This window comes from Capra hircus, chromosome 17, assembly GCF_001704415.2.
Source record: "Capra hircus breed San Clemente chromosome 17, ASM170441v1, whole genome shotgun sequence".
NCBI classification, from domain to species: domain Eukaryota; kingdom Metazoa; phylum Chordata; class Mammalia; order Artiodactyla; family Bovidae; genus Capra; species Capra hircus.
The window spans coordinates 52,045,352-52,117,440 of NC_030824.1; the positions used below are offsets into that span (position 1 = coordinate 52,045,352).

At 42.9% G+C, this 72,089-nt stretch overlaps 1 long non-coding RNA gene across 1 annotated transcript; it reads left to right on the forward strand.

Moving 5' to 3' along the window:
• On the forward strand, window positions 27,067-47,085 carry LOC108637890. Its single transcript, XR_001919406.1, has 3 exons — window positions 27,067-27,231; window positions 44,963-45,802; window positions 47,041-47,085. It is a non-coding gene; the product is annotated as an uncharacterized LOC108637890 (long non-coding RNA).

A 72,089-nucleotide genomic window follows, 5' to 3' on the forward strand; every position in this document is an offset into this window, starting at 1 on the left:
ACTGAGAGCCACCTCACCTGTGTCAGATTTGTGCTGCGCTGTACTTCGTCACTCAGTGGTGTCCGACTCTCTGCGAACCCCATGGACTGTAGCCTGCCAGGCTCCGCTGTTCATGGGGATTCTCTGAGCAAGAATACTGGAGTGGGTTGCCATGTCCTCCTCCAGGGGATCTTCTCAACCTGGGGATCAAACCCAGGTTTCCCACATTGCAGGCGGATTCTCTTCTGTCTGAGCCACAAGGGAAGCCCAGGTTTGAGGTAAGGGTTATTTCTAAGAACCCAGCAGACGACAAAGAGAAAACCTGGGCATCGTGGAGGGTAGGGAGTTCTCTGCTGGGTATGAGGAGGGAAGCCCAGTGGTCAAGCCTTGCCTTCCAATGCAGGGGATGCAGGTTCAATCCGTCGTCAGGGAGCTAAGATCCCATAGCCCCCACAGCCAAAACACCAGAACATAAACAAGCAATACTGTAACGAATTCAGTGAAGACTTTAAAAATGATTCACATCAAAAACATTTTTAAAAATTAAAAAAAAAAACAATTACAACTCAGTAAAATGATGATTACACCCACTGTTTCAGTGGAGGGAACTGGGGCTCAGAGAGTCATTTTCCTGCAGTCCCAGAGAAAGTAAGTGGCCTAGCAGGATGGAGAGTCAAATATTGCAGCTCCCATCCTATAGTAGCCCTCCAGACAAATGGAATGTGGCAGGAGCTGACTTGGAGGCCTGGAGACTCAGAAAGGGTCCCCACTAACAGGATGGATAGAACCATGAACCAGATGCCAAGATGGGGAGATCTCTGAGCACAAATACTCTCCCTACGTGAACCCTCCATAAAACAGGTTCATAATTTGGTCTACTTTCAGTTATTAACTGTAAAGAAAAAAGAGGACTTTACTAGACCAAAATCTATGGTGGGAGAGAAATAAGTCACCCTCTAGCTCCTTTGTCCTTAATTTCCAATCATTGGAACGACCAATATCAAAGCTGAAACTCCAGTACTTTAACCGCCTGATGCGAAGAGCTGACTCATTTGAAAAGACCCTGATGCTGGGAAAGATTGAGGGCAGGAGGAGAAGGGGATGACAGAGGATGAGATGGCTGGATGGCATCACCAACTCAATGGACATGGGTTTGGGTGGACTCCAGGAGTTGGTGATGGACAGGGAGGCCTGGCATGCTGCGGTTCATGGGGTCGCAAAGAGTCGGACACGACTGAGTGACTGAACTGAACTGAACTGATACCGAAGTCATTCCAGGAAACTTTCTTTTGGGGGAATTTTTAACTAAAATCAAATTAGATTACTTTACAATTGAGTGTCCATTAATAGATAAACGGATAAAGAAGATGTAATATATATTTTCATGTATACACACACACACACATATATATATAAAATGTAATACTATTCAGCTATTAAAAAGAAAAAAATTTTGCTATTTGCTGCACCATGGATGGACTTAGAGGATATTGTGCTCAATGAAAGTCAGACAGAGTCAGACAATTACCATATGGTATCATTTATATGTGTGATCTAAAAGAATATAACAAACCAGTGAATAAAGCAAACAGACAAAAAAAGCAGACTCACAGATATAGAGAACAAACTAGAGTTTACCTGTGGGAAGAGGGGAGAGGGAAGGGGGGAGAAGGGATGGGGAAGAGGGGAGGGGGGAGAGGGGAGGGGGAAGAGGGGAGGGGGGAGAGGGGAGAGGCAATGTAGCTGGGGGCGGGGCAGGTTATTATGGGATTCTATGAAGTCATGTGTGCGAAACTTTTGAAAAGTTTAAAGAATCTTGTATTCAACTACAAAACTCAGATTGCTTCATCCTCTGAGCCCTAAAATATTTGCATTTTATAACTTTACCCCATTTCTTAATATTCCCCAGCCTGAGCTTCTCTTAGAGATGCTGCCCACACTTGAGAATCCAAGATCTATGGAGGTGGGGTCAAGGCAACCATATTCTTAATAGCTCCACCGCACCCCCACCCCCCAGAAGGTTCCAGAGCAAACAAAGTGAGAGTCCCAAGGTGTAAGGCAGGTTAGCACTTTGTGACTGGATCTCAAGCAGTCGGTGCCTTTGTTTATGGAGAAAATGTGGAAGGACTGAGTTTGGACAGGAAGCCCTGAGATGAGGCTGGTTGTAGGGAAACCCACTTTCTCATCACTGTCCAAATTCTTCTCCAAGAGGTTTAAAATGAATTATACAGGGATATCTGAAAAAATTCTCCCATTAAAAGAGAAAAGAAGCAATATAAATATCAATCAACAAATGAATGGATAAAGAAGATATGGTGCATATAAACAAATAGAAAATACCTCAGCCCAAAAAAAGGAATCAAATAATGCCACTTATACAACATGGATGGACCTAGAGATTATCATATTAAATGAGGCAAATCAGAAAGAAAAAGACAAACAGATATCACTTATATGCGGACTCTTCAAAAATGATACAAATCAACTCATTTACAAAACAGAAACAGACTTACCACTGTAGAAAACAAACTTAAGGTTACCAAAGGGGCTAACAAAGTGCTGGGGGAGATAAAGTGTTTGGGATTAGCAGATGCACATTACTACATATAAAATAAACAACAGGACCTACCACATATCACAGGAAACTGTACCCAAGATCTTGTAATAATCTATAAAGGATAAGAATCTGAAAAGGAATGTGTGTGTATGTGTGTGTGTGTGTGTGTAACTGAATCACTTTGCTGAAACTAATACAACACTGTAAATTAACTATATTTCCATTTACTAAAAAAAAAGCTGAGACTTCCCTGTTGGTTCAGTGGCTGCAGAGACTTCCCTGTTGGTTCATGGCCAAGATGCCACACTCCCAACGCAGGGGGCCTGAGTTTGATCCCCGGTCAGGGAACCAGATCCCATATGCTACAACTAAGAGTTCAAGTGCCACAGCTAAGACCCAGCACAGCCAAATAAATAAGCAAAGAGAATGTAGCCTAGAAGGAACAGAGGACAAGCATATAAAGATGGGGTCTGGCTGCCTACTTGCTTGTTTGCACTCATGGCCTAGGCTGGTGAGCAGTTTTGCCTGCTGACTGGTTTCCGTCTGTCGCCTGTTGAAATGGCTTGCTATCCAGCCCTGGCCCTTTAAGGATATGAAGCAGGCAAACACTGAAGCTGCGGTCTCTTTTCCTTCCTTTACCCGTTCTTCTCCACTGGGAAGCCTCCTTATTCTTTTCCTCTCCCTCTTTCTCTGTTCTCCGCATCCCAGCTTTCTTGGACAACCTGTCTATACTTGGCCTCCAGACACTTCCTTCTGTTTGGGTTTTTTTCTTTCCCTTCCAACTTCAGGAAGCCTTCTGTTCTAACATCCCTCCTTTCCCTGCCACTCACCGGCTCACGGTTTGGTACCCAAGCTGTTTTCTGTTTGCTGGCAGCACGCCTCGAATTCCATTCTGCCACAGGATTTAGCTCTAAGTCAGGCAGTAAATGGGCTCTTTACAAATCTAGCTTAATTTAAAGAACTCTCTCCGTGAGCTGCATTTCTGGGGACATTTTGCAAGGGTGTTAGCAACTAGACTGCATGCGCTTGCTTGTACAACAGCAGACTGGCTGCTGTTTCTGTCACTCTGAGAGACTGCAGGTAAAGTTCAAATTAACTAGCAAGTGTAACCCACAGGAACCCAGAGAATGGTTTCGCAGACCCTTTTATCCTTTTCTCTATTTGTGTAATTTTAGTGACTAAGGCATGAGGTGCACGGGTCTGAGTGTCAGCTTGGTGGAGGCAGCAGAAGAAAAATGTGTTGACTGATCAGCTTGGGGTCAGTTTGGATGCTGGAGGATGGGAAGATGGGATGTCATTGATCATGACTCCACATCTCAGCCTGGATGACTCAGAGACTTGTGGTCCCTCAGCCATTTAGTCACTAAGTCATGTCCAACTCTTGTGACCCCATAGACGGTAGCCTGCTAGGCTTCTCTGTCCATGGGATTTTCCAGGCAAGAATACTGGAGTGGGTTGCCATTTCCTCCTCCAGGGGATCCTCCCAACCCAGGAACTGAATCTACGTCTTCCACATTGACAGGTGGATTCTTTACCACTGGGTCACCTGAGAAGCCCGATTCTTATTTCTTTGATATTTTATGTCCTATCCCTTTCTCCCTGGGTCTAGCTGGGACCATGGACATTTGGATCCTAAAGCAATTTTTTTTAAGGGTTTATCTTGACAAACTGTCACCTGGCCTTATACATGCATTAAATCTCTAAAAAAAAAAACAACTTTGAAAACCTACACTAAACAGGGTGTTTGACCACCAGACTGGGTCGCTAAGTAGGAGGCACCATTGTGGCAGAAATCCATGGATATGCAAGACTCCAGTGTCTGGAGAAGACACAACCTAACTCTTTTTGTTTGGGGAGAGCAGTTTCCATGGTAATTAAGATCTTTCGCCCCACCATGAAACAAGGAGCTATGACAGAATGAGTAAATCTCCATTCTCCTGTCCCTCTCTGGATGCTGATGAGGAGAGGCGTGGCCAGGACACAACCAGGAGGGCACACTGTGTGATGAGGAACAAGAGAGTGTGACGAAATGTGGAACACTACATTAATAACAGAGGGGCTGTGGTGCAAACCAGCCCTTCTGTATCGCAGTGCAACAGTCAAGCTCCAGCATAAAAACAAAAATAATCCATGAAAAATCTCTCCTGGGTCTTTCACTGGCCATAGGTAACTATTTAACTTTAAGTTAATATGAATTAAAAATGTAGTTCATTAATCACAGCAGCCACATTTCAAATGCTAATAGCCACAATGGGCCGATGCCTGCCATATCGGACAGCGCAGATACAGAGCTTCTTTCTCCGCACAGCAGGTCCTGCCAGACAGAACCGCTCCAGTGTATTCTGACCCAATGGCATACTCTGACCTGCAACATGGGTAACCATTCCTGAGCCAAAAGAAAGCCTTACAAAGTCATGAGCAAGAGGAAAAATGCAACCACTACACGTAGAGGGGAGCGGCCTGACCAGGGCAGGAGAGGCGTTGCTGCCTAGCAGCAAGGCTCCAACTAAACACTGAGAATTCACCACGGACAACACAGACTGGGAGGAGGCGAAGACGGGAGCATCTCCTGCCAAATCGATTGCTCCTTTTCTTCTGCCTGAGGGTCCAGCGAGGAGCAGGGAGGTAAGGAGCAATTCCTCACATAAGTGAAGCGGGAAGGCAAGGCTACCCCAGCACTCCAGGCCTCTGAAGCCCAGAGTGCCAATGTGATTAAATAATTGCACTGTCTCACCTTGCCCAGTCAAGCTAGATTCCAATGAGGATAATTAATCTTTATAGTGCCTGTTATCCCCTGCCCTATGCATACTTCAGCTCCTGTTCAAAGTCAAGTTTCCCAAACTGTCTGCTTCTTGCACAAGAAGAAAAGGGAAGAGGAAGCAAAATAGACTTCCTTGTAGAAGGACATGACTAGAAAAGTACCTTTGGATCTAGTCTTTATGAATCCCCCTCCAAAAATGGTGGAATCACACTGCAAGCATATATGAAGTGAAGCGGAAGTCGCTCAGTCATGTCTGACTCTTTGCAATCCCATGAACTATATAGTACATGGAATTTTCCAGGCCTGGGTAGCCTTTCCCTTCTCCAGGGGATCTTCGGAACCCAGGGATCAAATCCAGGTCTCCAACACTGCAAGTATATTCTTTACCAGTTGAGCCACCAGGGAAGCCCATAAATGCATATGTAACTATCATTTAACAAATTTCAGAGAAACAAAGATACTTGGGGTTCATAGCTATTCCTGGAGGGTGAATTTTAGAACTTGCCTTTAAGAACCCCTCAGCCTTTGTAATTCCATGAGCCCAGAAACAAAACAATGACTGGGACAAAGAAGAACGCCAGTGCAGACACCTAGCCGGACCTCAGTCCCCAAGGAATTCATTGCTCAAAAGCAAAGCCAGAAGGTGGGATACATCGTGAACAAACACAAAATCCATGTATTGATGGAACTTATTCCTAAAACCGATGATTGGATTTGTTTTTAATCCACCCACACTTTATCCAGTAATAATGCGAGTCACTTTAAAAGATGCCGCATTTGAGCATCTGTTTATTTTGTCATCTCTCCCTGTAAAATGATAGCTTGATTCCTTTAAAAGTGTGTTTGTAAGGGTGCATAAAAGTAGTGTGATCCTTAGAAATTTCCCAGAATCATGCAAATTGTGAGCCTAATTTCATACCAAGAAGGAGGAAAGACAGGGCTTTGCAGTCAGCTCTATACACATCTGCCAGCTCCACAAAATGACCAGCCATGCCAAAGACGACCGGCTGCCAGGTCTGTCTGTTCCTAGAGGGAAGTAGGTAGGGGAGTAGCTGCTTGGCAACAAGACAGAAGGACAGTGAGAAAAGATGGGAGAGCCAGACAAAAAGTGAGGAAAAGGAAAAATAATTTCTCACTGCATTATCCACCACCCCTAAGTGTGTATTAATGAACCGGTAAAGTATGCCCTGGAGAGCCTTAATATGACAATATTAAACTCTGTACACCAAGAAAAGCAAAGATGGCACGTTATAACAAAGAGGGTTTGGGTTCTGTGTTGTTGGTTTTCTGGTTCTTGCTAATATTCTGGTTTTTAGTTTTGCTCACTTGGATGTATTTTCCTTTAAAGGGCTGCTTGCCACCGAGACCGTTTTCCAACCAAAGTGCAATGCTGCCCCCTGATGGTGGAACACTATAAGAGCACCTGGAGAAATCGAGACTCTCCAAGGCAAACTTCCTTACACTTCTGCCTAGATTTCATTTTGCTATCTTTTCATTCTCCGATGTGCAAATATTTCATCCTTAAAGATCCTCTGCACAGAGATATTTTCTGGCTCAGCCTGGTTCACACCCGTAATCAACATAGCCATTTTATTCTAAAACATGAACTGTGTGCTGATTACAAAACAAGCAGTGGTGGGGAGCGGATTTCTCCCCCTTTTTGCTTATAAATTAAGCTTTCTCCCCAGAGAAGGCTCAGAAATCAGGCCTCTTTTATATAACCTTTAGAATCCTGATTGGAATTCTCACTGGAAAGGCATCTACTGAGAACTCAAGCTCAAGGAAATCAATGCCTGGGTCTGACAGACATTCAACTCCCAGACAAACGTATTTGATTTCAGATCATCCTTCAATCTTTGTCGCAGGAATAAGCCTGAGACTGAGAACAATGGAGGTGACACTCTGCACTATCAGAAGCCGCCCTCCCGAACTACATGAAAACACAACTGCTATCTTAGAGAAAATTCTATGAAAACACGTGAGGAGGGGTTGAGTGGAGAGCTCCTCTCTCCACGGTCAAGTATTATATGATCTCCTGTTTCCTCCAACCACGACTCCAACCACCTGCATCAGAATAACCTGGGAGTTTGTTAATGCCAATTTGGAGGCCCAATCAAGGTCTGCTAAATCTGAAACTCTGGTTAGGATCTAGAAGTCTGCACTTACCTTGCCTCTTACTAAACCTTGAGTTCCAATGAATAACATTTAATAGAAATTTTTAATTTCCATTAAGAAAATTCTCCTATTCAGGAATTCCCAAACATTACACAGATAAAGGATAACCAAAAAAATTTTTTAATCTATCAATATATTCGCTTGATTTTCTACAGAAATGAAAATATATCACTTGGTCACGCAAGGCACTCTTCAGCTAGTAAACAACGACAATAGCCAACCCAAATCATAAACACCACTTGATTGTTGCTAGTGGTCGTTCCCAACGGTACTTCTTACCCCAAAGCCATGCTTTTGAAAAGCCCTATCAGGAAGTAGCATAAAATGATCCATTAAGCAGAAATCACTGTGGATGATGACTGCAGCCATGAATTTAAAAAGCGCTTGCTCCTTGGAAGGAAAGCTATGACAAACCTAGACAGCATATTAAAAAGCAGAGACATCATTTTGCCAATAAAGATCTGTCTAGTCAAAGGAATGGCTTTTGCAGTAGGCGTGTACCAAGGTGAAAGTTGGACCGTAAAGAAGGCTAAGCACTGAGGAACTGATGCTTTTGAACTATGGTGCTAGAGAAGACTTTTGAGAGTCTCTCAGACTGCAAGGAGAACAAACCAGTCAATCCTAAAGGAAATCAACCCTGAATATTCACTGGAAGGACTGATGCTGAAGTTCCAACTGCCATCTGATGGAAAGAGCCAACTCATTGGAAAAGACCATGATTCTGGGAAGGATTGAAGGCAAAGGAGAAGAGGGTAGCAGGGGATGAGATGGTTAGATAGCATCACCAGCTCAATGGACATGAATCTGCGCAAACTCCAGGAGATAGCGAAGGACAAGGAAGCCTGATGTGCTGCAGTCCATGGGTCACAAAGAGTCAGACATGACTAATCGACTGAACAAGAAGAAATAATTCACTATATCAGAAGATAAGACCACCATGAGAGTACCACACACCTCTCAGCCCTCACAGAGAAGGACCTGACAAAAACAGCCCAAAAAGACAAAAGGAAACCAAGAAGAAAAGAAGTCCAAGCAGCTAGCACTGGCTATTTTCCACCCCTTCTGAACAGGACTGGCTGTCCCTGGGGTTGCCTCCTGCTCCCCATCCCCTCCCCGGCCCACGGTTCCCAGCCTCTCTCCGTCATCCTTTCGAGGCCACTGGTCATCTGATCCAGTTCCAGGGCATGGTGAGAATGGACTGTGCCCTGGTCCTGCCAAGCTGGGCTGAGGTGCCCGCCCAGCCAGACTGTCTCCATGCCTGCCATAGCGCGCGGCTCAGGGCCAGCACCGATGGGCTGTATTTCATTTCCCCTTGTTTGCCGGATGTGTCCCAGGGAGGCACTGCAAGAGATGGAAATGGGCTGTGTCTGCCTCAGGGAACCTGTGAGGATTAAAGGGGGTCTGTCAGCTCTGCAGACCATCCCCTCAGTCACCAGCAGAAAAACCAGATCCTCCGAGTTCCACAACCCGTGTGCCAGGAGGGCAGGACCTCAGCGCCACCAGGCTGGGCTTGCTGGAGAAGAGAGTCGTGAAAAGGAATCTCCCTTGCACTCACCCCACAGGGAGAGCAGGCTGATGGTGCGATCGAGGAAGGTCCCAGCGGTTAAGCCGGTGCTCAAGAGCAACAGCTGCAGAGGAAGTTATAGAAGCATTAATGACATTAAGAAAACAGCCTGTTGGAGGGTGTGGAGAAAAGGAAACCCTCAAATGCTGCTGGTGGGAATGCAAATGGTGCAGCCATTGTGGAAGATGGTAGGGAGGTTTCACCAAAAAAACTAAAAATAGAGTTATCATATAATCCAGCAATTCCACTTCTGGGCATATATATCTGGAAAAGATGAAAACTCTGTGTACCCCAGTGTACACAGAATACCCCATGTACCCCAGTGTTCACAGCAGTACTGTTTACAATAGTCAAGATATGGAAGCACAACCTAAGTGTCCATCAACAGATGGATGGATAAATAAGATGGAATACTACTCAGACATAAAAAGGAATCAAATTCTGCCATTGCATCATAGACAGACTTGGAGAATATTAAAATCAGTGAAAGAAGTCAGACAAGAAAGACAAATGCCATACGATAGCACTTAAATGTGGAATCTAAAAAAATACAGCAAAGCAGTGAATGAAACAAAACGGAAGCAAATTTGCTCAAAAAAAGAACGAACTGGTGCTTACCAGTGGAGAGAGGGAAGCAGGGAGGGGCAATACAGGGGTTCGAGGGGGAAGGGTTATTACAGGATTATATGAAATCATGTGTGTGAAACTTCTGAAAACTGTAAACACTATAGAATTTGAAGAATCTTCCACTTGATTTAAAAAAAAAAAGAGAGAGCTTTTTGGTTTATTCTGAGGAGGGATATGAGGGCCACGTCAGGTCTGTTTGTTCGGGGAGAGAGATCGAATATTACAGAGCATCCTTTAATTTGCTATAGAATTTCAATACATCTGCTGAAGTGGCTTCTAAGTCACTACCAGCCAGTGACAGCAAAGAGAGGCCTAGGACAAGGATTTACCTCGGAGGCTCGCTGTTAGTGTTTATGTCCGGCCGCAAAGAGAAGCAAATTGCAAATTTAATGATAAAACAGTTTAGAAGATAGAAGGGTTTCCTTAATGTATTACAATAAATATATATGAATCCATGTACTTTCCCAGAGGTAGGATTTGAATTTTCCTAAATCAGCTAATGTCTTTGTCAATTCTCCATTTGTATCTGGCCTATGGCACATCTTAAAATCCATACCACTTTATATCTCTCCTTAATTGCTCCATGTGGGTAACTTGCATTTAAAACTAGTTCTCTTTGCCACCTGACCTTTAGAAGCAGATTAGAAAGTAAATTTTTCATCCTACAAAACTACTATACTTCCATACACATGAAATAAATCGCAAAGAACACAGCCGAACAGAAATTCAATTAATGTTTTTGCCATTTTCAACCCTGTATGAGGCTGAAAACAACTGTTTCAAGCGAAGGGGGAAAAAAAAAGAATCCAAAAATGTATTGATATTGCTTGTTTATAAAAACAGATTTTCTACTCTGCTTTTGGTCCTTCCATTGGCAAATATCCACAGCCTAAACCCTGGAATCTGTGAATATGTTATCTTAAATGGCGAAGGGACTCTGAGATGCAATTAAGTCAAGGAACTTGAGTTAGGAAGATTATCCTGGATTATCTGGTGGATTCAATGTAATCACAAGGGTCCCTCCAAGAAGGAAGCAGGGGAGTTGTTCAACGAAGGACCTGCCACACTGGAAGCAGAGGGAGGCATGACGTGACTGTCGGCTTTGAAGATGAAAGGGGGCCCCTGTCCAAGGCATCCGGGTGGCCTCCAGGAACTCAGCCCTGTGGACACTTGCATTCTGCCCCGTGAGACCCATTTTGGACTTCAGACTTATAGCATACAAAATCTGTGATGCTCTAAGCTGCTAAACTAGCAGACATTTGTTTCGGCAGCAACAAGAATAGTCTCCAAGTCCTTTCTGAAAGGAGTGATGACAGCCAGTCTCTATGTCTCAAAACTGGACAACATAGCAGTGGCCACACATTCAAAGTCGGTGATATTCCTGGGCATAATTACAATCCCACACATTCTTTACAGCCTTGGGTGCCAACTCCCAAAGCAAAAGCAAATTACCACTGAACATTTTCTTAAAGTCAAAATTATTAAGGATTCATCACAGAGGACGCTGGGATGATGAAATCTACTCACAGAAACTGACCTGGAAGCCATGGGGGTGATTTTATCATTTCCTCTGATCCTCATGATTAACAAAGAGTGGGCAACTAACACAGAAATGGCTGGTGTTTGTTTTATTGGAGTACAGTTGGTTTATGGTGCTATGTTAGTTCCAGCTGTATAGCAAAGTGAATTAGTTACACATATATATATCTCCACTCTTGTTTACATTCTTTTCCCATATAGGTCATTACAGAGTACTGAGAAGAGTTCTCTGTGCTGTACAGCAGGTCCTTATTAGTAGTAATTACCTGTTTTATATATAGTAGCGTGTGTATACCCACTCCAGTGTTCTTGCCTGGAGAATCCCAGGGATGGGGGAGCCTGGTGGGCTGCCATCTATGGGGTCGCACAGAGTCGGACACGACTGAAGAGACTTAGCAGCAGCAGCAGCAGCAGCAGCAGCGTGTGCATGTCAGTCCCAATCTCCCAATTTATCTTTCGACATCACCTGCTCGTTTAAAAAATTTTATTGGAGTATAGTCAATTTACAATGTTGTGTTAGTTTTAGGTGTACAGCAAAATGATTCAGTTATACACACACACACATATATTCCATCAAAGGCCATTATAGGATATTAAACATAGTTCCCCCTCTACACAGTAGGTCCTTGTTAGTTACCTATTTTATATATAGTAGCATATGTCTGTTCATCTCAAAACTCTATTCCCCGCCCCCAACTTTCCCCCTTTGGTAACCATGTTTGTTTTTCTAAAACTGTGAGTCTGCAGAGACAGGTTTTCTTAAGTGAACCAGAGAGCCCCACTAAAATGGACTTCCTGACCTGCCTCTCTACCAGATGAACCAGAACTCATTCTGTTGCTAAAAACAGAAGGGATACGTGCCTCCCAGTCATGGAAGACCATGAAAGGGATGAGTGCAAGGGGAAGGCTTCCTGGAGCCCCAGCTCCCCATCACAGAGGGAAGATGATGGCCGCACCCTCACCAAGAGGGAAACCCAGGGTCTGACTTAGCTTCGGAAATGCTGCGTTTGAACTGGACTCTAAACATGGACTCCTTCTAGGGTAGCTCAGGAAGAATATGCTGGGATGCAATGCCCCAAAGTGAAGGACTCTCAGATAATTTTCTCTTCTATAATCAAGGCCCTGGACATTCCACTGTTGTGCAAATACTTACTCTGATACCTGAATGTGGGAAATACTCTTAAGTGTTTTTTTTTAATGAGACTATTTTGGTCTTTCCCAAGCCCCACTAAAATATTGAACCCCTAGAAGCTTTTGCTTTCAGTGATGTTTCACATCCCAAAGAGTCTGGGTTTTGTTTTTCCATCCAGTTCTGTCTTCTTGGTTTTTAAATTAATGGTGTCTTGAGAGCTGGCCAGGAGTAAGAAGGGGGTTTGGAAGGGAGAGAAAGTGGAAAGTGAAGAGGCAGCGAGGGACTCACTCGAGCAATCAGACAAACAAATCATCTGTCTTCCGGCTCAGGCGGCGAGGGAGGGAGAGCATCCTGCCCAAAGCCCAGAGCAGGCGGGTGCAGCAGGCCCTCTCCAGCTCTGAGGGAGAGCAAAAAGAATAACCCTCCCTTCTCTCCAAGCAGTAAGGACAAAAGAGAAGGCCACGTCCTGCTCATTAGGAATAATAGAAATTGCTGACAATCATCTCTAATGCATTGCCAGTTTTCTGACAATGGGCTCAGCAATTAGTTTGTCAATTTTTAACCAAATGCAAAAATAATAATTATCCTCTGAGGGAACTTCTGACCGGCCCTTCCACCTTTCACCTGAGGCCCTGGAGGCTCCAGGCACCCTGCATTGGTCTTTTGGCATCTGCCACACCCACTTCTGACCAAGGAACTCATCCACCTCCTTCCCAAGGTCTCTCTGGAAATCCAGCAAAAAGCAGAAAAAGACTCACGGAGAAAACAAGTTTATGGTTACCAAAGGGGAAAGGGAGAGGGACACATTAAGAGTTTGAGATTAACAGATACACACTACTATATACAAAACAGATAAACAACAAGGACCTGTTGCATCGCACAAGGAACTATATTCAGTGTCTTGTAATAATCAATAATGGAAAATAATCTAAAAAATAAAATATACATACACATGCATACACACACACACACACACACACACACACACACACACACACACACACACACACACACATATATATATAAGAGGCTTCTGCGGTGGCCCAGATGGTAAAGAATCTGCCTGCAATGCAGGAGACTGGGTTCTTCAAACCCTGGGTTGGAAAGATCCCCTAGAGAAGGGAATGGCTACCCACTCCAGTATTCTTGCCTGGAGAATTCCACGAATGGGCTACAGTCCATGGGATCACAGCTGAGGGACTAACAACATACATAACTAATTCAATTTGCTGTACGCCTGAAACTAACACAATATTGCAAATTACGCTTCAAATTTTTAAGAATGATTTTTAAAGGAAATCCAGTGGAAAATCATGGTCTTTCACCCCTTCCTACTCTGGGTCCCCTAAACCTTCCAAAAATACATTTTGCCTATCTTTTGAACCACTCATCATCCTTGGTTTTAGCCGAGGCTAAACCAGAGACTGGCCTTTTAAAATATCTGACCTCTGACCACCTCATATTAAATTACTTTCGGGATTAAAAATCTGCAGCTGCCAAGAAAATCTCTCCATCTAGTTTCCCAGTCTTCTATCATAAGAGAGTTGGTGGGGACCTGACAAGCCCAGAGAAGACCTCCAAGGGCACTGGCTGGCTGAGCCTGGAAAGGACAGGATGAGGAGAAGTAGCCAGAGGCGGAGGGGGAGACATCCAAATATCCACCGGAAGCAAACAGCCTGGTGTTTCAGGTCCTGAACTGGCGACGAGGACCCACACGAAAGGCCTGACTGATTCCAGCCGTGACATTTCTAGCAGATGCCTTCATGCCTTGGTGTTCCTCTTTCTCTCCCAAGATACAACAACAACAAATGCTGTGACCACCTATCCTCCGAGCGCTTGAGAGAAAACACTCTGTGAATCCCAGGTCCAGCAACCATGTCACTAATACTGCCACCACGCTGGATGCATTCTTCCCAGGGTCGAGATGTTTGATGGACATCCTTGCCGCCTTGTCCTGATGGTGGACGGCAGGCTGAGAGGCTACAGAGAGCGTGCCGGCCAAGGACACAGGATGAACCAGCAAATTCCAGAGCAGATTCTTCCTCCTCCTCCTGAAGCTGTATGTGAACCTACCTTTTTCCAAAGAAAAATGGCACGATGGGAAAGCAGGAAAGGCCGCTGCTACAAGAATCCCTCGTGTTAACAACACACGTGCTTTTCTCCCACAGCCCTTCCCCAAGTCTCCCGCCCTCTTGCAAGCGTCACTCAGAAAAAAATCAACTAAGAGCTTGCTTCACCCTGTGCCAGGAGCTCTGATGACATTCCCACATCCTCAGGAACCTTCACTGACACTAGTCTGTTTGGATCCTTCAGGGTTCAGAATATCGTTTTAATTATATGCTTGTTCACTTCTGTGTCATCCTCACAAAAGCAGAAGCCAGACATGATTTTACCCATCTTACAGGAGAGAAGCCTGAGTCTCAGAGAACTGGAGTGATTTCACCAAAGCCGCAGAGCTAAATAACTGTGGAGGCCAAGATCCAACCCCAGACCTCTGGCACTGTGACCCTCGACCATCTTATTCATCTGCCTTCCATCAGCCAACCCCATCCTTCCCGGGATACATATATATACATATATGTTCTCAGTCTCTCTGCTGTACACCTGAACCTAACACAACACTGTAAATAAACTATATTTCAATTTTAAAGAATAAACTAAAATTTTTAAAAATAAAAATGAAGGTAACCTTAAAAATAAGAGTCACTCCTGGTGGCTCAGATAGTAAAGCATCTGCCTGCAGTGCGGGAGACCCGGATTCAATCTCTGGGTCGGGAAGATCCCCTGGAGAAGGAAATGGCAATCCATTCCAGTATTCTTGCCTGGGAAACCCCATGGACGGAGGAGCCTGATAGGCTACAGTCCATGGGGTCTCAAACAGTCAGACACAACTGAGAGACTTCACTTTCACCTTAAAAATAAGTAAAAATAAAGAAAGAAAAGAAGCTCAAGGTCCACCTCCTCCTTGAAGCTTTGCCCATTAATTTCTCCACAATCGCTGACCTTTTCAGTAGACTCTCATCTTTACTTACATAATAGCTTACATGTGGGCTATTTGTCTACCTGAGTTATATAATGATTAGAAAAGAAAGGAAACTGGAAGGAGGGAGGTCAGGAAGCGAAAATGGAGGTAAATGGATTTCAGAACAGAAGGAGGCATTTGTGCAATGCAGCCTTGAGAGAGATAAAGGATGCCGAGGAGAGAGGGCAGCTGGGGTGCGGAGAGCGCCTTCTCCCCGTGGGGAGGAAGGAGTTGGGACACACAGACACATTCACACGTGGGGGGCTCACTCTGCCTGGTTCTGCTGTATCCCAGCTCAGAGTTGCCATGGATGGACATACAGTGATGCAGTCCTGGGCACTGGGCAGGGAGAGGGGAGAAGTCCCTGGCTTAAGGAGAGATTCCCCCCAAGACTGCTCCAAACCACGGCTCCACCTGACCAAGGCTCCCCACACTCTCCCTGTTGGAAACATCCCAATCCGTCAGTGCTTCCGGTCTATCTACAAACAGCCTGGGATGGGGATAGAGGGGCGAGGGGGAGGCTAAGGCAACAAACTGCAGAGCTGGAGGGCAGAAGCCTGTCCATTCTTAACGCACACCTGAAATGTTGAGAGTAGGGCTGTGCTTCGTGCCGGCTATGCTGTGTCTTCCTATCAACCCCTGCTGACTGCCGGACCATCCGCACTTTAGCAGAGCACTTCTAATATGTTCAGACACAGAGAAAATGAGTTCTTCGCCCTCCTGGGCTCCTGCATCTCAAGACAGCACAATTACTTCTTCAGATCGCTCTACTCCACCCCATTTGAGGTGCTTGGCTCTCTCAAGGGTGAGCAGAGAAGGTAGGACTTAAGACGCAAAGTGGAAAACAGCTCTCTGACTATAGTGTGGCAAGACTCCAGGAGCAGCTGCACAGGCAACTGAGCCCAATCACAGCATGCAGCAAACCCAGACTCATTTCGGGGCAGAACGCCCCCACTGCCGCCTTCACAGAGATGGGCCCATCCACTTGGCCCACATTATGCAGGACAAAGGAGAGAGATGTAAAGAATCACCTGTTTGCCAGTTCTCTATTCCATTACAGTTGGGAACAGGAGCTGACACTGACAAGGCCCCTCCTTGAGGGATTATATATCACAGCAGAGAAATACCTTAAAGACAAATGATCCCTGAGATCATCGCACCTCCATTGACCTGTCTGAAGGCTGCTGCTATCAGAGACCATGGTCACTGATGTGCCATGCAGCTCCGAGCGCCTGCATTTACTCTGATCCTGCAGAAATGACCTGGGATGGATTTGGTGGGCACAGACTTCATCCAAGTTTGAATTCTGTGGGACTGATTCTGATTTCTGGGAGTTCGGTAACTGCGCTTTTGTTAATAAGATCTTTCTCAGCTTCTGCAGTGTTTACAACATAAGATCTCTAATTTGGGCTTAAAACACTCATGAAAATTAATTGCTTACTTTAAAAAATGCAATTGGGGAGACCATGTTTGCACGCTTCTCCACCATCAGCCACTGACAATCATAGACGCCACCACTCCAGCCCTTTGGTCAGACCTGATTCTGCAACCTGGGGACGTATTAAAAGATCCATTTTACTGCTTTTCTTCATAAGAGATATTGGAAATCTATTTGGGATGGGACGGGAGCATCGAGGTTTTGTTTGTTATAGTACTTAAAAAACATATAAGACCCCAGAAGCAAAGCTTCTAGAGCACTGTAAGACTGGCTGTGATATGAATGATTACCACGGTACCTTTTTTTCTGTAATAATAGTAGCTTTCACATGCCAGGCATCACTCTAAGTGTTTTCCTTTCCCCAACAACTGAGGAGAAGGTTGCACCACAGAGCAGGAAAGGAAGCTTCCCAAGCCATACAGCTGCGCAGACCCCAAATTCAAGCCCAACTTAGCTGGCCCTCGACCTCCCACCCATCACTCTGATACGTCTGCTCTAAACTGCTTCTTTGCTGTTGTTTAGTTATTAAGTCATGTCAGATTCTTTTGACCTCACATTTTGGGACCTCACAGACTATAGCCCGCGAGGCTCTTCATTCCATGGGATTTCCCAGGCAAGAATACTGGAGTGGGTTGCCATTTCCTTCTCAAGGGGCTCTTCCCCACTCAGGGATTGAACCTATGTCTCCTGCATTGGCAGGTGGATTCTTTACCACTGAACCACTAGGGAAGCCCAAACTGCTTCTTACACCAACCCCTCCCAAAATTAGAGATCCATTAGATTGTGACAGCCAAATCCCCTGCACATACACAGTACTTAAAATGCCTTCCATTCATGAGTTTAGTAAAAGCCAGCCAGGTGGATTTCAAGCCTACAAGGCAAAGGATGGATCAGTCCAAACAGAATCAAGAAATACAGGTGTGGATTTTTAAAGGGAAAAGCTAGCTTATTCAGAGCACAGCCAGGCAGTGCACTGCCTCCAGCAAGTGGTCAGCCGGCTGTCTCCAAAGAGTCTAATTTCTTTGTTGCACAGAGTGGACCCAAGTCTATCTCAGAGGCAGTCAAGAAAGAGCAATATGTATAAAGCCAGAATCCCAAAGTATTAAATTCCAACAAAAATTGATCCGCCACGTGAAACACAATGCAACGCAGTCCACCCCAGTCTCCCCTTAGACTGACCCACAGGGAAGTCAGCTGGTAACCAGCAGAGGGCTGGTGAACCTGGAGTACCTGTCCTCAGATGCGGGTTTCGTGGCCTCTCTGGACCATGGCTTATCACCGAATCCATCTCCTCAGTAGGCCGTGTGAATCAGGCCTTTCTTCGAGTGGCTGAGGCTTCCTCTTCCATGGACAAGATTTTGAGGTGGGGAGATTTCTGAGCACCTCTGTGCTCTGCACCCATGACTGAACAATCCTCCTCCTTGAGAGGAAATTCTGCCAGGTTGTAACCAAATCCTTGCTTTGCTGGGAATCGGTCTGTCTCTATTAAGTGATGTTCACATATCTGTACAGTGTTCTCACAAGGCACTCAGGCTCCGGGGGAAGCCAACTTTCAGGGAGAAGGTCTATGAAGGGGCGCCCCTGGGATCACCACCTGTATAAGGGAAATGGGGGAGGCAGCAGGGGTGGGCGGAGGGGGACGCCGGGCGACATGACCCCAGGAAGCGCTCAGCCAGTCCCTCAGGGAGCCCTGGAGCTGGGATGACTCTTCAGCAGCGTCTCCAGTTAGGGTGTGGTGGTCTGGCTGTAGACCCTGGAGGCGGGCAAGGTGGCCCTCCACAGCCTAGTGTAGTCTAGCGGTAGTTGCTCAGTCGTGTCCCACTCTTTGCGACCCCAGGGACTGCAGCCCACCAGGCTCCTCTGTCCATGGGAGTCTCCAGGCAAGAATGCTAGAGTGAGTAGCCATGTCTTTCTCCAGGGGATCTTCCCGACCCAGGCATTGAACCCGGGTCTCCTGCATTGCAGGCAGATTCTTCCCCATCTGAGCCACCCGGGAAGCCCCTAGAAATCCCCAGAGAAGCTGAAAGCTGAGATCTCTGCCCGTGGCACCTGGACAGTTTGGGAAATGAGTCTGTCATTCCTGGAGGGGCACATGGGCAACACACCACAGCATCCCCCACAAAAAAGAACCCTAAATTCCTGGAGAAAGGCTCCCGCATTCCCCACGAAAGTGAAAACCAGAGAGGGGGTGAAGAGGCGGTGGTGGCCTGGGGGCTGCCGGGGGCCTTGAGCCCGCCCAGCCTGAAAGCCTCGAAAGGACAGGAATGCCTCCCTCCTGCCAGGGCTGCCCTGCAGCTTCCAGCAAATTCCAGGTCTCCCGTCCCTTCCTGCTCCCTCACTCCACCCTCCAGCCACTCTGGCCTTCTGTCCATCGCCCCCAGGGCCAGGCTTTCTCTCACCTCAGGCTCTTCGCGCACACACCCTCCTGCTCCCTCCACCTGGGACACTGCAGTGCCCTCTCCCGCACCTGAACCCATTTCCCCTCAGGCGTCAGCTCAGAGCCAAACCCCTCCCCAGAGAGATGCAGTCCACCTGCTGGATGATCTCACAGCTCCCTTCGCGTCTCCATCCCAGGTAGCTCTTCCATTTATTTCTGGACCATCCCACTTTCTCTTACCCCCTCAGATTCCTAAAGGAAGGGACCATGTCTGTCTTACTCACCATGGTTTTCCCAATGCTTGGCACAGAGCCTGGGAACTAACAGGCACATCATTCACTCACTGAGTGAGTGAGTGAATGAATGAAGGCATAAATGAATGATTTCCAGCAGTCGGGGCAGCACTGGCAGAGAGAGAAGAGCCCCAGAATAGACCACCAACTCTGAGGTGGCTCTAAAAACGATCCCACTCCTGAGACAACCCCCCAAACCCCAGCTCAGTGCCCCAGCAGAATGCTCCAGCAGCTCCATACTCCTTTGCCAGAGACCTAGATACATCGCCCTATGTTCACTGATCTTTTTTCATCCCCACTACACTGCATTAATAACATCCATGAGAGGAGAAGCCATTTCTATTTTATCCATTTTATCCTCAGCACTAGTACAGGGCCCAGCATAGAATGGGTCCTCAAGAAATATTGCTTGAATAAATAAAAAAAGAGAGAAGTGCATTTATCGGGGAGAATTCAGGGAAATATTTTCAAATTGACACTGGCATTAAAGTGAACTGTGATGGTGTTGAGCTTCCAATAGAGCTATAAATAAATGAGCAGGGACTGGCGGGGGGCGGGGGGGGATCTTCTCTGAGGAATGGGGAAGTCCTGGCACCCACAGAGAGTGCCCCCCTTCCATGTGAAGCATTATGCTTCACACAGTTGGTATGTATCAGCAGTGGTTAAAATCACAGCCACGCTACACCACAGCCTCCCTGAGCACCCACCAAGATGCTGAGCATTTTATGCAGACAGCATTATCTCTTTAAATGTACATAAAACCACAGTGATGTCACTCAGTCGTGTCCAACTCTTTGTGACCCTGTGGACTGTAGCCCACCAGGCTCCTCTGTCCGTGGGATTCCCGAGGCAAGTATAGTATAGTGGGTTGCCATTTCCTTCTCCAGGGTATCTTCGCAACCCAGGGACTGAACCCAAGTCTCCTGCATTGGCAGGCGGAATCTTTACCACTGAGCCACCTGGGAAGCCCCGATGCAGGAATTACTATCCCCTTTTTTCAGATGATGAAATCAAGGCTTAAAGACATCATCACCTGGCCCAGGTATCAAGCTAGTTAGAGGGAGAGCAAGAACTGAAACCATGCGTGCCTGCCTCCAAAGCACGTGCTCATCTCCAGTATCTCGTAGGTTCCCCCTTCCATAGGACACAGTTTCTCCAAAGCAGTGAAGGGAGTGCAGTTTAAATGTGAACACAAAACAATACTGGGGTTATCTTAATTAAGCTTTTTAACATCTTGACACCATCCCAATTTTCACCATATCACACTCACAAGGAAGGCAAAGCAGAGCTCATTACAACATCTAGATAAGGGGGACTTAGTAAAGCATCCACTTGGAAATCTTGACGGTGGTCTGTTACCAGTTCCAGTGACTTCTCTCTCCAAATCTATTCAGCCAAGTCCCATATGCAATGTGCAAAACCTTTGCAAAGCTTACGTGGAGCCTAAAGATTTTTCTGCATGTACCCACAGCAACCTACTCACATTGAAAGTGTGTGTTTAAAATGCATTTCTGGCCAATTTGTGAGGCAAGAGAGAAAGGGAGGCTTCAGGTTTGCCTCTGTAACAGCATGACAACAATAAGCTGGGTCGGGGCTCTGTCTTCATTTTGCCATGCCATACCTCAAGGGAACGGCAGGTTGGTATCAGAGGTCTAAAAATTAATGTATTAAACCATTTTTCTTATTTTTTTAATGTATGTTTCCATGGTAACAGAGCCATCAACCAACAAATGTGTCCTTTTTCCTACAAATAAATAATGTTTTCCCCAAGGAAAAAAATGATAATAACACATTTATACACTTTGATAAGAAACCTATCTTGGAAGATTCCAAGAAAATTCTTCCTTTCTTTTCCATATCTCCTTCCTTAAAGACTTGTCCATGAACTAAAGTTTCTGCATCAAGGAAAAAAAAAAAAAAGTCTAGAACAGTTTTGGTGACATGAAAACATGAGTTAGAAATCCAGGAGAAAAATTTCAGCCGGCCTTTTTCTTAAATCAAAGAAAAGCCTAAGATTATTTTTCTTCCCCCTAAATTTCCCAGTGTCTGAGACATCCTGAGACAAATCTACTGCTTGGGTCAATTCTGGAAACCTAATAAGCCCCACTGGCCTCTGGCCAGACATTATCAATAACCCCATGACCATTAACTCATCATGGAACCCCCTTCCTGCCTCCTCCCTGCAGGCACCCGAATGTCACTTCCACTCTCCCTGCTTCAATTCCCCTCTGGAAACGAGGCAGCTCATCCCTCCAGCGCTCCTGGGAGCCACAGAGTAGCCATAAAATCTCCCTGCACTTTCCCTGGGCATCCATGGAGAGGAAAAGGCCCTCTCCTCCTTAGGTCAAACCTCAGCATCTTTGAAACAGTGAGAGTCAATTTATTCAGGACTAAATTTAACAATCTGCCCAACAATGTCTGCAAGAGTATGATGTCATATAAAAGCATGAGGTTTTTTTTTTTTTTTTTGCCAGAAGAATTGACAAGAACTTGATTCACAGTCACAGGACATGGGATATAGGATGTCAGAAGGGATGAACAACCAGTGAGAGGAGTATTGGATGGTGGTTTTAGCCCAGTCACCTGGGCTCAACCCAGGTGGAACCCTGTCTCAGTTCTACGGCCATCCAACTGTGCTTCAGTTTCCGAGATCTGCCACTATATTGAGCATCTTAAAGGTCATGCTGTATTACACACCAACAGGGAACTTCCACTGTGGCAAGATCCTCAAGACAACCCAGTGCCAGCCCGAGCAGGATGGAGGGCTGGGGGGGGTCACCAATGTCTGGTCACCTGCCTGCCAGACCCTCACCTTGCAGGGGTGGCCACCTGGCCCAGAAATTCCAGGGGTGCTGGAAATGGGTTCGGGGGGCAGACCCCAGCTGCTTCCCAATTGGATATCAGTTCACTGGGCCCAGCATTCTCAGGGACCTGAGGGGTGACCTGGCCAGCCTTGTCTAGCCCCATGGAGCCTATCCCACTGACCTCAGTTCTGGACCCCAGGCTTCCACAGGCAGGATTGGGCTGAGGGGGCATCGGGCATATGTCTGTTTCTGCCATATGTTCAACCAGGGTGGAGTTAATTTCTTTGACCATCCTTTGATCAAATGAGTGACCAAATGAGTCTAATGAGTGACAGCTCTGAAGAGAACTCTCACTCCTAGACTTCTTACAGACCAATACCAAAAAAACAGACAACCCAATCAAAAACCAGACAGAAGACCTAAAGAGACAGTTCTCCAAAGAAGACATACAGATGGTCAAAGGACACATGGAAAGATGCTCAACATTGCTAATTATTAGAGGAATGTAAACCAAAATTGCAATGAGGTATCACCTCACACCGGTCAGAATGGCCATCATCCAAAAGTCCACAAATAAATGCTGGAGAGGGTGTGAAGAAAAGAGAATCCTCCTACAGTGTTAGTGGGAATGCAAATTGATACACTGAGGAGAACAGTATGAAGTTTCCTTAAGAAACAAAAAAACAGAGCTACCATATTATCCAACAATCCTATTCCTGGGCATGTATCTGGAGAAAAACATAATTCAAAAAGAGGAATGCACCCCAATATTCATAGCAACACTGTTTACAATAGCCAAGACATGGAAGCAACCTAAATGTCCACCAGCATCTGTTCTTGTGCTTCAGTCGCCAAGTCGTGTCTGACTCTTTGCAACCCCGTGGACTGCAGCACGCCATCAACATAGGGATGGATAAAGACGATGTGGTACATATATACAAGGGAATATTACTCAGTCATAACAAAGAATGAAACAATGCCATCTGCAGCAACGTGGATGCACCTAGAGATTGTCATACTAAGTGAAGTAAGCCAGAGACAAATACCACACATTATCACTTGTATGTGGCATCTAAAACAATGATACAAATGAAATTATTTATGAGACAGAAATAAACTCAGACACAGAAAACAAACTTATGGTTACCAAGGAGAATCAGTTCAGTTCAGTCGCTCAGTCATGTCCGACTCTTTGCTACCCCATGAATCACAGCATGCCAGGCCTCCCTGTCCATCACCAACTCCTGGAGTTCACCCAGACTCAGGTCCATCGAGTCAGTGATGCCATCCAGCCATCTCATCCTCTGTCGTCCCCTTCTCCTCCTGCCCCCAATCCCTCCCAGCATCAGAGTCTTTTACAATGAGTCAGCTTCACGTGAGGTTGCCAAAGTACTGGAGTTTCAGCTTTAGCATCATTCCTTCCCAAAAAATCCCAGGGCTGATCTCCTTCAGAATGGACTGGTTGGATCTCCTTGCAGTCCAAGGGACTCTCAAGAGTCTTCTCCAACACCACAGTTCAAACGCATCAATTCTTCAGTGCTCAGCCTTCTTCACAGTCCAACTCTCACATCCATACATGACCACAGGGAAAACAATAGCCTTGACTAGATGGAACTTAGTCGGAAAAGTGATGTCTCTGCTTTTGAATATGCTATCTAGGTTGCTCATAACTTTTCTTCCAAGGAGTAAGCATCTTTTAATTTCATGGCTGCAATCACCATCTTCAGTGATTTTGGAGCCCCAAAAAATAAAGTGTGCCACTGTTTCCACTGTTTCCCCATCTATTTCCCATGAAGTGATGGGACCAGATGTCATGATCTTCGTTTTCTGAATATTGAGCTTTAAGCCAACTTTCTCACTCTCCTCTTTCACTTTCATCAAGAGGCTTCTTAGTTCCTCTTCACTTTCTGCCATAAGGGTGGTGTCATCTGCATATCTGAGGTTATTGATATTTCTCCTGGCAATCTTGATTCCAGCTTGTGTTTCTGAATGGAAGTGGGTAAATTAGGAGTTTGGGATTAACAGATACACACCGCTATATATAAAGTATATAAGCAACAGGAACCTATTGTATAGCACAGGAAACTATGCACAATGTCGTGTAATAACCTACAATGGAAGAGAATGTAAAAAAGAGAATATATATACATATAAACAAGTCACTTTGCTGTATACCTAAAACACAACATTGTAAAGCAACTATATTTCAATTTTTTTTTAATGTTTTAAAAAGTGCTGACAGATTTCTCCTACAAAGTAACATGTTTATGTACCTACACTCTCTCTTATCTTCTGTGGTTTTTTTCTAATGTCTTTTATTAAAAAGGAAAGAGAAAATCAGAAGAAAAGCTAACCATGTAAGGCAGAACCAGGCACCCAAAATGGAGAAAACGTCATCCTTGGATCTTCACGAGCCAATTGTGACCAGCATCTCTCACCATGCACTTCCTCCCTGTGGACTACAGGGAGAAGTTTAGGTGGGAGGTCCTTCGTCAGGTTCCCCTGAGCTGTTCTAAATTTGTTCGAGCCACAAATTTATTGGCTTGACACAATACAAATGTACTGTCTTACAGTTCAAGAGATCAGAAGCCGGAAAGAGTGTTACAGGGTTCACACCAAGGTGTTGGTTGAGCTGTGTTCCTTCCAGAGGCTCAAAGGGAGAATGTGTCCTTGCCCTTTCCAGCTTCCAGAGGCATCCGCAACCCTTGGCCTGTGGTCCCCGGCCAGCAACGGCATCACTCTGAGCTCTGCTTCTCGGCTTCTGACTCTCCTGTCTTCCTCTTTGACTTAAAAAAAGATCCTTGTGATTGCTCTGGGCCCTCTAAGATTATCCAGGATAAAGTTTCCCATCTGAGGATCCTTAATTTGATGACATCTACAAAATCCCCTTCGCCATGTAAAATACCATGTTCACTGGTTCTGGGGATTAGACGTGGATGGGGGCAGGAGGGGGCAGTGCTCTTCCACTGTCGACCACAGTCTTCTGGGAATTTGGGCATGGTCCAATCAGAGTGGAGAGTGGGTGTCTGCCAGAGGACACTCTCATTATCAAAGTCCGCAAGTCATCTTTGTTGTCTCTGCTCATTCTGCTTGCTACTTATTTCCACTTCTGCATTTCCCAGTTAACGATTCTCTCCTGTTTCATCTCTCCCTGTCTTTAGCGATAACATAGTTCAGGATACGACATAACGCTCATTCCGAAGCGAGACAAGGGTGCTGCAACTGGCCTGCATGAAAGAAAAATAATCTCAGAGTGCAAGTTTACTAACTTTGTGCAAAATGTCTTGGGAAACTCAGACAGCCAAATAGTGTCAATCAGCATTCCTGGCACATTTACTCATTAAATGCTATGCGAGTCGAGCAGGTCTTTATCGTTGTTGAAATAGCAAATCTGCGCATTTTGTGTGATTCAAAATATTTGTAATAGAATTGCTACTCAATATATAAGCATGGCATCAGTCTTCACATTCCAATTCTCTCTTGATGGTGAAGGAAAGCATTGTAGCCAGCAGTATAGCTCTGGGGAGTTTTGCCCATGATAATAGAGTATTTTGGAGAGTAAGGACGAAGGAGGGGGGAAGGCGATTGTAAAACTGAGATACAGGATATGGGGCTCTATTTACTAAGGGGAAAACAGTTGGAAATACACTGCAGTTGTTAGAGAAAATAAGAAAGTTTCTTGAAAATTAAATTCAGGGAAGATATTGAAAACAAGAGGAAATGAAAATTCTGATTTAAAGCAGATACTTTTAAGAAAAAATGATGATAAACATTTTTTCAGATATCTTCTGCTTATTTCTTTTGTAAATGTACAAAATTTACAGTTTTTCCTTTTTCTATTACAGGGTTCATCATTTTTATTGATCATATGCACTCTTGGTGTATTAGGGTTATTACCATTTTCTTCCGAAATATGAATTGCAAGTATTTTCTATTTGTCAGTCCTAATTTGTGGTAGGGACATTTTTCTATGCAGATGTTTTAAATTTGTAATCATTCAAACTACCAATTTTTTCCCTCATGCATTGTGAACTGATTATTAAGCCCAGAAAGGCCTTCTGGACAGATTATTAAAATTTCACCTACTAGTAATCAAAAATGCAAATAAAAATGAGGTTTAATTTTTTACCTATCAGATTCAGTCCTTTACTTCCTCAGAAATACGTCCGTCAAGTGTCCATTATGTGATAAGCATTACATGAAGAGCTGGGGATCCAGACATAAAGAAAACATTTTAACAGAAGTTCTATCACTGTGACATTTATATTCCACTGGGTCCAGATAAACAGTAAGATGAATACATAAGCTGCATACTACACTAGAGAAGTGCAATGAAATAAAACAAAGCTGGAAAAGGGGATGAAGGCTACTAAGGGCAGGACAGGTGGCATTTTAATATGATCATCAGAGAAGGTCTCCTGTAGGGAACAAAGTATAAGGAAGGTTGGGAAGTGTTTGCAAACAAGACTCTCAACCAGGGCTGGACATTCTTACAGACAAGATGTTCCGCCAAGAATTCTCTGTTTGACCCCGTGGAAAAAGAACACTTCTTGCATACAAGGATGTTCATCTGATTCCTCAAAAGGAACAGACCTGGGGACAAAATGGATTCTAAGCTGATAAGAAAGTTCTCAAAACAAAGTCTTAGCTGCAGTAAATAAGTTTAAAAAAGGTTATCTTGCCCCATGCCTGTGCACTGTATATTCGCTGAATCATGGTGTTTGGCAACTTGCCTCTCTGATTGTTATACAAAAACATATAAAATAAAACAGCTGCAAAAAGCAGCAAAAAGATTCCAACCACTCTACAGTGTTGGTGTTTCATTCCGTCGCTAGCAGTCTCCCAAGTGAGCCAGGCTGGTGAGCCAGGCAGAACTCTGGACTGGAGTGAAGAAATCCTGAGGCAGGAGCTGCTTGGTCTGCAAGCAACGAGGCCACTGTGGCCAGAGAGGGCGAAAACAAGGGTAAGAGTGGACACAGGTGGCGGGGCGAGCCTCACCCAGCCCCTGTGGGACATTGCAAGGATTCAGGCTTTTACTCAGAACGAGATGGGATGGCATTGGAGGGTCTGGACTATGGGTGATGTTATAACTTCTCAGAATCACTCCAGCTTCCACACAAATACTAGAGTCTCCTGGAAGTAAGACAACCTGCCGGGGCTTTTGCACAAATCCAGATGAGAGACGATAGTGATAGCGTGTGAGAGCAATGGAGGCCCATGTGATAGCAAGGACCTGGACGTCTGAGCAATGAGGCAAAGGAGGCATCAAGGTTTTTGGCAATGGAAAGGATGAAGTAACTTAACTGTGATGGGAAATCTGCGAATGAAGCAGGCTTAGATATTAATGTGTGTGTGTGTATTAGTTGCTCACTTGTGTCCAACTCTGCGACGCTATGGACTGTAGCCTGCCAGGCCCCTCTGCCCATGGAATTTTCCAGGCAAGAATACTGGAATGGGTTGCCATTCTCTTCTCCAGGGGATCTTCCCAACTTAGGGATTCAACCCAGGTCTCCCACATTTGCCGGCAGATTCTTTACCATCTGAGCTAATATTACTAGTAAGAATCTAAGTGGGATGTAAAATAGTCAGCTGTATATATGAAGTACATTCCCATGGTCTCTTCCATCTCTGAACTGGAGATAGAACCACCAGCATAGAGTGGAATTTAAAGCCATGAGGCTGAGTGAGATTACCAAAAGATGGGTAAAGATTAAGAATATTGACAATACCAAACATTGACAGATTCCTAAGAAAACACACATTCTCATATGCTCTCCATCTAAATCAAGATAAACCATTCTGGAAAGCAGTTAGCAACATGTATCAAAATTTAAACATGCATATCTTTTTAATTGAAGTATAGTTGGTTTACAATGTAGTGTTGGTTTCTGCTGAACAACAAAGTGATTCAGTTATATATCTGTTGTTTTGCCACTAAGTCATGTCAGACTCTTTTGCAATCCCATGGAGCTCCCATGGAGCTCGGCAGGCTCCTCTATCCGTGGGATCTTCAGGCAAGAATACTAGAATGGATTGTTATTTCCTTCTCCAGGGAATCTTCTTGACCCAGGGATCAAACCTACATCTGCAGCATCGGCAGGCAGATTCTTTACCACTGAGCCACCTGGGAAGCCCTCAGTTTTATGTTTGTGTTTGTGTGTGTGTATGTATATACATACATATAGATATAGTTTTATCTGTTTATGTATATATAAAACTATTAAACAGATAAAACTATATCTATATGTATGTATATACATACACACAAACATACATCTATGAAAACATATATATATATGAAAATCTATATACATTCTTTTTTAGATTATTTTCCATTATAGGTTATTACAAGGTATTAAATACAGTTCCCTGTACCATACAGTAGGAACTTGTTGTTTGTCAATTTTACATATACCAGATTACATCTAAATATGCATACCTTTGACCCATCAATTCCAGTTTTTAGGAGTTCATTTTAAGAAAGAAACCAAACAGGTGAGTAAAAGTAAGGGTGCTCCAACCTAAATGTCCAAACAACAGGGAATTCATTATTGTGGCACACACATGATTAATACTCTACAGAAAAACATAAAATATAAAGATTTATATTTATACATACGAGCTATCATACCCATAATTACTAAATATAGGCTATTTTAGTGAATTTAGTATAGTACAGATATGCATGGGAAGGTCCTTTATAGTTTAGGCTACACCCTAGAAGGAGACAGTTATTCTAATCAGGAATACACACCCTGATGTCAGCTAGCATCTTATCAGAAAGGCCACACTCCAGAGGCGATTACTAAAAGCTCTTCTGTAATCCATGTCTCTAATGAACAAGAAATGGTTCTGCTAATTAGCATACTGAATTTCAGAAATGGATTTTCATAGGGGAAATTAATGGCTTGTTAATGAGCATAATGGATATTAGAAATGGGCAATCACTGGTGGAATTTGTAGAATTCAAATTTGTGAATTGGCTAAAATGTTTTAGAGACACCTCCTCTCGTCACACAGAGTAAAAAGTAACTAGACTGGCCTAAGGCTAGATTTTCAGGGATGTTCCCTGAGTCTTGATTCTTAAATACTTCTGCATCCAGCTACCAGTTTAAAGATTTCAAGGTGCCTACTCAGACAGTAAAGCATCTGCCTGCAATGCGGGAGACCTGGGTTCGATTCCTGGGTCGGGAAGATACTCTGGAGAAGGAAATGGCAACCCACTCCAGTACCTTTGCCTGGAAAATCCCATGGACAGAGGAGCCTGGTATGCTACAGTCTGTGGGGTTGCAAAGAGTTGGACATGACTGAGCGACTTCACTTTCACTGAAGAAATTAAGAGTGAGAGAAGGTTGTCTCAAGAATTCAATGGGGTGTCAAGTGAACTTTTTATGGAAGTATTGGTTGGAGACCCTCAGAGAAGAAATTATAGGACTTCAGTGAATTTATAGGTTAGATGTATTGTGTGGGGTCTTTTTTTTTTTCCTGCTTGCTAACAATTGCTTATTTGCAGAAGATCTTCATATTTGGTAGAATTAGCTCTGAGATACAGTTTCATAGATAACATGAGATCCAGATCATGAGATGTAGCTAATGCTTACCCCTCTCACTTTTCAGATGGTCACTCTTTTTCACCCAGAAAAACCCAAGGGTGGTGCGTGGTTCAGACAAACAGATGCCAGGCTCACAATTCAGAAAGGGATATGACACACACACCATCTGCCCCGAGACAACAGAACTGGGATCCCCGGGGCAGGAAAGAAAAAGGCTGATCCTCGGATTATAGTATTACAATCAGGTAAAGACATAAAACCCAAATTGTCTTTGAAAATAAGAGGTCAAAACAGAATGTTCAAAGACAAAGAGAAGGGTAAGAAAACAGCCAGGGAATTCCATCAACTGAGTTCAGTTCAGTTCAGTCACTCAGTCGTGTCCGACTGTTTGTGACCCCATGGACTGCAGCACGCTAGGCTTCCCTGTCCATCATCAACTCCCGGAGATTACTCAAACTCGTGTCCATCGAGTCAGTGATGCCATCCAACCATCTCATCCTCTGTCTTCCCCTTCTCCTCCTGCCTTCAATCTTTCCCAGCATCAGGGTCTTTTTCAAAGAGTCAGTTCTTCACATCAGATGGCCAAAGTATTGGAGCTTCAGCTTCAGCATCAGTCCTTCCAAGGAATATTCAGGACTGATTTCCTTTAGGGTTGACTGGTTTGATCTCCTTGCAGTCCAAGGGACTCTCAAAGTCTTCTCCAACACCACAGTTCAAAAGCATCAATTCTTCAGTGCTCAGCTTTCTTTATGGTCCAACTGTCACATCCATACATGACTATTGGAAAACCACAGTTTTGACTAGATGGACCTTTGTTGGCAATGTCTCTGCTTTTTAATATGCTGTCTAGGTTGGTCATAACTTTTCTTCCAAGGAACAAGCGTCTTTGAATTTCATGGCTGCAGTCACCATCTGCAGTGATTTGGGAGCCCAAGAAAATAAAGACTGTTACTGTTTGCATTGTTTCCCCATCTGTCTGCCACAAAGTGATGGGACCGGATGCCATGATCTTTGTTTTCTGAATGTTGAGTTTTAAGCCAACTTCTTCTCTCTCCTCTTTCACTTTCATCAAGAGGCTCTTTAATTATTCTTCGCTTTCTGCCATAAGGCTGGTGTCATGTTCATATCTGAGGTTATTGATATTTCTCCCGGCAATCTTGTTTCCAGCTTGTGCTTCATCCAGCCTGGCATTTCACATGAAATATACTCTGCATATAAGTTAAATAAGCAGGCTGACAATATACAGCCTTGACGTACTCCTTTCCCAATTTGTAACCAGCCTGTTGTTCCATGTCCAGTTCTAACTGTTGATTCATGACCTGCATACAGATTTCTCAGGAGGCAGTAAGGTGGTCTGGTATTCCCATCTCTTGAAGAATTTTCCACAGTTTGTTGTGATCCACATAGTCAAAGGCTTTGGTGTAGTCAATAAAGCAGCAGCAGGTGTTTTTCTGGAACTCTCTTACTTTTTTGATAATCCAACGGATGTTGGCAGTTTGATCTCTAGTTCCTTTGCCTTTTCTAAATCCAGGTTGAACATCTGGAAGTTCATGGTTCACATACTGTTGAAGCCTGTCTTGGAGAATTTGGGGCATTACTTTGCTAGTGTGGGAGATGAATGCAATTGTGTGGTAGTTTGAACATTCTTTGGCACTGGAATGAAAACTGACCTTTTCCAGTCCTGTGGCCACTGCTGAGTTTTCAGAATTTGCTGGCATATTGAGTGCAGCACTTTAACAGCATCATCTTTCAGGATCTGAAATAGCACAATTGGAATTCCATAACCTCCGCAAGCTTTGTTCCTAGGATGCCTCCACTTGACTTGACTTCTCATTCCAGCCAGCTCTAGGTGAGTGATCACACCATTGTGGTTATCTGGATCATGAAGATCTTTTTTTAGTATAGTTCTTCTGTGTATTCTTGCCACCTCTTCTTAATATCTTCTGCTTCTGTTAGGTTCATACAATTTCTATCCTTTATTGTGCCCATTTTTGCATGAAATGTTCCCTTGTTTTCTCTCATTTTCTTGAAGATATCTCTAGTCTTTCCCATTCTATTGTTTTCCTCTATTTCTTTGCATTGATCACTGAGGAAGGGTTTCTTATCTCTCCTTGCTAGTCCTTGGAACTCTGCATTCAGATGGGTATATCTTTCCTTTTCTCCTTTGCCTTTAGCTTCTCTTCTTTTCTCAGCTATTTGAAAGGCCTCCACAGACAACCATTTTGCTTTTTGCATTTCTTTTTCTTGGGAATGGTCTTGATCACTGCCTCCTGTACAATGTCAGGAACCTCCATCCATAGTTCTTCAGGCACTCTGTCTATCAGATCTAATCCCTTAAATAGCCAGCTGGAAATGGATATTTCACCCCATTCCTACTTCTGTTGCTCCCAATTTTTTTCAGTAGTAGCATTTAGGTATCAAATTCCCTAGAAATTTTCTTCTCCATTTTTGCCCTGTCTCAGGAACAATCATTATGTCCTAAGTGACCAAATGCATTTGGATATTCACGAATCTGACGTATTTACTCTAGCTCTCCTACTCTGACTCTCCTCCCATGGGTGGTCAGCAGTATTGATGAGTTGGTTACCTATCATTAATTTTAAGTAGCAAGTGTTATTCTTGGTTATTCAAATTACTAACATTTTCCATCAATTCTATTTTCCCTCCTTCTTCTCTTCCTTCATTAAGAAATCCCTGACTTATTTCCCCTTTTATGCATCCTTCCCTTCCTCCCACTCTCTCTTCTTATTCCTGCTGCTGCTGCTGCTAAGTCGCTTCAGTCGTGTCAGACTCTGTGCGACCCCATAGACGGCAGCCCACCAGGCTCCTCCGTCCCTGGGACTTTCCAGGCAAGAATACTGGAGTGGGTTGCCATTTCCTTCTCCAATGCATGAAAGTGAAAGTGAAGCTGCTCAGTCCTGTCCGACTCCTAACGACCCCATGGACTGCAGCCTACCAGGCTCCTCCGTCTGTGGAATTTTTCAGGCAAGAGTACTGGATTGGGTTGCCATTGCCTTCTCCGTCTTCTTATTCCTAGTCTCTAGCAATCCCAGGTACCTAAAGAAAACAAAAGTAAGTTAAGAAGCAGCCTGGTGAGTACAGGCCCCCAAGAGACTTTCATGGGGTGGGTAATACACCCTCAACATTACGGAAAGGGCAAATTTTTATAAACCCACACTCAAAATCTTGTCCTCAGTGAAACTGGAAAAATAGTAATTAAACGATAAAAGTTTTCCAAAAGCTTTTCTCTGGCTTTCTAAAGGCAGAATAGAAACAGATATAGGTGAGAAGACAAAAATCACAAAACCAGAGAACGCAAGACTAAGAACACTCGATAAGAATCTCAAGAAACATTATATCCTCTTCAGATGACATTTTTAAAAAAATACTATTTGATTTGAAACTCGCCAATCTATGTCTGGATGAACATATGTTACCACACGATTATTCCCTTCTGAAGATCTCCACTGCCCAAAACCCAGCAGGAAAAGGGAATGTTCTGGCAGTGGGTGGGCCTCAACACATGAGCGGCCTGACCCCTTTAACTGCTTTAAGTGGCTGGCTGTTTCCTCTCTGTGTATCTTTTTTTCCCCTTCTCCTGCTGCTATGACTGTTGTTCCTGCTTTGCAAGGACATGTCATTTTCCTTATCACTCTCTCTCCCCCCTTCTTAATTGGCCTGCAGTAAAAATACAAACTGCACTACTATACTCTATCATGAGCCATTTGATGGGCCAAAAATCCCTCATAAGTACCGCCTAGAGGATATGAATCAGAACTGCTGACTCTTCCAAGCACCCACTTTTTATATCTTGACCCCCATATGAGGCCAGGGGATGGTAATCATGCCTACCCCGCTGGGAACATTCAGTTAGTCACTGCCTCCCATTAGCAAAGATAGAAAAAAGGCGTGGCCTCTGTCTGGCACAAGACAAGTCCACAGCTCAAATCTCTCCTGTCCGTTAGGTTTAATGCCTGTTGTACTTTATGAACATGAAAAGCCTGTCTCAATTTTTCCTCCCTCTCTCTAGGTAATAGTGCATGGAATGAATGTCTGGATCCTAAAATGGCAGCTAAGCTTGGTAATCTTCTTTAAAGTCTCATAGCCTGGCAAAGACAACCTCCTTTCTTGGAAGCAAAATCCAGGAAACCTGTAGTCTCAAAAAGGCTGAAAAAAAAAAAAGTGAGGTTCTAGCTAGACAAGCATAAGAAGCTGTCTCCTGAGGTATTGTCTGCTTTGCTGTTCCCACCCTGTATGCACAATTGTATGTTTCACCAGGGAATGCTTATTGAAAATCTGCTTATGTTATATGACGATACAGGTTTATTGTAAGATTTCTCAAAGCTTGATTCTTTGTATAAATCTCACCACAACCTTCTTGCATCCAATACCTTGGAATTCAAATCACTGTGCATACTCTGAAACATCAGAAAGGACAAAGCAGGTTAAAAAAAAAAAAAGTGTTCAATATGATTAAAAAGCAAAATGGTACAAAAAATAAACTGACTATGATCTAATAATCTGTCTTAACTTATTCACACAGCAGCTAACTTACATACCGTAACTATGTTCCTCTAGGGCAGAAGCTATGTGCCAAAAACACATCTTTACTTATTACTATACCTAATAGGTATATGCCCATAACTCAGTATGGATTATGCTAGGACTTCAACTTCATATTTTTCCTATTTTAATAAATCATTTATAATTTTCTCTAAGGTTCTGTTTTCTCTACCTCAGGCCATTTCTTCAATATCTCTATTTCCTGTTTAGAAGTTTTCAAGAGTTTCCAGTGTTTTGTAGCCATTATGATTTTTTTAAAGGCATTCAGCTCCAAAGGGAGATCTCAGTGCATTCCAACAGTAATTATCAGAGGAACTCCCAACATAGTCCTTGCTTTCTGATGTTATTGTGCTTTCTGTTTCTATGTCAGAAGCCAACACATCACTTATTGATGCCTCACTCTTCTGCCTTCATGATTCTTCCAGGTCAGTCAATGTTAAGTTTAGCGAACTGGAGGTTTCATGCTCAATTCCTTTCTAAAAAAAATCACCTCCTCTCAGGCAATGAGTCCACAGGGAAGAGGTCTGGGAACAGAACCCAGGAAACAACAACATTAACTCACAAAGAGAATGAGCAGGAGCAGTAAACAAGAGTGAATGCCAAACAGGAGAAAATGGCATCACAGAAGCCAAAGAAAGAACTAAGGAGGAAGGGCGCCATGAGGAGGACGCGCAGAGGGCCAGGGGAAGATCAAAGGGTAGGCTGTCACCAAGCCAAGGGAAATGCCACAGAAAACAGAGGGTGATGCTCAAGTCCATACATGAGGCAGTGTAGCTGGTAAAGCACTTGTGGGGAAACACCTGACTATTATTTCCCTTAAAACCTAACACCTAGCACAGTGGTGCCAGATAGAGGGTTCAGGTCAGTTCAGTTGCTCAGTCATGTCCGACTCTTTGCGACCCCATGAATCGCAGCACACCAGGCCTCCCTGTCCATCACCAACTCCCGCAGTTCACTCAGACTCACGTCCATCGAGTCAGTGATGCCATCCAGCCATCTCATCCTCGGTCATCCCCTTCTCCTCCTGCCCCCAATCCCTCCCAGCATCAGAGTCTTTTCCAATGAGTCTACTCTTCGCATAAGGTGGCCAAAGTACTGGAGTTTCAGCTTTAGCATCATTCCTTCCAAAGAAATCCCAGGGCTGATCTCCTTCAGAATGGACTGGTTGGATCTCCTTGCAGTCCAAGGGACTCTCAAGAGTCTTCTCCAACACCACAGTTCAAACGCATCAATTCTTCAGCGCTCAGCATTCTTCACAGTCCAACTCTCACATCCATACATGACCACAGGGAAAACCATAGCCTTGACTAGACGGACCTTACTCGGTAAAGTAATGTCTCTGCTTTTGAGTATGCTGTCTAGGTTGGTCATAACTTTTCTTCCAAGGAGTAAGCGTCTTTTAATTTCATGGCTGCAGTCACCATCTGCAGTGATTTTGGAGCCCAAAAAAATAAAGTGTGCCACTGTTTCCACTGTTTCCCCATCTATTTCCCATGAAGTGAAAAAAAAAAAAAAAGATAGAGGATAGAGGCATAGATAAACTATATACAGTGAGCATTAAGTAGTTTCCAAGGATACATTCATATATTTTTCTGCCTGAAACACAGGAAAATATATTTCAAAATGTAACTCAGCCACTATGGAAAATAATATGGAGTTTCCTCAAAAAACTAAAACTACCATTATTGTTGTTGTTCAGTTGCTAAGTCATGTCTGACTCTATCATATGACCCAGAAATTCTAGTTCTGGTTACATATCCAAAACCAAGGCAAAAACACTAATCTGAAAAGACACTTATACCCCAATGTTCACAGCAGCACTATTTACAAGAGCCAAGATATGGATGCAACCCAAGTATCCATCAACAGGTGAATGGACAAATAAGATTATATATTCAATTATATATTCAATGTATAATTGAATATTATGTGGACATAAAACAGAGTGAAATTCTGCCATTTGCAACAATATGGATGCACCTAATATTATGCTTCGTGAAATAAGTCAGAGAAAGACAAATATTATGTGTTACCACTTATATGTGAAATCTAAAAAATAAAGCAGATATACATAACGAAACAGAAACACCCAGAGATGTAGAAAAGTAGAGGTTGCCTATGGCGAGAGGGAAAGTGGGGAGGGACAAGATAGGGGTAAGAGATTAAGAGATACAAACTACTATGATTAAAACAGATAAGCAACAAGGATATATTATACAGCACAGAGAAAGATAGCCATTATTTTTTAATAACTGTTAAATGGAATATAATCCATAGAAATATTGAATCATTATGCTGCACACCTGAAACTAATGTAATATTATAAACCAACTATACTTCAATTTGAAAAAAAGAAGAAAAAAATTTAACTCATTCACAGAGTGATGCTGGTGTTGCTGTTTATTCGCTCAGCAGTCTCCGACTCTGTGACCCCATGGCAGACTGCCAGGCTCCGTGGGATTCTCCAGGCAAGAATACTGGAGTGGGTTGTCATTCCCTTCTCCAGGGATCTTCCTGACCCAGGGATGATCAAACCTGCGTCTCCTGGTTGGCAGGTGGATTCTCTACATTGGGCGACCTGGGAAGCCCTCTCACTGATTAGTGCCTCCCACAATACACTCTCTCCTCCTTTACTGGTTATTCCTTTTTTGTTCAGTCACTCATTTATTTCTGATTCTTTGCAACCCCATGGACAGCAGCACGCCAAGCTTCCCTGTCCTTCATCATCTCCCGGGGCTTGCTCAAACTCGTGTCCAGCGAGTCGGTGATGCCATTCAACCATTTCGTCCTCTGTCGTCCCCTTCTCCTCCTGCCTTGGATCTTTCCCAGCATCAGGGTCTTCTCCAATGAGTCGGCTCTTCACATAGGGTGACCAAAGTATTGGAGCTTCAGCTTCAGCATCAGTCCTTCCAGTGAATATTCAGGACTGATTTCTTTTATGACTGACTTGGTTTGATCTCCTTGCAATTCAATGGACTCTCAAGAGTCTTCTCCAGCACCACAGTTCGAAGGCATTGATTCTTTGGCACTCGGCTTTTATAATCGTCCAGCTCTCATATCCGTAAATGACTAAAGGAAAAACCATAGCTTTGACTATATGGACCTTTGTTGGCAAAGTGATGTTTCTGCTTTTTAATACACTCTCTAGAGTTGTCATAGCTTTTATTCCAAGGAGTAAGCGTCTTTTAATTTCATGGCTGCAGTCACCATCTGCAGTGATTTTGGAGCCCAAGAAAAGAAAGTCTGTCACTGTTTCCATTGTTTCCCTATCTATTTGCCTTGAGCTACCCTAATTTGAGAGTTTTATCTGTATCCTGTTAAGTATTGCTGGGTTTGAGGGGCAAGGGGGAAGGAGTGTTTTTAAGCCAGGTTGTTTGACATAAACTAATATTAAGTTAGTAAAATGAGGCCTACTGTTGTGCTTTGATTTTTTTTTTTTTAAGGTTGAAGTTCATTACCTGCTGTGTTCATGGACTAGTCTAGTATCTTACACTCACCTACAGCATCTGAAAGACTGTAATTCTTGGTCTACACCAATTCAAACCTTGATCAGATTTTACTTACTAGAATTAAAAACACAGCTAAAAGTCTAACATGACTTCAAGAATAATTTACCCAAATCATATGATTCCCCTAAAAATGCCTGCCCTGTGGACACAGTATGTATTGATTACACCACGTATTTTGAATTGTTGATTATCAGTGGCTCTCAAAGGGCTATTCTAATTTACCACTCATGAGCATATCAAAGAGGGCAGCTTCAGACAATGTTACCAGATCTTCATGAATTCGCAAAGAGGAATGACCAAACCAAGCAAAGAAGCAGCCCTCAGCCAGATGTATTCAACCATTCTCAGAATTTCTTTTTAGTATATTTGATTTATAATGTGGTATTAATTACTGCTGTACAGCAAAGTGATTCGATAATACATATATTATGTTCTTTTTCTCATATCCTTTTCTATTATGGTTTATCATAGGATACTGAATATAGTTCTCTGTGCTATTCAGTAGGACCTTGTTAATGCATTCTAATATAAAAGCTTACATCTGCTAACCCCAAACTCCCAGTCTATCATTCCCCAATCTCTCCCTCTTGGCAGCCACCAGTCTGTGCTCCGTGTCGGTGATCTCAGAATATGTTCTAACTCCAAGAGCAGTGGCCTTCAAGGAAGTGACACCGCCAGCTCGCTTGACACCTTTTTTATACTGTCTGTCTCAAAGGAATTTTTTCCTTGACCTGATTTTATAATCACTTTGCTTAGCAAGCCCCGTATTTGGAAGTATGAAGGTTTTGCTTTCACAGTAGCTCCTGAAAATAGAGATGTTCCTCTTATTCAGTTACAGCCAGTGTCTAATTCTTGCCTCTAAAGAGTCTAGGTTAATTGTCTCACTTTTAATTGTCTCACTTAATGCCCCACACCAGCAAATTCTACAGCCTAATTCTGTGTTACACTAAAGAAAATTCCCTTTGCCTGAAACCGGTCCTCTAAGTTAAACTAAATGGGGGAAGAAAACAGGTGTTAAGAATGTACCTTTCCCCCAAAATCAATGTTATCTCGGTTAGTGGTCTCTGGAGCAAAAGCAAGCGCATCTCATTCTCCGTGAAGCCAATCCAGCGTGCGCAGGCATGTACGATCGCTTCATTTGTGTCTGATTCTTTGCGACCCCATGGACTGTGGCCTGCCAGGCTCCTCAGTCCATGGGATTCTCCAGGCAAGAATACTGGAGTGAGCTGTCATGCCTTCCTCCAGAGGATCTTCCTGACCCAGGGGATCGAATCCGCATCTCTTGTGTCTCCTGCATTGGAAGGCAGGTTCTTTACCACTAGCACCACCTGGGAAGCCTCCAACATGCACATATCATCTGTTAAAAGCTGGCTCTGTCAAGCATATACAGAGAATCTTACATCTCTGTACATAAAGCACGTCTCTTCCGAGTGACAAGTCGTGTCCAGGCAAAGTTTATTACAAATTCTGTTTGAAATCTCAAGAAGAAATAGGAAAAAAAATAACAACAGCTCCATGGAGCTATACTCAGGAAATGACTTGAACTCATCCCAATTTTAAAGTTCCATTCTAGACAGCAAGCAGCTCAAACCCCATTTTCTGAGGGAACTGCCCTTACAGGAAAGGTGTGGCAAAGCCATCTGCTGCTTTATAGTGATGGTTTGCAGCCTTGTTTTTCTGGTCCAGCTATGAAATTGCACTAATCACAGAAACAGACTGTTTGGCCAGGAAGCAGTGAATGCCAGCTACAAGTGAATTTAAGCCCACATGTACTGAAGCCGCAAGCTTAGTTTGCAATTTATGGGCAAGTGGTTTTATATTTATTGATCTGGACCAAATGCAGGTCCTATAGGGGAAATATGACAGATTTCATCTGTCTGACAGCCAAGTCTAATTGTATTTTCAGTCTGAAATGACCAAAGACAAAAGCGCACACGTCGAGAGCCCTCACTCTGGTGCCATATGGAGTATTAGATTCAGGGCTGTGGTCCCTGTAAGTGTTCATTTTAATAACTAGTTGCATGCTGCATCCTGGACAGCTAAAACAGAGAGGTGAGAGGTTTTAATTCAAATCTGAATTAATAGACCATCTGATTCTGCCTGAATGTGGGTGAGCCGTGCAAGCATGCCTTTTATAGACCTGATCGGGGGGAACTGAAAAGAGGTGTCATATATTATTGATTCATCTGGTCCATGAAACTTCCGAGCCAAAAGTCAAATACTTCCCACAATGGTTGTCACTAAAATTATAACCAGTACTTCTGGGAAGGCCTGGCATCTTAAAAATCAAAAACATTTTCTATATGCTTACTTTCTAGTCAGGAAGACTAACTGTGCCTGTGAGAACAGTGAGCTATCATTTCTCTTTTTCTGACTCTGTTTCCCTCTCTGTCTCTCTCTCTCTCATACACACATACCATCATCATCATCACAGAATAGACACTTCATTGAAGCCCTTACGTAATTGAAGAGACCACCAACAATGAAACCTACCTCAAAAGAGAATTGCCAATACCCAGTGCTGGGTTCTAGTGAAGCATCACTTGGTATTCTGAATCGTGATTGGCTAATCTTTTATGAGTAATATTTGACCTGCTTCTTGGCTTCTCCTAACTACACACATGGCGTAGAAGAGGACTCACTGGCTCTTAGGTTATGAGATAGTTACTTACTTTCTCTGATTCTGTATTTATCATCTTCAAAAACAGTTCCAACACTATGTCGCAATGGTTAAATGGGAGGCTGTTAAAAGTATTAAATTGTATGTGTGTTAAGTCACTTCAGTAGTGTCCAACTCTTTGGGAACCTACCCAGGGATTGAACTTGCGTCTCTTACATTGAACTCTCCTGCATTGGCAGGTGGGTTATTTACCTCTAGCACCACCTGGGAAGCCCAGGTATTAAATTACTTAACATATATTTTAAAAAAATAAAATATACTTCAATGCCTGGTCAAATTAGGTGCTCAGTGAATGCTAGCTTACCTTCCCTCTTCTGACTGTCTTGATGAAAATTTTTTTCTATTCATTGCTTCAGCTCCCATCTCAATCTTTGGATTTCCTTTGCGGCTCAGATAGTAAAGAATCTGCCTACAGTACAGGAGACCTGGGTTCAATCCCTGGGTGAGCAAGATCTCCTAGAGAAGGAAATGGCAACTCACTCCAGTATTCTTGCCTGAAGAATCCCATGGACAAAGAAGCCTGGTGGGCTACAGCCCATAGGGTCAAAACTGAGTGACTAACACTTCCCACGTCAATCTTCATCCCCTAGAGACACACCTTCAATCCCAACTTGCCAGCCATTATTCACTCTAATTATTATCTGTTCATCTACTATCACTCCAAGTTGCCCCAAATCCTAGTGCTCCAAGTTCAAGGGCTCTTCCAAGTTCAACATCAATAAAACCAAATTCACTTTTAATTCCACCCAACCATGCTGTCCTACAGTCTGCTGTCCACTCAGCTCCCCTTTCTTTCTCCCTCTACTGTTGAATTGAATCACTATCCTCTCACTCTTTCAGCCTCAAAACCCTTAAATGGGGGACTCCCCTCATGGTCCAGTGGTTAAGAATCTGCCTCCAAATTCAGGGGATACAGATGTGATCCACAGTTGGGGAACTAAAATTCTCCTATGCTGTGGGGCAACTAAGTCCACACAGCAACTACTAAGCCTGCATGATGCAACCAAGACCCAATGCAGACAAAAATAAATAAATAAATATGGGGGGGGTGTGAACTCTGTAATGTCCAACTCTTTGCAGCCCCTTGGACTGAAGCCCACAGGCTCCTCTGTCCATGGGATTTCCCAGGCAAGAATACTGGAGTGGGGTTGCCATTTCCTTCTCCAGGGGATCTTCCAGACCCAGGCATTGAACCCATGTCTCCTGCCTCTCCTTCATTGCATGTTGTGGGGAGTGGGGGACCTTAAATGATGGAGCTGCTTCTTTGTCCTTCACAACCAGCCAGTCACTGGAGCCTGCCGCTTCTCATGACCTTTCAGGTTCATCCCTTCTTCTCTTCCCAGTGTCACCCAGCCCCTACCCCATCTATCAGGATGGCCACACTCGCCCCAGCTGTTCCTTTACCCCTCATCACCCCAGAGTGCACTCTAAGCAGGAGCACTTTGGACCTGCAAGAATGAGCTTTGATATTAGCTTCCATAGTAGTTTCCTGTTCTGTAGAACCACCTGCCACAAACTCAGTAGCATCAAAACAACATAAGTTTATTATCTCACAGTTCTGGAGGTCAGAAGTCGGAAGTGGGTTTCAGAGGGCCAAGGTCATGGAGTCAGCCAGGCTGCATTGCTTCTACAGGTGCTGGAGGATAATCTGTGTTTTCTTGCCTTTTCCAGATTCTAGAATTCACATGCATTCCTTGGCTTCTGGCTTCCTCCCTTCATCTTCAAGTCCAGCAGTGTAGAATCTTTGGTATCTCTCTTCTCTTCCTTCTTCCTCTCTCTCTCTTTCCCTCTGTCTCGATAATCTATCATTTCTCCCACTGTGTCTTCCCGGTCCTCCTCTCCCCTCCCTCTTTCCTTTTTTCTCTCATTCTCATATTTATACATTATCTGACCCACCCACATAATCCAATCTCCCTTCTCAAGATCCCTAACTTTAGTTACTTCTGCAAAGCCTCTTTGCTGTGTAAGGTTCCAGGAATTAGGACATGGATATCTCTGAAGTCATTATTCTACCTGCTACACCTACTTTGCCACAGTTATCTCATACAATTACCCCATATGCTTCTATGGGTTCCAGCCACACATGCACGCATGCTTAGTCACTCAGTCCTGTCCTATCTTTGCAGCCCCATAGACTAGAGCATGCCGGGCTCCTCTGTCCTCCACTGTCTCCCGTAGTTTGCTCAAATTCATGTCCATTGAGTCAGTGATGGTTTCTCATCATTTCATCCTCCACTGCCCTTTTTCCTTTCGTCTTCAATCTTTCCCAGCATCAGAGTCTTTTCCAATGAGTTGGCTCTTTGCATCAGGTGGCCAAAGTATTGGAGCTTCAGCTTCAACATCAGTCCTTCCAATGAATATTCAAGGTTGATTTCCTTTAGGATTGACTGGTTTGATCTCCTTGCAGTCCAAGGGACTCTCAAGAGTCTTCTCCAGCACCACAATTTGAAAGTATTAATTCTTCAGTGCTCAGCCTTCTTATGGTCCAACTCTCACATCCACAAATGACTGTGAAAAATCATAGCTTGGACTATACAGGCCTTTGTCAGCAAAGTGATGTCTCTGCTTTTAATATGCTATCTAGGTTTGTCATAGCTGATCCTTTCACAACCTCTGTAATTTTTTAGCCAGAACTTTCTTTAATGCCATAAAGGGGAACTGCGAACCCCAGACAAGAGGAAAGGGGATTCTAAGGTATGACACAGACTCCTGGCCTCCCCCTGAGAGGAAAAGAGAACTCAGCAAAGCACAGAGACCCTGCTAGGTCCCCTCTCTTCAATAGCACTTGGGAGTCAGTCCCTCTCCTCCCTACCCTCACCCCTGCATCCCAGGATAAAGAACAGTCAGCAGTCATACTGGGTTGTAACCCTACTAATAACCCTACAGGATTGTTAGGTAACTTTTTTAACTGGGATGGTAATGTCTTACCCAGACTGTGGTGATGTACAAACAAATGGGACAGCAGAAACTGGCACCGAAGAGTTTGCAGGGGCCTTGGGAGGTCTCCGGAACTTAGGTGAGCTCAGCACAGGAGGTGGAAGAAGACAGAGCAGCTCTAAGGTAACTGTGCTGCTCTGGCCAAGAAACCAGATCAAGGGACTTAAGCAAGCCAAGATCTCAGCAGAGATAACCCAACATCTAGATGTATCTTCTAAGGAAGCAGACAGAGGAAGGGTAGGGGAACCCAGAACCCCAGCGTGCTTCAGGAACCCCAGAAGTACCAACCCAGCTGCTTTAAGTCAGTTGCCTGTTTTAGGGCAGCAGCAGGAAATAATTAAGCAAATTATATTTGGATTTACACAATGCCCAGTTCCTCCCTGCAGTGTGAAGAACCCAGAATACCTTCAGATCTCCTTCCAATCTTTTCCCTTTAAGTCCACATCCCTGAGAGACCTCAAAGGGATTTTCAGAAGTGAAGAAACTGCCTCTCTTCCAAAAAACAATCCCATTTACCAGCCAGGAAGTGGAATGTGGAAGAATGAACCCCATTTTATCCTATGACAGTCCCAGGGACCCTTCAGAAATACTCTATTCAACTGCCCTATCAAAAGACCTAAGGTGGTACTGATGTTTAACTTGGAATTAGCCATAGAGGGAGTTTAGGAATCCTGCTTAATACTTATGTTCTTTACTACTTCAATTTCAGCCTATAGAGGTATATCCTTTACACATAGAAGTCACATAAACATTCTCTATAGGAATTCATTTAGATTGGAGAGAAAAAAATAAAATCATGGAAGAGATCAAGTTGAGCTTGAAGTTTGAAGGATGGGTATAAATTCAGAGATGGAAGGCAATATTCTAGGTTAGAAGAACTTTGGTCCACACAAATAACAGAAAGCATTGCCTCCAAGAAATCCTGCTGATGAGTTTGGAAGGTAGGTTCTTGATGGCCAGCTCAGGAATTTGGATATTTTCCTAGAGTGCAAGGAGAGCTAGCTGTAGATTTTTGAGCAGGGAAATAGCTTGGAAATTTTTCTCTTACCACAAAGGAAATTTTTACCTCTAGCAAAGAGAAACAATACCAAATTTATAAAGCATATCTACACATCAAGGAAGAAACTGATTCTGAGCATTAATAGATAAAACTGTTTATAATTTGCATTCAACTTCATTGGATTTTTACCAGGTAGTCAAAGTTAGCCAGTCAAAATGCTCATAGTGGAATCAAGCATGACTTTAACAAACAATTTTAAATTAAAACACAGAACTCAAGGATCATTCATGAATGTGTTAGCTTTTCCTTCCAGAGCTATTGGCTGATTTTAGCCATAACATATCAATTTTCAAAGAAATGAATAGTACCTAGGACATTCCCTTGTGTCTGGGATTACCATCAACTCAGTTGAAATAAATTCTAAGTTCTGCCTCTAATGCTTCTTTTCACAGATTGAAAGGATGCACTTTGGAGTTTTGCACTGTTGGACATCCAATTTATGTGGTTGTGAAGAACTGCTAAGCAGTTTATCTTCTATCCATTTTAACGATCAAAACTGAATTCCGATGAAGCCCTTCTACTATGACTACTGTACTATTCTGTACTGCCTGTTGTTGACAAAGTGACCGTGTGACAAATTGACAGCCACCTTTAATAAATGTGGTTGTAAGCAAACTATCCTGCATAAAGCCCTACAAGTTGAGTCAGGCTTTGGGGACAAAATATCATGAAGCATGAAACCAGACTGTCTAAGCACGGGTATCTTCCAAGAGATTCGAAACATCAGAATAAACAAGTGAGAATAGCCTCTTCCGATTCAACAAACCTAAGCCAGACTAAAGGAGGACGTGGACATCATGTGAATTCAAAATTAATTGGTTTTATTATTTCCTGCTGCTGCAGGACAACAAACAGCTGACTCCTTTTTTCAGTTTCTAAAAGCAAAATGGTTGGTGCTGGTTGTCGCCATGAACATCCAATGACTGGTTCATTCTTGCACAAGTGGAACCCATGGGAAATGCTGCCAATAACTTGGTTTATTCCTTATCTTCCATTCTCAGCAGCCAACAGATTCGTCTATATTTTTTACAAAGAGGCATGCATTTTTCAGTTAGTATACAAACAACAACACTATGTGATTCCTTTTGGTCTCAGTCCTCAGGGCTTTGGGGAAAGGAGAAGAAAACCAAAGCATTTGGAGCATCAGTGTGGCTGGACCAAGCTTCTCATAGCCTCCTGGGAAGGCCCACTGCTTGCGGGGAAGTCCCGCTCAGAGACATGCACTGAGCCAGGTAACTCTGACGGTCTTTTCCCACCTCAAGGCTATCACAAAGAACTGGGACACTTAGCTATGTTCACCCACAGGGCTCTCTGAGGCCAAATGAACCCAGTGTGTGAGGAAGCCTGAATATGTGTGTGTGTGTGTATCTCTTTCAATCTTGAGCAAATTATTTCACTCATATGTGATAATGGGGCTTCCCTTGTGGCTCAGCTGATAAAGAATCCACCTGCAATGCAGGAGATCTGGGTTCGATCCCTGAGTTGGGAAGATCACCTGGAGAAGGGATAGGCTATCCACTCCAGTGTTCTGGCCTGGAGAATTCCATGGACTACACAGTCCATGGTGTCACAAACAGGTGGACACGACTGAGCAACTTTCACTTTCACTTATGTGATAATGAGAAAATACCTTCCAGGATTCTTGAGATCGAATTATACAACAGTAAAAAATGCCTAATGTATACTATATTTAAAATGGATAACCAACAAGGACCTACTGTATAGCACATGAAACTCTGCTCAATGTCACATAGCAGCCTGGATGGGAGGGAAGTTGGGGAAGAATGGATACATGTGTATGTATGGCTGAGTCCCTTCACTGTTCACCTGAAATTATCACAACATTGTCTGTTAATTGGCTACACCCCAATATACAAAACAAAAAGTTGTTTTTTAAATATGCCTGGTGTAGCACTGTGCATAGGATATTCTCAACAAATATCATCTCTCAACCTGCTTTATATTTCCATGTGACAAGGATCTCATGGCAAGGAGAGCCTCCATTCTCCCCAGAGCACAAATGTAAGAGTTACCAGCATGCTTATCAAGCCCTGGTTTCAACCCTGATTTTGACCTAAATTCAATCCCAGTTAAAGCCATCCATACCAGCCGTCCACAAAGAGATGCATCTGAATTATAAAACACCAGCCTCAACCTTATTGAGATCCAGTGTAAATCCACCAAAGTGGCCAGAAAAATCTCTATTATAGGGTTTCCCAAAGAGTAAAAAAACTGGGCCCTCTAACTTGGTAACCCTACAATGGGACTGGCTATGAATTAATGAGATGCCAACGAGAGTTTTGCAACTCCTCTTTGCTGTTAGGGAGCCATCATGAAGTATTCATAGAGGCAATACTTTTAAGCTTCCCCCACCCATCCAGATTGCAAAACCCAACTTCCTCTCCCTTGTATGCATGCATGCTAGGTGGCTTCAGTCATGTTCTACTCTTTGTGACCCTATGTACTATAGCCCGCCAGGTTCTTCTGTCCATGAGATAGTCCAGACAAGAATAGTGGAGTGGATTGCCGTGCCTCCTCCAGGAGATCTTCCCGACACAGGGATCGAAGCCACGTCGCTTATGTCTCCTACACTGGCAGGTGGGTTCTTTACCACTAGCGCCACCTGAGAAGCCCTACCTTACAACCTGCCTTACTGTGACTTTGCACCCGAACCACTAAGAGAACAACATTTGAAGTCACATGAGGACAATATCACCTGCTTTCCCCTCAGTCTTAAGGTTTAGAGCAAGTATACTTTCAGCAGCCACACTAAACCTCTCTCCCTAGACTATCTGCTCTCCAATCAACCTTTTCCCAGCATTACAGGCATTTCAGTACTTTTTCGCTTCTCGAATGAAGAAAAGCATTCTTTCTGAGACACGTTTTTGAAGCAATAAACAGCTCACTTCTTTGTGGGAAAATAGGCAATTTTCAAGTAACCTTTGGAAGCATCTAAATAACCCACACATATTTATGGCTGAGTGACTCTTTGGATGGAAGAAACTTTAAGCCTGTATTTGCAAAGATTTCCATTAACATCTTTGAGCCACCTCTCATCTCATTTTAAAACAAATGGCTCACTCAACAGAAGAGAATCTGGGTTGTCGTTTTTTTTTCTTTTCCCTCTCTCTTTCTCCTCCCTGGCTTCCTAAGCAGAGATTTGATGTGTGCACAAAACACATTTAAGTTCAATTGGCAAATCTTCACCCAGAGGTCTCAGGGTCCTGGGAGTGAAGACAGAAGCCTTCATGGCATCCAGGGTCAGCCTTTATGTCCCATTTTAGATGAACCTCCATTTCACCTCACCCCACCCCCTACTCCTTCCTTCTCACAAGAAAAATTCCTCAAGGAAAAGGGAAAAGGCTCTCATTTTCCCACCACCCCCACACTGCAGCAGAAAGCCCTGTTTATAAAGGGTTTGTTCTCAGGAGAAAATGCCATAAGCTATATTTATCTCTAACTAATCCATTTCTCTCTACTCCAAGATTAAGGAATTAATGACTGCTACAGCTGCTGTCCTTAGCACATTAATTACTATAAATTGGCTACAGCCTCAAAAAAAAAAAAAAATCCACTCAATGACAATGGTGAGAGGGCAAGGTTTATGCATTAGATATGCATTAGATATCTAACCTAAATAGTGAATCAGTGTAGCACGGAGCCCAAGAAGTTATATACCAGCTTGGGCACTGGGTTTCCACCTGCAGGCTGTAAGCATGGAGAAGGGGTAGAGGTGGGCAAGAGAAGAAAAACATACATTGTATATACACAAACTTTCCTTAAGACAGATCAAATACTAAGGAAAATTACTCTTGGATCCATAAAAGCCTGCATCGTTACAAATTTCCTTAGGTCATTATTCAATACATGGACTATTTTGACATTTCCTAAAATCCCTGGAGACGGGACAATGAGTACAGATGTTCAGAAAGACTGGTCTGCCCTGGTTTCCTTGAAAACCCCCATTCCAAGGCTCGCACGCTTTCATCTTCAAAATCATTCCATCTTCCATTTTTCCCTCTGTGACACACCCTCCACTTCGCTGCCCCTTCCCCATCCAACGTTTCACAGTTCTTAGCCTCAACTCACGTCTCCTCCTCCGGAAGCTGTTGGAGTTCCTCTAGCTGTTACAGCACACTACTAGGAGCTTACATTTTCGTCCCCCAGACCCAAGGCCATGAGCACCCTGAGGGCTAGACTTGGCTCATTTGCATTAACACACAGTTGTGCCTCTGCAAGTCCCAACATCCCCTTGCCCCACCCAGCTCTCTTCCTTTCCCCCTCACCCACTCCTTTCCTACCTCACTTCTCTAGATTCTGGCTTCTTGAGCCCATCACTCCAAAAAAAAAAAAAAACACACTCTAATACCAGCTTGCTAAATCCCAAGGCACACCACAGACGCCAACACCCCAAGTCATAAACCTAGTGTTAGGCCGCTTCAGTCATGTCAGACTCTTTGCAACACTGTTCATAGGCTGTAGCCTGCCAGGCTCCTAGGTCCATGGGATTTCCCAGGCAAGAAGACTGGTGCTGTGTTTAGTCACTCAGTCATGTCTGACTCTTTGCAACCCCATGAACTGTAGCCTGCCAGGTTCCTCTGCCCATGGGTTCTCCAGGCAAGAATACTGGAGTGGGTTGCCATGCCCTCCTCCAGGGAATTTTCCCCACCCAGGGATCTAACCCATGTCTTCCACACTGCAGGTGGATTCTTTACTGTCTGAGTCACCAGGGAAGCTCAAGAATACTGGAGTGGGTAGCCTATCCCTTCTCCAGGGGAACTTCCCGACCCAGGAACTGAATTGGGATCTCCTACATTTCAGGCAGATCCTTTACGAGCTGAGCTACCAGGGAAGCAAGAATACTGGTACTAAGTCACTTCAGTCATGTCTGACTCTGGCGACCCCATGGACTGTAGCCTGCCAGACTCCTCTGTCCATGGGATTCTCCAGGCAAGAACACTGGAGTGGGTTGCCATTTCCTTCTCCAGGGGATCTCCCTGACCCAGAGATCGAACCTGCGTCTCCTGTGCCTCCTGCATTGGCAGGCAGACTTTTTACCTCTGAGCCACCTGGGAAGCTGCAGAGCCCATTCTTAACTTCATTGCCACCTTATCCCCACTCTAAGTGACAACCAGGCTGACGGCTCTCCTTTCTGCAGAGCCGAGAGTCTGTTCCACTTCTCCCTACCCCTTCTGCCACCACCCTAATTTGAACCTCATTACCTCCTCACAGAGCTGCAACACCCTCCCAGCTGGTCCTTAGCTTCCAGCCTTGGCTCCCCCTACTACAGCCCCCAAGCAACCCCTATTATTGGTGTCCTCTACTTAACATTCTGACATATTTCCCCCTTTGCCTCAGGATCAACTCCCAATTCCTTTAACATGATTTACTAGGGTTTTCATTGTCTTTCTCTCTAGTCTTCATCAATTTTAACTCTCTGTCTTCATTTCCTCACTATAGTGCTTAATAACTGCCCAGCTTTTTGCTTTCTATTCCACTTTGTCTGCAAAGGGCAAAGATACCCTCAAGCCAAACCAAACTGGGTGGAATTTATTGTGAGGATGCAGGGTACCTCACACCAACTGACAATGTGAGCTTCCCAGGAACTGGAACATAAACACCATCAAAAATTGAAGCCTTTCTTGCCATCACCCCCTAAGAGACCCTAAGGTCACAGCATCTTTTCTCCTGTCTCTACCTCACTCCCATTCTCTCTCTTCGAGTCAGCTGCCCCTACTTCAGCTCAGCCCACAAGCCCACCCCAGCCTGCACTATGTGACTTAACCCTTACAACATTGCCTTTCATCTTCCGCCTCTGGTGCTAGCAGCTGTCATCTCTCAGCTTTCCAATTCCAAGTTCCTGAAGGAAAAGTGGGATTGGTCCCTCTCATCTTGTAGTTCTGTGTCACAAGCATCTCTGTGGATGCATGCTCTTGATTCACCTCTGGGACACCCCTCTTACGCTGTATCTCCTAGGAGGGAACCAAACTTTCACTGTTACATACTCTATGCCTAGCAGAGAGTCAGACACGGGGCGTCTGCTGAGTAATGGCCTACTAAACATTCACCAGTACGCTCTACTTAGAAGAACTACCAGAAGTCTTTTTCCAATTAGACCAGGCAAGGTAAGAAAATTCTGTTCCTTTAAGGGAGTTGCCCAGATAATAAATATTTTCTGACTCTTAACTTCCCTTAGCATCCAACCTGCCACTTAGCTGATAACAGCCCCTAGTAGTTTTAACCAAAACAGCAATAATCTTCTGTAACTTCAGCCTGCTTGTTTGACCTCTTCTTAAAATAATTGCTGACTTGGGCTTTAGAAGTCTAGAAAGAAATCAGATAAAAAGAATAAACAGGATTAATGCAACATTTTAGCACTGGTATAATAACAATTGCCTCAAGATCTAACCAATTTGCAGTTCACCTCTAGACTCCAAAGATTTACAAGGCACTGAGTACTTAGCGTGGCTTCTAATGTAGGACAGATATGAAAAGTTCCATCTGAAGTCGGGTTTTGTTGTTTCTTTTTTTTTTTTTTTCCTTTAAACAATCTGGGTTTTCACTCCTTATTGCACTTTGAGATTCCTGTTTCTCTTTCTCTGTATGTCTCCTCTGTGTTCCTCTTCCTCTCCCCCTCCCTGTCTCTGTTTCTCTCTCTCTCTCTCCCAATCCTGCCTTTCACTACTCAAGCCTATAAGCATCTGTTAGTTGCTCAGTCGTGTTCGACTCTTTGAGCCGTGGATGGATTGCAGCCTACCAAGCTCCTCTGTTTGTTAGGTGGTTAGAATAGGATAAAGGAGTCCATACTGGCGGTGGCTAAAGGACAAAGAAAGGAAAAAGGCCACAAAAATAGCACAAAGGCAGGTCTGAAGACCGGAGTGGGAACCTCAGGTGAAACAAACAGCCCTCCTGGCTAGCCCAATTTACACAGAGCAGGCTCAGGGCGAGGAGAAGAAACATATAAAAAGAGGAGCCAAAATTGAGCCTGGGGTTTCTCTTCTCTTCACATCTTTTGGGTCGGCCCACCCTCGCACCATGAGGATGTATTTTCCTCTGCTTGCCAAATAAAGCTGAGCTGTAACACAGAACTGTAACACTAGTCCATCTGTGACTTCACATTTTTGCTGCCACGAGACAGAACCCAGGAAATTACAAAAACTCCCCTGATATATCCATAGAATTCTCTAGGCAGGGACACTGGAATGGATTGCCATTTCCTTCTCCACTGGAATGGATTGCCATTTCCTTCTCCAGATCCCTTCCTGACCCAGGGATCAAACCCAGGTCTCTTGCATTGCAGACAGATTCTCTACCATCTGAGCCACCAGGGAAGTCCACTACTCAAGACCAACCATTATTTCCAAAACTTTGTAGAAACCAATAATCTCCTAGAGACATAAACGAAATAAGGGATGAGTTTATGGGGCTTCCCTGGTGGCTCAGAGGTTAAAGCGTCTGCCTGCAATGCGGGAGACGTGGGTTCAATCTCTGGGTCGGAAAGTTCCCCTGGAGAAGGAAATGGCAACCCACTCCAGTATTCTTGCCTGGAGAATCCCAAGGACGGAGGAGCCTGGTGGGCTACAGTTCACAGGGTTGCAAAGAGTCAGACACGACTGAGCAACTTCACTCACTTATGAGGACTGAACACTCACAAAGTCTTTTTGGATGTATCTATTCATTTCCTTGGCGGGGGCAGGAGGGACAAAAAAAGAAACACCTTAGAGGTTTGTGAGCCTGCAAGGGACCAGAAACAGACCTTAGAGGGACTAAAGGTGAAATGAGGGCTCTAGTGCTGTGGGCCCTGCCCACCAGCCTTTGCCTTTAAGGTCCTGCCACTGAAGACCACAAGAGAGCAGATTGTGCCTCAGACTTGCCTCAGCATAAACATCACCCAAAGGGATTGCTAAGCAAACATACCCCTGGAAACTCTTGCCCTGACTGAATCAGAATCTCCAAGAATGATACTTGAGAATAACTATTTAATGAGTATCTGGACAATCCTTATGAACTGACAAACTTGGAAACACTGGTCTGCATGATATCAGTGGGTCTTCCCAAAGTGTGTTCTGCTTAGGAAGGGATTCTCATGCCCAGTGGAGTCACCCAGAGAACTTCCTACACTAGCCAACACCCCTACCCAGACAATTCAGTCAGAAGCTGGAGGGAGGAGAGCCTGGAGGTTTTAAGTCTCACCCGCACACTGAACACATTCTTATTCAAATCGGCAGCCATGGATGAAAACTACTGGTACAGCACCAGCTACGCAAGATGCTCCATGAAACACAAGGGTTCTCAAAGGTAGGATAAGTATAAAAGACTGTCATCCATAAGCCCCTCTTCTAGATTCCCAGTGCAATCGGTCACATCAAAGAATCTGGAAGTCCTACGACAAAAATTCCAATTTGATTTTACTTAAATTTGTTTAAATGTATTTAAATTGCTCTCAAATTTTAATTGGAGAAGGAAATGGCAACCCACTCCAGTATTCTTGCCTGGAGAATCCCATGGACGGAGGAGCCTGGTAGGCTACAGTCCACGGGGTTGCTAAGAGTCAGACACGACTGAGCGACTTCACTTTCATTTTTCACTTTCATGCATTAGAGAAGGAAATGGCAACCCACTCCAGTATTCTTGCTTGGAGAATCCCAGGGACAGAGGAACCTAGTGAGCTGCCATCTATGGGGTCGCACAGAGTTGGATACGACTGAAGCAACTTAGCAGCAGCAGCAGATTTTAATTGCAAAAAAAAAAAAAAAAACACTTGCTGTGTGTGTTTACGTGTTTGGTGGCTAAGATGGTTGGATTTTACAGAATAGGAATGAACATCCTGTGTAGTAGGAACACACTTAAATAAAGGTGTGATTATTTTCTGAGTGAAGAACTAGCTATGATGTTCCAGTGCAAATATGTGGCATTTTCTGAATTATCATTCTGCTTCCATCAAACTCATTTCTATTTACTATTTTATCTCTGGACTTTCTGTTGGCACTGACTCTCCCAAACTTGGTGATAGGTTCTCCTTCAAGGAACTTGGCTGAGACAAAGTTTTTTTTACCCCTTTACCTTCATTCAGCCTAACTTGGGGGACACAGCCCACTCAAATGCAGTGACATGTCTCTAAGTTGTCTGCAAACATATATCCAGGGTTTTTAATATCATGATTTCCAAGTTATCCATATCCCAACAAGAAAGGGTTGGAAAACGAGAGACCTGGAATCATGTGTATGTGGAGCTTGCCCACAACTGGATCTCCATTGCCTAAAAATTATAACACAGGAAGCAGGGGGCAACCACAGTTCCCATGCACATACTTCCCTAAGCTGGCCAATTTCCAAAAGGGGAGCAAAAGTAAGTCATTAAAATACGTGAGGAAGATGAAGTGAAAAGCAATGGACTCTACTCAGAAAAAAAGAGAGGCAAAGAAATAGTGAATTTTAAATTAGTGACATTAAATTTCTCTCCCACTAATCCAGCAAAAATTGTCACTCTAACTAGCACTAACTCTATGATGGAATCTCTCCACAGCAGCAGTCCTGACATTGTGAGTGAAGATGTTTAGCAGCAACCCTGGGCTCTACCTGGCTTCCCTGGTGGCTCAGTGGTAAAGAATCTGCCTGCCAATGCAGGAGACGTGGGTTTGATCCTTGGGTCGGGAAGATCCCCTGGAGAAGGACGTGGCAACTCACTCCAGTATTCTGGCCAGGGAAATCCCATGGACAGAGAAGCCTGGCAGATCATAGTCCATGGGTTCGCAAAAGAGTCTGACCTGACTTAGCCACTAAACAACTTGGTTTTACCTAGTAGATGGCATCGGCAAGCCCCTCTCCCACATTGTGGCAATCAAAAATATCTCTGGATATTGCCAAATGTCCCTCAGAGGCAAAACTGCCCCAAGTTAAGAACCGCTGCTCCAAGGCATGAGTCCTGTTTGTTAAACATTATGAAAACCAACCACAGTGTGGGAAATAAAAACTTAAATCACAAATGTTTTTTCTGGATTATTTCACTGGGATTAAATAAAATATGAGTATTAATTTTTCTAAGAAATTTCCCAAGATTTTTGTTTCCTATAAAAAGTACCAACTACATTATTTTAAATCTTCAGTTGATTGGTGGAGGGTAATGATTTTAGGGAGATGGTAAATTTCTAAGCTCAACCTAGAATATTTTTAATTACCAACAAAGTTGGGGAATTATGAGCTTACTACAAAAAAGTTTACAAGGTTGTATTTCAAGAAAAAAATAACCCAAGTAAAAAGGGAAACAACAGGCAAGAATTCAAAAAACAGGTAACAAAGATTAATGTTCCACATATGAAGAGTCTGCCAAATCAATTTTGTAAAAAATAGAAACCACTAGGATTGTGATAAAAAAAGTAGCCAAAGATACATGCAAACAATTCAGAAAAGAGGACACTCAACAAATGAATAATGATGAGTGCTGGAAAATTATAAGCATTATTGGAAATCAGGGAAAACTAAATGAAACATAATTTTGACCTCTAAAACTAGTATCTTTGTAACTAGGAAGATTTTGCACTAATAAGGGTGAGATAAAAAAACATCCTCACATACTGACAGAAGAACTTTTTAAAGTTAATTTGGCAAAACTTAGTATGAGCTTTAAAAATATTCACTTTGCATAATCAATTCTAAGAAAATAATTTTAATGACTGGAAAAGCTTTAAAAATGCTCATTATAGTATTATCTAATAATGTGAAAAATTGAATATCACCTAAATGTCCAACAAGTACATTGCAGAGGTTACTTGTGGTGCTTGGCTGTAGCGTTATGAAGCCACTTGGATCTCTAAGAGTCAGGCAGACACGACTGAGCGACTAATAGACACAAAAGATACTTTACCTAAGAAGAAAACAGGCACAAAAATCATGCTAAAAGTATGATTACAACTATATATATATATTTCAAGGAGGTTGGGTAGAGCCTAACTGAAAAGCTAACCCTGTTTACTCCTGGGTGTGGATTACACATGAGGTTTTTCACGCCCACTATTTTCTTTCTGAAATTTTGGTAATGAGCATGTATTTCTTTCACAGTGGTGAACGTGAACTTCACAGGAAACGATTAACTTTTCTGAAAATGCAGCTCAGTACAGTTTAGGTACTAAAAATAAATTGGCTTCTCAGTCATGTTTTCTTCACATTGAGCTGTTTTGAAAACACTCCCATTGTATGAAAGCTGACTGAAGCCAAGGAAACCTAATCTGTTGTGACTTCAGGGCTATCAGACCCAGCCACAGAAACAGTCAGGGTAAGATGGCTTCCGGGACAGCCTTAAAAAGCCTTAAGATCCAGTTTTTCTTCCTTCGCTACTCACTTTTTTTTTTCAACTGAATACATCAAAGAGGCTCCTCTCCACACATCAATAGAAAAATCCTAAGCAGGGAAAAGTAATATTAAGTCAATTCATTCAGTGAGATAACAAAAATATAAGATAAAATAAATTGTGAATTCGCAATGTATCTTTCTCATCACTGAAGCCTGGTCAATATTTATTGATTATTACTCTGTTCCCTTTATCACACCACATTCATGAGATATAAGAAAGAAGCAAAAGATATGAAAAGATCTCAACTATGAAACAAATAGTAATAAAATAAGGAAGTAGAGAAAAGACATAGCTACATGCATATGTAAGTATTATATATACATATATATATATACAATTACTTATTTGCAGGTCAGAAATTCATAGAGTTTAGGATTGGAAGATACTTTAAATACAACTACTTCCACTAATTTATTTTGTATATGCTTTTGTGTTGAAATAAAGAAGACTGCTACAGGAGGTCATCGTAGACAGATATCAGAGCAGGCACAATGGTGGGAAGATCCTTAGAATCAGAATCTTAGATTAAATTAAGATACTAAATTAAATTAAGCAATTAAAATAGTTATATAATGCCTTTAGTTATCAAAAGCAGAATTCTTTTCTACATTCCCTAATGAGGTCGAAATCCTTTAAGAATCATCACTGATGCCTTTATCTCCATACCAAACTCTAGGTCATACGAATTTTACTTTGCAAACATCTTTTCCATACAACTGCCCTCTCTACACTCATCAATTAGTTGAACATAGTAAGAAGAGGATGGCATTGATCCAGGCAAGAAATGAAGATCTGGGCTGAAGTGGTGACAATGAAAACAAACAGAATAGGATAGACAAGATATACTTTAAAAGAAAGTGCAAAAGGAGATTGATGACTCATTATATATAAATATGGGGACCAGTCTGACGCGACTGAAGCGACTTAGCAGCAGCAGCATGTTTTCTGAACCAAAAATAATGGGCTACATGCCCTGACAATCGTGAGGGCACTTTTGAGATAAATGGGGCAAAATATTTGCTCTCAGCACCAACTCAGAAAATCCATAGAGGGATTTTTTTTTAATGAGTATGGCTGGGAGTTACAGAATGAAAGTCAGGATGAAAGAGTGGGGAGCCAGCAAAAAGAAGAAAAGGAAGCCCTCCGTAAACTTTAAGGACTGGAATATTTTCTTTTTCTATTCAAGCATGTTCTGTTCGGCTGAAAAATGCTGTGTTAAACGGATCCGAGGTCGTTTCCATCCTCATGAGAAATCTGATGCAGTATTTCATCCTAAACATTATAAAACTTGGCATTAAAAGCTTCCCAAAGTCTATTTTCCCCTGGAGTCAGGTACCGTTTGTCATGTGCTCACACATTCCTTCTGGCAGACTGCTTTACAATGATTCCCACGGGCAGCTGAGGAGCTGGAGAGCATCCTTCACACATGACTTTCCACTGAGTCTAGAGGCCGATGGACCCAAGTAGGAAGCCAACTCACCCCATTATGGATGGCGCCTGCCACAGAGGGCACATGTGTGTTGTCTGCTCTCCTTATTGCCCACCTGGGTTTATAAGGTGCCACCGGAAAACAGAAGCTGAAACCTGACAATAAGTTCTGTATTAAAGTGGTCCTCCCTAGGAAGCATTGTTCTTTTTGAGTGTTTGCCCAAGCCTATCTAGTCCAGAAAGACTGGGAGTAGAGAATATATTCTCAGGGTGAAGACAGAAAGATGGTGGAAAAGGAATATGAGCAGTATTTTAACCAGAAATATGGTGACTGCATTTTCTGAGAAAAAAAAAATGTGATTTATAGTCTGAAAAAACATTTTTATATTCAATACAATGGAGGCCAAGAAAAAAATCATTTTGAAATTAAAACTGAAAAATCTAAGATGTTGGTCACTATAGTGCCACAGACACATGGAGAGCAGTCTTTTTTTTTTTTTTTTTTACCTTTGATAAAAGAATTTTTTTAAATCTTAAGTTCTTAAATTTAGACGGAGTACGGGGAAGGAGGGCTTCCCTCGTGGCTCAGTGGTAAAGAATCCACCTGTCAGTGCAGGAGATGCAGGAGACACAGGTTTGATCCCTGGTGGGGAAGATGCCCTGGAGGAGGGAGGGCATGGCAACCCACAGCAGTATTCTTGCCTGGGAAATTCCATGGACAGAGAGCCTGGTGGGCTGCGGTGCAGTGGGGTCGCAAAGAGTGGGACACAACTGGAGAGCCTGAGCACGCACACAGCGCAAGCGCGGGAGGTGGATATCAGAATACATAGGCATCATGCAAATTAAACCAGCAAGTCACTATTTTTGTAAATATGGTACATAGTCTAAGAGAGGAATGTCTTGGTCCATAACACAGCTCTCTAAATATTTCTAATCCATAGCCTAAACAAGTCAGAAATTGTAGGAAGTGTATGCACCCATTTACTTCCTTGTGGATGAGTCCTTGTGACCTTATGAACTGCAGCCCTCCAGGCTCCTCTGTCCATGGGGTTCTCCAGGCAAGAACACTGGAGTGGATTGCCTTGCCCTCCTCCAAGGGATGTTCTCCAGCCAGGGATCAAATCCGCATCTCCTGCCCTGGGGAGGATTCTTTACCCGCTGTGCCATTAGAGGATACATTTTATCCTTACCTTGTTGACAGGAAGGAATACGGTGCAGAGAGACTCTAGGAATAAACCATCCTAAAATAGCCTTGTTTTGGTCCTGTGGCCTTGATGGTGGTCTGTTTTACCCTCAGAAGCCATTAAAGTTAATGACAGTTATAGAGACACAAGAAAACAGACCTCTAAGCGGGACTTTTCAGATGGTGTCTCTGTGAATATGAGATGAAGTTTCTGGTATCTATTAATGTTATTGATTAAACCACATGCTTTTATGTATCCAGAATGTAGTCTGTGTTGAAAATCTTTCTTTGAAATATTTTCTCTACCTTCCAACTCCCCCATCTGTAGGGGAAATTTTTCTCCGCTCAAGGGGCAATCATGATGTAAAAATGCTCCCATCTCTGGATACAAAAGATGGGGGGACTCCTGAACCACGACAGCAGGCCTCCGTGGTAGTTAAAACCAGACCTGCGCCTCTAACACAGGTCTCTCCCCAGGTAGCTCATTCTGTGGTGACAGACGTCCCCTGAAGAAGATGAGCTGCCAGCAAGGGCGCCACACCCACAGCCCTAACAGACCTCAGGAATGGCAAGGTCAGTGTTTGGCCGTGGGCTTGTGTACCACACCCTGCTGCTGCTGCTGCTGCTGCTAAGTCGCTTCAGCCGTGTCCGACTCTGTGCGACCCCAGAGACGGCAACCCACCAGGCTCCCCCATCCCTGGGATTCTCCAGGCAAGAACACTGGAGTGGCTTGCCATTTCCTTCTCCAATGCATGAAAGTGAAAAGTGAAAGTGAAGTCACTCAGTCATGTCTGACTGTTAGTGACCCCATGGACTGCAGCCCACCAGGCTCCTCCGCCCATGGGATTTTCCAGGCACTATGATCCCTGATTTCAAGGAAATGGAAAGAAACTCCCACCTGGGAGGGAGTGAGGAGAGAGAGAGAAAACAGGTTGTAGACTTAGAGTAATCCATTTCTAAGGGGAACTCCTGCCTCTCGTGAGGACCAAACAGATCCCACTGAGCCCCAGACAAAACCAGGCATATTCTCGAGGTCTCAAAATTCTAGGCAACCGACTTCTCTGGGAGTCCAGTGGCTAAGACTCTGCACTCCCAATGCAGGGGTCCCCAGTTTGATCCCAGGGAACTAGATCCCACATGCCACAACTAAAGATCCTAAGAGCCACAGCTAAGACCCGGAGCACCCAAATAAATGAATAAATAATAATAAAGTTTTAAAAAAACAAAACTCGGCAAGATCTAAGAGAAGGCTAGTATGACTCATTCAGAACCATAGTCATCCAGGTTGTGTCCACACACAGACAGGTTTATGTTTTACCTGTTGAGTTCAAACAAGAGCTCATATAGATATTCTAGAAACTCTGCCATATGACTTAGATCTGTCTTTAAATGATCACAAACATAACTATCAATAGCTTAACCTTTGTAGAGGGCAATTCGGCAATACCTTTCAAAAGCCTTTATAGTGTGTATATACTCCTAGACTCAGCAATTTCTCATTCAGGAATTTGTCCTAAAGAAAAATATGGACTTATGCAAAGATTTAGATATAAGGATATTCAATCTGTATTTGTTTATAATAGTAAAAAACTGAAACAACCAAATGTCCAGCATTAGGGGGCTGAATAAATTTTAGTATGCTGGTATGAAAGGCACCATTTAAAAAGAGTGCACCATTTAAAAGTAGTGTTTTAATGAGGAAATATGGTAAATGAAAAAAAATTACAGAAGAGTATCAATAGCATGGTTCTATTTTAGGAATGTATTATAAAAAAATATGAGTAAGCAAAATTATGAAAATCAAAATCTCCATTGACTTGTTAATAGTTTGGTGTAGCTTTGAAAGTTTGTAGGAGTATGGGTTATTTAAAATAAAAAAATAAAACAAAGTTTTGTAATTGCTACTTTTAAATTTCAAACAATTAAGTATTCCTCAATAATAATGATCAACCCAGCTGCTGGGAAAGAAAGGAGAACTAACGTGAGTTGTCTTTACATATGTTACTTTGTATTCAATATCATCCAAATGTAGGGTCAATCCAACTTGAACTGTCTCCTGGTAGATGTAAGATAATTAGAATGTATATTTTCTATAAAAGGAGGGAAATGCCTGGCTTTTTCTTTGACTCCTTTATCATTAAAACCCTATCATTATGATTGCTTCCTCTGTTTACTGAACTGGATGAATTCTAAGGTTCTTTTTTCTGAGGTGAAGATGTTAATTTGCATTACCTCTGATTACTCATTTGAAAGAATGAGCCAGGTTGCATCTGCTATATATTATGCAATGAACTGTTGATTATCTGTGGAGACAAGGGCAGCACAAATAATAAAAACCCACAGAGAATACCCAAACTTCATTTTAGCCAGAAGTGTCAACAGTTTGCCAGAGTTGTTAGCAAGGAACAAAGCTGATTTGAGTTTTATCTCCCAACTCCCTTCCATCTGCTAGAGGATTATGCTAATAAGAAGTGAAATGACCAGCAGCAGAGGCAGCCCTAGGTAATTCCTAGTCAGGAGAGTTGGGTTCTGATTAATCAAGATCTGGCTGAATTGGAGCATGGACATTCAACTCCCTCCCAATAAGGATCCTAAATATTCTTTAAATATTCATCACCTAAAAATTTCCATTTACTTGATAACATGTTTCTTTTTTACTAGAGCTACATAAAACTTGATTTTTATAATACCCTATTTCGGCCCTACCTGAACTCTACCTACACAGACTAAACAATGAACTCATTTCTCTTTGTTGTAATAGGTGTTATTTATAGCAATTACCATTCTGTATTCCAGATCAGTCTATTTAGGCAAGATGCAATTACCCTAAAACTCAATAGCCTAAAATTATTAGTCGCTAAAACTTGGAAGAAAAATATGTCCTTCTGTGACCTTTCTCTAGTCAGTATCATCTACAGAAATTCTACACTCCTACATATTTACACATACATAAGCCCTAGCAATGTCCATGATTTGAATTAACAGATGCCTCTGACACTCCATATGTCCACGTATCTCGTTTTAAATTTGAAACTACGAAAGTTAAGATAGGCCTTTTTAGACCTTATGAGAAATACCATTTCTCTAAAACTGCTTTTCTTTGAGGGAGTATCATAAATTGACTGACAGAGACGTTAACTGCATTAACTTTTTAAGATTCTTTTAAGCCTCCGTCTTTTTCGAAATGACTGTAAATTTAGATGAATGGTTCAGATGGCTTTTCTCCCCCCACAACAAATAAGATAAATTGGACTAAAACTCTTTTATGCTTTATTGAATAACAGTCGGTAACAAGGCAACCTCAGAAAGATTTTAATATCAGATGCGTGGCATAGCTTTAAATATCTTCTATTGCACTAGATAACATATTAAAATCTGTCCCTTCAGGAGATTCAAAATGCCTCTTCTAGACTTTTCATCAAGAACATTTGGTCTTTCCTTTCTCGAAGTAGTAAGACATTTTTTCCCCCAGCTGTGCCGTGTGGCATGCAGGATCTTATTTCCCCAACCAGGGATTGAATCCATGCCCCCAGCACTGGGAACTTAGAAGTCTTAACCACTGGACCACCAGGCAAGTTGTGTTAAGACTTTTTTTACTTAATTTATACACAATTTTTGTGCCCCTCCATCTTCACCACAACCTAAGAAAATACTAGGCATTCTGAAGAGAAACTGATTTAGACTAATTTATTGCCAGTTTTTAGCAATATAACATTCCCTTTATTGGGAATATTGCAAGTCATTGTCACCAAGTTAAAAGACAAACCTGAGCAATCATCTGCAGGAATCCCTATTGCTTTTAAGTTCAAGAAGCTTCACAACTTCCTAAAAATATAAACATGAATGTTTATTAAAATAAAAATTCAGGAAAAAATTCCAATGTAAATCTTTCTTGGCTTGTATTATTTGCTTCTTGACTCAGACTTTTTTTCCTTTAAATAATTAAACATCTCCCTCAGAGTCTTGAGGAACAGTGGTTTTATTCTGTATGTGACTATTTCAAATCAAGTTTCCTAGTCACTTTCTCAGTGTTTTCCACATGAGGCAGCAGAAAGGAGAACCAACCCATTAAAATAACGCACAATGATTTCTGCACACTCATTTCCTGATTTGGGGGTAACTTTTCCCAAAATTTAATTAAAGTTTTAAAAAGATAAGTGTATACTTTCACAATGTGATCAAACTTCTTACAGTATTTTCACATCCCATAAAATTCAGCTTCAACATTAATTGAGTTTTGGGACCTCAAAATGTCCCTGGTATTTTTCAAATATAAAAATTTCAAGAAGTAGGATTGAAAAAAATAGCATCCACCTAAATATGAATGAAGGCGCCATATATAGACCACATATTCATTCACCAGGCATTCAATAATTGCTTACATTAAGTAAAACAGATTCTAGTGGTAATGACAGGGAAAATTATGCCCTCTATGATAAAAATATGATGCCTTCTTTTATGACTCAAATTTTTCCAGAATTGGCAATGTACTTTTTTTCATTTTTATTTTTAACACTTTCCTTACTCTTTTACCTCATTTCAACTCATTGGCAGTAGTCCTGGACACTGAAAGCTTAAATCCCACTGTGAACACATATGCTTATTCCAGAATCTACCTGAACTCAGTATCAGATCAAGGACTGATTCCAGCTCACACACACACAGAAACCCAAGTTCCCAAATATTCCTCCCTTCCTCCCTGACCTTGTTCCAAAAATTAACTTCCGGTTATTTTTTCTCAATCATGAGGGGTGGGAGGAGGAGGTAAGTTAGAGAATGAAGAGCTGTGTTTATTCCCCTAACACAATCAGTGTTTGCAAAGTCATTTCATTGAGAACACAGAAAGTGCTATGCAGTTTAATAATAAAGGGAAAACAAACAAGCCAAAAATATGGAATATGTGGGTCTCACACCAACTTTCATATAGAAGCTGAAAATTGCTATTTTTAAAAATGAACTAATCAAATGTGGTTTGTGAGTTTTAAAAAAATGCTTTCTACAGCTAAATGTTGCCTTAGGTTAAACATCTATTACGTCTTTAGCTATTATGTGATACTAAATTCGTTTGTATCACATACACTCATTTAACTAAGCCAGGTCCTTTATCTCAGTTATTTCAAAAAATTCAAAAAATGTCCAGAGTAAAGAAAAGATAATTTCACAAATTCCTGTGAGAAACAGTCCTAGGCTGTGTTACAAAGCCAAAGAGAAATTGGGAATTGAGCAATGTGCTTTATTGACTATGCCAAAACCTTTGACTGTGTGGATCACAATAAACTGTGGAAAATTCTGAGAGAGATGGGAATACCAGACCACCTGACCTACCTCTTGAGAAACCTGTATGCAGTTCAGGAAGCAACAGTTAGAACTGGACATGGAACAACAGACTGTTTCCAAATAGGAAAAGGAGTACGTCAAGGCTGTATATTGTCACCCTGCTTATTTAACTTATATGCAGAGCACATCATGAGAAACACTGGGCTGGAGGAAGTACAAGCTGGAATCAAGATTGCTGGGAGACATATCAACAACCTTAGATATGCAGATGACACCACCCTTATGGCAGAAAGGGAAGAAGAAATAAAGAGCCTCTTGTTGAAAGTGAAAGAGGAGAGTAAAAAAGTTGGCTTAAAGCTCAACATTCAGAAAATGAAGATCATGGCATCCAGTCCCATCACTTCATGGAAAATAGATGGGGAAACAGTGGAAACAGTGTCAGACTTTGTTTTTTGGGGCTCCAGAATCACTGCAGATGGTGATTGCAGCCATGAAATTAAAAGATGCTTACTCGTTGGAAGGAAAGTTATGACCAACCTAGACAGCATATTAAAAAGCAGAGACATTACTTTGCCAACAAAGACCCATCTAGTCAAGGCTATGGTTTTTCCAGTGGTCATGTATGGATGTGAGAGTTGGACTATAAAGAAAGCTGAGCGCTGAAGAATTGATGCTTTTGAACTGTGGTGTTGGAGGAGACTCTTGAGAGTCCCTTGGACTGCAAGGATATCCAACCAGTCCATCTTAAAGGAGATCAGTCCTGGGTGTTCATTGGAGGGACTGATGTTGAAGCTGACACTGCAATACTTTGGCCACCTCATGCGAAGAGCTGATTCATTTGAAAAGACCCTGATGCTGGGAAAGATTGAAGGCAGGAGGAGAAGGGGATGACAGAGGATGAGATGGTTGGATGGCATCACCAACTCAATGGACATGGGTTTGGGTGGACTCCAGGAGTTGGTGATGGACAGGGAGGCCTGGCATGCTGTGATTCATTGGGTCGCAAAGAGTTGGACACAACTGAGCGACTGAACTGAACTGAACTTCTGATTTTATTAACTGTATAAGCTATTTGAAAAATGCACAGTAAATTAAGTCTGTTTTTTCTTTGCTAGCAATACTTTGGGGCCTGAGATATCTAGATATCAGAATTTTGCTTGGCTTTTACATGCAAGCCTAGCCTGAAACACTATAATTAAAAACCTACCTTGCTCCTTTCCTCTGAAAATAAGTGTCTCCAAAAAACCCAAAGGATTTCCTTTCCTGCTGTTTCTCTCCTATATTACACACTAGACAACCCACTTCTGCCCCCACCACTCCCTCCAGCTGCTCTCTCTGAGCTACCAGTGACCGTCCAACTGCTAAACTTTTAAAAATACCTTTCAGTCCTTATCCTAGTTACATAGGTTGACCCTTTCCCCCATCACTCATCCTTGGAAACTACGTGAGTATGACTTCCTCCATGAAGCCTTACCCAACTCACACCCCAGAGGCACCCCGGGCACCCCACTCTCTGTGCTCCTGGATCAGCTTTTCACATTCTAAGTGAATTTCCATGCAGCAAGTTACCCATTTTTTGTCTCCTCCACCAACTGTACGCAGGGGGATTCAATTTATCTAGCTATATACCCACATCACCTACCTAGTGTCCAGACTTGGCTGGCAATCTATGCAACTTTTTCCACCTCAGGAAGTAGAGCAGAGAGCCCTGGCTACACAGCCTGGTAGCTCTCTCCCATGCATTTAGATGGAGAGGTTTTCATAAATTCTGGAAAGAGTGTGAAGAAAAGGGAACCCTTCTGCACTGTTGGTAGGAATATAAATTGATACAGCCACTATGGAGAACAGTATGGAGGTTCCTTAATAAACTAAAATTAGAGCTATCATATGATCCAGCAACTCCACTCTTGGGCATATATCCAGAGAAAATCATAATTTGAAAAGATACATGCACCCCAAAGTTTATTACAGTACTATTTAAAATAGCCAGGACATGGAAGCAATCTAAATATCCATTAACAGAGGAATAAAGATGATGTGGTACATGCTTACAGTGGAACGTACTCAGCCATAAAAAAGGATGAAATAATGCCTGAAGCAACATGGGTGGACCTAGAGATCGTCACAGTGAATGAAGACAGAAAAGGATAAATACCACATGATACCGCTTATATGTGGAATCTTGAAAAATGGTACAAATGAACTTATTTTCCAAACAGAAAGAGTCACAGATATAGAAAACAATCTTATGCTTACCAGGGAGAGAAGGAGGAAGGATACAATGGGAGACTGGGATTGACATATGCATACTATCATATATAAAATACAGCTTCCCTGGTGGCTCAGATGGCAAAGAATCTGCCTGCAATGCAGGAGACCCTAGTTCAATACCTGGGTCGGGAAGATACCTTGGAGAAGGAAATGGCTACCCACTCCAGTACTGGATAGTTAATAAGAACCTGTTGTATAGCACAGGTAATTCTACTTGATACACTGTAATGATCTCTATGGGAAAAGAATGCAAAAAAAAAAGTGGATATATTTGTATGTATAACTGATCCACTGTTTTACACGGCAGAATATAACACAACATTGTAAATCAACTATACTCCAATAACAACATTTTTTAAGGATGGACAGATTTTGCCTAATTTCTTTCTAAGCACACTCCAGCAACGTTCTCATCTACTCATTCCTCATCCCAAGCAAAGAAGATGTTCTTTCAGCCCACCGTGTCATCTAGCATCTCAGGACTCCTTCTATACCTGAAATGGAGCCTAAACAAAAGTGAGGTGCATGGTGGCAAGAGGGCAGGGAGGACAGCAGAAGCCTCAAAAGTTTTCAAAATGAACTCACTTTTTCTGCCTCCTTTGCTTCTTCTGCAGCTTCATCTCTTTCAGAAGCACTGACACCTCCTAGCCATCTAATCAAGACAAATCTTTCATGCGGTAATTAAAATACAGCTCATCTTCAAGGGGAACAGAAAAACAAAGGCTGAAACAATTAGCTGACTGTGCCGAACAGCATGGTTCACCCCCTCCCGCCCCCACCCTCTCCCCACTTCCTCCAATTGCTTGCTTTTAAGTATTTTCACTGCAAGGAAAACTTCATTCTGCTGAAAGGTAAGAAACTGCACAGACATTCAGACTCAGAAATAGTTTAATTGAATTTCATATGAAAAATGTTTAAGACTATTTAAGACGAATGTCAGGTTCCCTGCTTGGCTAAAAATGCCTTATGCAAGGAAAGGAGTCAGAGATACTCACTAATCTATTATGCTCAGGTTAGAAGAGAATCTTGTATTAGCATGCAAAAGGACACAGGCTGGCAAGACAGGGAAAAGACAAGCTTCCCCAGAATGAAGACTGCAGAGGAGAGAGGTAATTTGTAATAACTCAGAAGGTGGAAAATGAACTTGTAAGACTCCTAAGTCTCTGTGTGCCTTGATTACATAGCACTACTGCAATATTATACTGTATATTCATTTCTACTGTATTAGTTTTTGAATAGTCCAGTGTTTTACTTGGCTCTCTGAGCCGCCTGTCTTTTCTGCAACATCCCCTACCAGCACATTCAAGTATTAGCATTCAGGTTTTCTAAAATCTTTTAACCATTGATGACTGCCAGCCATCAAATTAAATTCAAAGGATTCAGTGTAGCTCCAGCCTTTAGCTATATAATTTACTAAGAAGGCCCAAAGCACTTGCAACCTAATTTGCACTTCAGCAATGGATACCATTTCCTAACAAAATCTGCCTGAAATCTCTTTTTGAGGCTCCAGAAAAAAAATACACCTGTGACACCTGTGCATCTTCCTTCTGGCACCCACTCAAAAAAAAAAAAAAAAAACCAGAATGCCATACCTCATGTAAGGCGGCAGAGGAAAAGTATCAAAAGTATGGATTTATTTTATTGCCAGGCTATCTGGGCCAATATAGTCAAAGCTATGGTTTTTCCAGTAGTCGTGTATGGAGTGAGAGTTGGACCATAAAGAAGGCTGAGTGCCAAAGAATTGATGCTTTTGAACTGTGGGGCTGAGGAAGACTCTTGAGAGTCCCAGGACTACAAGATCAAACTAGTCAATCCTAAAGGAAATCAGTCCTGAATATTCATCAGAAGGACTGATGCTGAAGCTGAAACTCCAATACTTTGGCTACCTGATGCAAAGAGGCAACTCACTGGAAAAGATGCTGATGATGAGAAAGATTGAGGGCAGGAGGAGAAGGGGATGACAGGGGACAAGATGATTGGATGGCATCACCGACTCAACAGACATGAGCTTGAGCAAACTCTGGGAGATAGTGAACAGGGAATCCTGGCTTGCTGTAGTTGGATGTGACTGAGCGACTGAACAATGACAATCTGGGTCAATACAGTCACTCAATATTTCTTTTTTAATTTAAATTTTTTTCTATATTTTCTAAGTCCAATGTTAGCAGTATATTCATTACAGCTTGACTGGCAACCAAAATGCACGCTCAGTCACTAAGCTGTGTCTGACTCTTTGCAACCCCACAGGCTGTAGCCCACCAGGCTCCTCTGTCCATGGGATTTTCTAGGCAAGAATACTGGAGTGGGTTGCCAGGTCTATCTCCAGGGGCCAACATAGGCTTAACCAAAGTCTTGGCCCTCTGATAAATAGATGGAAAGATACATGATAGATAATGATATGATATGTAGATACCACTGCAGAAAACCCCAGAGTCAATCGTTTCCTTATCTGTATGGAAGTAGATTTGGCCTCTCTTCCAGAGCCAGGCCAGAGTATCAATTCCTAATACTGGTGCTAATTTCACTTCTATCGCTTAACCCTGAATCACCACTGCTTGTGCCTCTATTTCACCCTTACAGAAGGGAAATAAAGCAGAATAACTTTAAACTGTTAAAAGTCTATAGCTAACTTATAATATTGTTTTGTCTTATAAAAAGATGGCCCTCTCTCACCTGAGGTCAAGGCATGAGGAATCCTTGAAAACCATTGTGAATCTTCTGGGAAGTTGAAAATACACAATGTCATTTACCTTTGATTCTTAAACTTTATTTCTCTTCCTCTCCCTGTATTGAGGAATTCCAGTTCCTAGCCCTAATGACAAAGGAGCGAGGGGAAATGCAGCTAACTATCGCCAAGTAAAATCTGAAAGCTTTCAAGTTTTCCTATCACAGAGATGGTACTCACCCCTAAAAGACGATCTAGAGATAAAATCATCAGGCTGATCTAATTTAATTAATAAATGGCATAATCGGGAAGCCCATTAGAGAAGTCAGAATGGCCAGCTATACCCACAACAGTGTTAATCACCACCCAGCCAACTCAGTGTAACTCTAGACATTGAACCATTAAAGTACAAACGGGAAAAAGCCTAATTCCTGGTCACTCTAATAATCTAAATCTGGTTCTTGACCACTCTCCTTCCATTTCTCCCTCACCAGCCCCCATTATACTTTATAACAGCCAACTCATTGGAAAAGACCCTGATACTGGGAAAGATTGAGGGCAGGAGGAGAAGGGACGACAGAGGAGGAGATGGTTGGATGGCATCACCGACTCAATGGACATGAGTTTGAGCAAACTCTAGGAGGTGGTGAAGGACAGGGAAGGCTGGCATGCTACAGTCCATGGGATTGCAGAGTCGGACACGACTGAACAACTGAACAACAAAAGTTTATAAAATGTAAAAATACTAATGGAAAGCATCTGAAGTAAGCCCAGCAAAATACCAGCTTTTATTAAGGTTAAAAGAGGCACCTGAAGCCGAAAGGAGCTGAACTAGAGCGAGCGCTTCCAGCCGCGTCACGCCTCCCATCCCAAACGCTCTCCCTCCCCAGACTTTGGAGGCTGCTTCCTATCCAAAACTATGGCAGAAAATGAAACAAAAGTGAAGGCCGCAATATTTTGATGTTTGCATTTTTATTACAATGGAATAAAAAACATAACTAACCCACTTCATAAAAATGAAAATGAATCTGCTTTTCAAGCATCACCTTGCTCCTCGCTGCTGACAGCACCCATCTCCACCCACCTCAGCTCATAACAAGCAACTGTGTTTGTTAGTGGCACACCAGACAGAAAATTAATGTAGTCAGCCATTCTCTTGCCAATTAATTTAGTGAAGCAGCAACTAAATAAATCCAATTCTCTCAAGTCTGAACATAAAAATATCAGCTGCATAGCTGATCCTAGACATAGGAGGAGGAAGAGAAGTAACTAGCATTTGTAAATATCCATACCTTCTACCTTTTAAATACCTTCAAACACATTGGTAGGCCCTGACATGCATTCTTTCACGTCCAACCTTACAAGAACTCTGCAAGGAAAGAACTACTATCTCCATTTTACATAAACTCGCTTTACATAGGGAACTTAAATAACTTCCCCCAAATCACAGAACAAGTTTGTGGCAAAGCTGGGATGTACCCAAGGTCTTGCGGATGCCTTGAATTAAAACGAAAATGAATGAGTGATAAAAAATGATGACACTTTATGTGTACACTAGATGAGGGTTTGTACTTGGTACCTTTAATAATTCTGTTTGAGGTTTTTTTAACACATATATTTTTTCAGATTCTTTTCCATCATAGGTTATTACAAGGTATTGAATATAGTTCCCTGTGCAATACAGTAGGTCCTTGTTGCTTATCTATTTTACATATAGTAGTTTATATCTGCAGAGTACATCATGAGAAATGCTGGACTGGAAGAAACACAAGTTGGAATCAAGACTGCTGGGAGAAATATCAATAACCTCAGATATGCAGATGACACCACCCTTATGGCAGAAAGCAAAGAGGAACTAAAAAGCTTCTTGATGAAAGTGAAAGGGGAGAGCAAAAAAGTTGGCTTAAAACTCAACATTCTGAAAACAAAGATCATGGCATCTGGTCCCATCACTTCATGGGAAATAGATGGGGAAACAGTGGAAACAGTGTCAGAATTTATTTTGGAGGGCTCCAAAATCACTGCAGATGGTGACTGCAGCCATGAAATTAAAAGATGCTTACTCCTTGGAAGAAAAGTTATGACCAACCTAGACAGCATACTCAAAAGCAGAGAGACTACTTTGCTAACTAAGGTCCATCTAGTCAAGGCTATGGTTTTTCCTGTGGTCATGAATGGATGTGAGAGTTGGACTGTGAAGAAGGCTGAGCACCAAAGAATTGATGCATTTGAACTGTGGTGTTAGAGAAGACTCTTGAGAGTCCCTTGGACTGCAAGGAGATCCAACCAGTCCATTTTGAAGGAGATCAGTCCTGGGTGTTCTTTGGAAGGAATGATGCTAAAGCTGAAACTCCAGTACTTTGGCCACCTCATGCGAAGAGTTGACTCATTGGAAAAGACTGTGATGCTGGGAGGGATAGGGGGCAGGAGGAGAAGGGGATGACAGAGGATGAGATGGCTGGATGGCATCACGGACTCGATGGACGTGAGTCTGAGTGAACTCCGGGAGATGGTGATGGACAGGGAGGCCTGGAGTGCTGCGATTCATGGGGTCGCAAAGAGTCGGACACGACTGAGCGACTGAACTGAACTGAATCCAAAACTCCTAATTTATACTCCAGCCCATCCCCTTGCTGGTGGTTTAGTAGCTAATTCATGCCCAACTCTCGCAACCCCATGGACTGCAGCCCACCAGGATTTTCTATCCATGGGATTTTCCAGGCAAGGATACTGGAGTGGGTTGCTATTTCCTTCTCCAGGGGATCTTCCCAACCCAGGGGTCAAACCTGGGTCTCCTGCACTGCAGGCAGATTCTTTACTAGCTGAGCTACCAGGGAATTCCCCCCATCCCCTTTGGTAACCATAAATTTGTTTCCTGTATCTGTGAGTCTATTTCTGTTTTGTAAATAAGTTTAGTATATCTTTTTTTTAGATTCTACATATAAGCAATATAATATTTTTCGGTTTGACTTTGCTGTTATCTTATTGGTAACTTATTCTTGTGCTGTGCTTAGTCACACAGTCGTGTCCGACTCTTTCTGACTCCATGGCCTATAGCCCCCCAGGCTCCTCTGTCCATGTAGATTCTCCAGGCAAGAATACTGGAGTGGCTGCCATGCCTTCCTTCAGGGGATCTTCCCAACCTAAGGATCAAACCCAGATCTCCCGCATTGCAGGTGGATTCTTTACTGTCTGAGCCACCAGGGAACTTATACTTAGATCTAATCATTTACCTCTTCAGAAACAACTCCGTCTGTATCCATTCTTTCCCTTGCTTCATTGTCATCTGTCCTTTCCTTGTTGACTTGCCTATATCTCCCAAAGATCCAGACAGGCAAGATGACTA